At 38.6% G+C, this 58,162-nt stretch overlaps 4 protein-coding genes, 1 long non-coding RNA gene and 2 pseudogenes across 9 annotated transcripts in view; 4 read left to right on the top strand and 3 right to left on the bottom strand.

The window, feature by feature from the left end:
- The first annotated feature begins 7,049 nt into the window (after positions 1-7,049).
- LOC103708432 (adenosine kinase 2-like) lies at positions 7,050-15,740 on the top strand. The gene is made up of 13 exons (XM_008793354.6): positions 7,050-7,238; positions 9,202-9,255; positions 9,515-9,561; positions 9,706-9,737; positions 9,810-9,911; positions 10,036-10,103; positions 10,945-11,021; positions 13,300-13,397; positions 13,489-13,559; positions 13,895-13,961; positions 14,036-14,158; positions 14,930-14,990; positions 15,276-15,740. Exons 1-13 carry the CDS (start codon positions 7,156-7,158, stop codon positions 15,416-15,418), a joined length of 1,026 nt encoding a protein of 341 aa, XP_008791576.3. The 5' UTR covers positions 7,050-7,155; the 3' UTR covers positions 15,419-15,740.
- A 1,701-nt stretch (positions 15,741-17,441) lies between these two features.
- Positions 17,442-21,786, top strand: LOC149768169 (uncharacterized). Its single transcript, XR_016400043.1, has 3 exons — positions 17,442-17,747; positions 20,780-20,862; positions 20,978-21,786. It is a non-coding gene; the product is annotated as an uncharacterized LOC149768169 (long non-coding RNA).
- Positions 18,785-20,754, top strand: LOC148714481 (uncharacterized; annotated as a pseudogene).
- Positions 21,787-23,845: 2,059 nt separating the features above from the next.
- LOC103708438 (uncharacterized) lies at positions 23,846-37,069 on the top strand. 2 transcript variants are annotated; one of them, XM_089929873.1, is made up of 2 exons: positions 23,846-25,437; positions 36,979-37,069. In XM_089929873.1, the coding sequence occupies exon 1, from the start codon at positions 24,037-24,039 to the stop codon at positions 25,402-25,404; it is 1,368 nt and encodes a 455-aa protein (XP_089785999.1). In that variant the 5' UTR covers positions 23,846-24,036; the 3' UTR covers positions 25,405-25,437; positions 36,979-37,069. The 2 variants fall into 2 exon arrangements, with proteins under 2 accessions (XP_089785999.1, XP_088575351.2); XM_088719225.2 differs by having other exon boundaries at positions 33,670-37,069.
- On the bottom strand, positions 35,728-36,170 carry LOC108511356 (SAUR-like auxin-responsive protein family). Its single transcript, XM_088719227.2, has one exon. It carries the CDS (start codon positions 36,168-36,170, stop codon positions 35,799-35,801), a length of 372 nt encoding a protein of 123 aa, XP_088575353.1. The 3' UTR covers positions 35,728-35,798.
- An 11,707-nt stretch (positions 37,070-48,776) lies between the features above and the next one.
- LOC103708439 (phosphoenolpyruvate carboxylase kinase 2-like) lies at positions 48,777-50,156 on the bottom strand (annotated as a pseudogene). The gene is made up of 2 exons (XR_015976827.2): positions 49,312-50,156; positions 48,777-49,056 (listed from the first exon to the last, which is right to left on the bottom strand). The product of XR_015976827.2 is annotated as a phosphoenolpyruvate carboxylase kinase 2-like (transcript).
- A 5,254-nt stretch (positions 50,157-55,410) lies between these two features.
- Positions 55,411-58,162, bottom strand: part of CRY2 (cryptochrome 2) — a 14,314-nt gene continuing 11,562 nt past the window's right edge. For all 3 annotated transcript variants that reach the window (XM_088719221.2, XM_088719219.2, XM_088719220.2), the window contains 2 exons: positions 56,252-56,941; positions 55,411-55,657 (listed from right to left, as the gene is read on the bottom strand). In XM_088719221.2, the coding sequence (XP_088575347.2) occupies positions 55,592-55,657; positions 56,252-56,941 (756 nt within the window). In that variant the 3' untranslated portion in view covers positions 55,411-55,591. The remainder of the gene's footprint in view (positions 55,658-56,251; positions 56,942-58,162) is intronic.

Here is a 58,162-nt window from a genome sequence, read left to right as displayed (position 1 = left end):
GGTAAGATTAATCAATCTCCTTGTTGTATGGTATGCCAATCGTAAATGAAAAAAAAAAACAGTGTTAGAATTGATCCTCATAGCATTTTTTTGGATGTTTTATGCATGTGTATACCCAAAAAAAAGAGAAATGAGGGAGTTATGGGGAAAGTGTACTTATGAAACACTACGTATTTTGAGTATGCGGGTTCCATTGGATTGTAGTATTGGAGTCCCGTTTCACATCTTTAATTAATTCTAAAAGTTTCCGTTCCGTTACATATAGTAGGTGAATAAATTTTTTGTAACGGGCTCCATCTCCACCTCTCTCTCTCTCTCTCTCTCTCTCTCTCTCTCTCTCTCTCTCTCTAATTAAATACTTTGACCAACCCATGACGTACAAATATTTTGTTCCGTTCTTCCTTCGCATTTTTATGCTTTGCCTTCACACAGTGTCCTTCGCATTGTTTGGGAAACCAGATTTTCTGAATTTTAAAATACTCCATCATGATCTTACTTATCAACTTTTTCTTAAATAATCTTGACGATTTTGTTACCAGAACAACCATCTATTTTATAGTTAAAGTCTACCTGTATGATCAAAAATAATATGAATGACCATCATTTCTTATAAATGGTTTATTATTAGTTTTCTATTATTAACTTTTTCTTTATTCTAGTTTATGATTTTTAAATTTTAGTATTTTATATATATTTGTTTAAAGAGAAAAAGATATCCATCTGCATTTACCAACAACAAAAGCTATGTAAGCAATTTCGTCAAAGAATCAAGAAACCAAAGGACAAACAACTACAGTAAGTGGGGTAGCATAGTAAGAATCATAAAACCACAGCCACCTATAGGTTCTCACGGTCCAAACAACTTGCAAAGTTGTAAAATCAACCTTGAAAGTTTGGGTCAATTAAATATAAATTTGAAATCAATCAATAATAAATATACTTTTTATTATATATATCTATATATAAAATGAAGGCCCAAGTTGTACAGAGCGACGCCACCCATGTAAATGAAGCGATATCAATATATTTAGCCAGTATTAAAGTTCATTACTTAAATACAATAAATATTAATGACGCTACTATAAATATGCTCGACTAGCATTAAAGTTTATTACTTGTTGTGCAATAAAAATTTGGCTAGTAAAATTTTTTATTTATTATAATTTGTTATATGTATATTATATTTTGAAAATAATTGAAAAAGAAAAAAAAACGTATGCTAGCATCATGTGAGGCCGGTATTAGAAAAACCGGTGTTAATAATAAGAGTTTTTTTGGGAGGCTCTTGGTAATGTCACTATTAATTGACAAATGTATGCATGCATGCATGCATGCATGTATAAAGAGTTATGCTTGGATGAAATCCCTCGCATATTGTGCAAGGTCGACGGGAGTTTCTGCATGGAGACTGAGTTTGTGCATCATTCTCCATTTATCATATGGTTGTTAGAATTAATAATGAAAGTTTCTGTTCAACTAACAGTAAATTTCATTACTTAACACACGATAGAAATTTCGCTATAAAAACATTATATGCATTGTAATTTTTACATTGCTATACTATATTTTAATAACAATTGAAAAAAAAAAGAAAAAACTATATCCCACACATCATGTGGGATGTATGCTAACGTATTATAACTAGAATGGAGGCTAAGCTTGTATTAAGCTCTCTAATTATTAGGTGAACACCAGTCGATCGAATTCCATATACGGGATTTGATGGGAGGCAAAATGGATCGTCCTATTCTAACACGGAGTCATCCAACTCCGGCCAAATAAACCTCAGAGCCGAGTAGGCTGAAGAGGCTCCCTCGACCGTAGGCGATGACCTCAACTAGAGCCAGGCTGACCTTGGCCCCGCCAAGAGCCGGGCCGAAGCCAAGAGGCCAGAGCCGACCTCGGGTCCTACTGAAGATCGAGCCGACCTCAACCAGAGGCGACATCGGCCAGAGCTGATCTCGGGTCCTACCGAAGACCGAACTGATCTCGGCCAGAGGCCCGACCGACCTCGGACCCCGCTAAAGGTCGAGCCGACCCACCAAGTACCTGCCAAGGGCCATACCCTGCCACATCGGCCAAGGGCTATATCCTGCCACATCGGCCAAGGGCTATACCATGCCACACCTACCAAGGATCATACCCTGCTACATCTGCCAGGAGCCATACTCCGCCATACCTCGCCAAGACCATTTCCTCTCATGATGAGGATGATCTATATGGCAGTCACCTGGTCGCCCTTGTGAGTACTATAAATAGGCCACACCAACAACACTTAGAGATTTTTTTTTCTTCCTTCTTCCCTGCAAAAAAAGACTCTGCAAAAACTCTGCTAACTTGGCCATTGGAGGGCCTTCGCCGAGATCCGGCGAAAACTTTATGCAGGTCCCCAAGAGCATAGGAGGTGGCTCCCCTTCTCCATCCCCGACGGCGGCTTCTCGTCTTCCTCGGCATGGTCACCCTTAGGCCAAATTTTAACCGGATTCAAATTCTTCTTATATTTTATATGATCATTAAATCCTTCTTATGTTTCATATGATCACTAATAACAAGAAGCAAACATTCAAGAATCCAATAAAAAATCCTACTTGTTTTTTCTTCTTTTTTTTTTTTGAGGAGAGAGGGGAGCAAAATCTCACGCGACCAAGGCTTAACTTATGTTGAGCTTTCCATTCACCATTTGGACACCATCCTGTCAAATTCCAGTTTTTTTTTTCTTTTTTTTTTGGGTACGATGGCTACTCACCCAACTCTAGTGTAGGAGTAGCTAACAGAATCAAAGCCTACAATTTAGCTCAGGGGCGAGGGGGGCCCCTGGTGTGGCCACAAGACCTCTTCAGAGTGCTGCACCACGTAAGAGGCAACCCAGTCTACAGTCCTATTCGTCTTCCGATACACGTGCACGGTCTGGAACGCGCCGCAGTCTCTCAGCATCAACCGGATGTCAGAAAATAGAGGACTCCCATCCCTCCTCCATCCTTCTTTCCGTATTTAATTAATCACTATGGCCGAATCTCTTTTTAGGATGATGTGCTCAGCCCCCAACCTCTGTCTCGCGTAGGAGATATCCTCCCAAGCTGCCCTGAGCTCTGCCCTTGTAGCTGAAAGCCCATCGATCGGCCTTCCACTTGCAACAATCAACTGTGAGTCATGACCTCTTATCACAAAGCCCACCCTGCCCCTGCCGCCAGCTCCTGAACCACTGCCATCAAAGTTCACCTTTAGATAACCGGAGGGTGGAGACTCCCAAGAAATAAGGAGGAAACTAAGCGCTAAAGCTGCCGCCGAAGCTGCCGAATGAGGGTCCTAGATGTTCCTAGCCATCTTAGATGAACTCACTGTAGTAGCCCTGATGATCTCAGCCGCCTGGATACGGGCCCTCTCCACAATGCTCCACGGGGATTCCAATCTTTCTTTCATTTTACATGATCATTAATGGCAAGAAGCAAAAATTCAATAAGCAAAAAAAAATCCTACTTGCCTTTTTTTTTTCTTGGGTAGCATATCATTTGCTATTGAAAATCAATATAATGTTAAAATTTAAAAGTCCAGCACCATCTAAGCTTATGCCAACTAATTAAGCAACTGTCAAGATTCACAAGCATGTAGCTTTGTCTTGGATGGAACACCACCGAAGTCTACGAGAAAGCCAAGCTAGAATTGGTTGGCATTCTTTTCATTTTGAGTTCAAAGATGTTTAAGTTTGTTGGAAAGTTATGTAGTACAAAACGCTTAAGAGTTTCAACACAAATGACACGACTCTATAGTCGCTGATGGTGCACACTTCTATCGGTTTAATACATCTTCCTTGAAAGGATGAGTTTCGAGAGTCTGAAAAGTTGGCGCGAAAGCAATGCAGAACATCAGCCCTGGGACCTTTCGACTGAGATTTCTAGACACCAAAGCATAAATCATTTGGTGCAAGTGTAGATAAGGAGGAAAAAAAATATGCAAGGAAAGCAACTAAGATAAGGAGGAAAAAAAATATGCAAGGAAAGCAACTAAGTTATTCTATTGATGTAAACGATGGGTCATGCTTAAGTTGATAGACCATATATAACTGAGCCGATTGAAGATTTGACTACAAGTCGGGGAACATATATAGAATCCCAGTTGCTATTCAAAACCAATGCAATGTTAAACCAACTGTCAAGATTCACATGAAATAATGATACTGGGAAACATTATTAGCTCACGCCTCTTTGAACTTGGAACCAGGAGAAAGGAAAATGAAAGCTTCATCTACCCTAACTCCCTGCATGTGCAATATGCATGCTGAACTCTGAAACCTTTGCATTGTATATATATTGTAAATAGAAAGTGCGGCTCATGCATTCTATGGATGCCCCCATTAGCGAAGATGAAAATTTTGAGGTACATATCAAAAGTAGGGGATTAAAAAGTAATGTTCAATAAAGTTATAATGTTAATTAACAAGTAACTTACGTGCGGGGCCAGTATTACCGATGATAGTACCAATGATGGAAATATGAAGGCTCTTATGCAGAGTTTTTCATACCCCATATGGGCATTAGCATTAATGATGGAAGTTTTTACTCGGCTATTATTAAAATTTATTATTTAATGTATTATAAAAGTTTGGCTATTAAAGTCTTTTATTTATTATTATTGTTATTTAATGTATTATTAGCTATTAAAACCAAGAGAGAGAGAGGAGAGAGAAAGAAGAGAGAGGGCTCTCTTCTTCTTTCCAAAATAGGGGAGAGCCCAATCTCACCCTCTTCTTCTTGGATCAGGGGAGGGTGGCGACCTAAGGTGGTCGAGCTCCGGTGACAACGACCTTCAGCCGTGGCACTACCAGCGATGGTGGTTGGCTGGCGTGAAGAAGGAAAGAAAAGAGGAAGAAGATCATCAAAGAATCGATCAACCTCAGCCTGAACCATGGCTATCTCCCTAACCCATAGCCACGTGATCATAGGGGTCCTTAGGGGCGGCACAACCCAACTAATTCAGCGGCCGATGGCAGCAAAACAGGGAGGATGAAGACTGAAAGACGGGAGGTGCCTTTTATAGATCGAGTCTTAGGGTTTTCATTGGAGTCCGGCGAGCCCTAAGACTTCTCTTCCATGATGAACTCGAAGAAGAAGACGACTCCTATCCTGAGTCCTCCTCCCCCATTGCACGTGCCGACGCATGTTGGGCGGCCCAAGTGACCGGTCCAGATAACTCCCAGGCCGGACTAGGCCGGCCTTCATACAGGCTCTTACAATTTTATATTATAATAAACAATAACAATAATAACGATGTAGTTAATATTAGATAACTCGGACTTTTTATAGTGGATGAGGAGCATTATAATTGTTATATTGAATTATTTTGATAATACTTTCTTTATAATGGAAAAGCACCGCCAATGAAACCTTAGGTGGAGCCAAACAGGTAGAATGCCTTTATTTTTTCAGGCTAGGCTACTAGCATTTGCTTGCACCCCGTTTAATAGTATTTATTGCATTCCAATGGTTCAAATTCCATGCTCTTTAAACAAACGCTCTTGCAAAACCCTCCAAAACATTCATAGCTAAAACCTACTTTTTTTCTTTCCACCATGTGATGTGATGCGGTTCCGATTTACAAACCTTTTTTTACAATAATTCTTTAAGATTGTTATTATATATATATATATATATATATATATATATATATATATATATATATATATATATATATATATATATATATATAGATATATATATATATGTATATGTATATACGTGTATATATATATGTATATGTATATACGTGTATATATATGTGTATATGTATATACGTGTATATAAATGTGTATATGTATATACGTGTATATATATGTGTATATGTATATACGTGTATATATATGTGTATATGTATATACGTGTATATATATGTGTATATATATACGTGTATATATATATATGTATATATATACGTGTATATATATATATACGTGTATATATATATATATCTATATATACATATATATACACGTATATATATACATATATATATATATAAAATAACAATCTTAAAGAATTATTGTATATATATACGTATATATATACACGTATATATACGTGTATATATATATGTATATATATACGTATATATATATATATCTATATATGTATGTATGTATGTATGTATGCATGTATGTATGTATTGCTTAGGCAGGCGTTTCACACTACTCTAGTATGAATACATTCAAGAAAGTCAAAAAACAATAAATCCCTAAAGGCTCTGGGCAATTATGCCTCAGAGGTCTAGAAAACTCCACCAGAGTGGCTAGCCATGAAAGAGGCCACCTAATTCGCGGCCTTGTTCGCCTCCCGATAAATATACCTTGCCCCAAAGGAGATACTTCCTCTCGCCAAAATCCAAAAATCTTGAATCTGAGGATGCGAGTCCGTCTTCCTAACACGACTCTGGATTCAGCCAATCATCGTCGTCGAGTCATCCTCCATTAAGATAACTTCGGCCCTCAAGGAACGCGATGGTTGAGGCCAGCCCTCAGCTCCGCTTCAGACATAGAGCTAGCGAAGATCGAGCACCTGCCTGCAGTTATAAATCTAGAATCCGGATCTTTGATGATAAAGCTTGCTCCCTCCTCCTGCCACCATCTCACCTTGAGAAAACTCGAGGGTAGAGGCTCCTAGGTGATGAACACTGTCCGAGATGCTACACGATAAGGGATGGACTCAATGAGATGCTCCGCCCATATCTTGTGCGGCTGTGGCCGGAAAGCGTTCTCATACCATCTTTCAAACAAACAAAGCTACGCTTGAATAGACTTCCAACATCCAAACCCAAACACAGTTACGACACTAAGTTTGCCCATAGAGGTCCCTAGTTCTGCCTCTCAAGCTATCTCAAAACCTGCAAACCAGCATATCAGGAATATTACACCCCTCCCAGCTAGGTGCTCTCCAAACAAGCCTAAACCTGACTTGTTCCATTGGGGGTCCGCACGCCTGAGTCGAAACCAAATCACCCACCCACGGACCCACTCCGGCGGAGTCAAATGGTAGGTGAAGGGGAGCCCTCCTCCTTGGCTCCTATAAATACCCTAACATTTCTCGCTCTCGGTGCCCCAGATCTCCCGTTGCTTCTCCTCCCGCCCGCCCGCCCGCCCGCCCGCCCTTTGCTCTCGTGCTCTCCGGAATGGCGTACGAAGGCATTCTCCTGGGGATGGGGAACCCCCTTCTCGACATCTCCGCGGTCGTGGACGAGGAATTCCTCGAAAAGTAATCCATTTCTCTCTCGTTGTCTCTCTGATCTCATGCTCTGACCCTTTCTTGATAGCTCATTCTGTGGATTTGAGTGTTTCTTGTAGTTTCTGGTTCTTTGATCTAATTTCTGCTTACATATTTTGGTATGCGTTGAGATCTTAAATCTTAACTTGTCCATTAGTGAATCTTAGATCTCGTGCTCCGATCAGTTCTTGGAAGCGTACCATATGGATTTGAGTGTTTCTCGAAATTTCTGATTTCTTTCTGATTTACGGCCACGGGTTTCGAGATCTCAAAGCTTAGCTTGCCGGAGAATCTGTTAACATGAGATCTCGTACTCTGGTTCGTTCAACGTAGCTCTCTCCATTGACTTGAGTGTTTCTTGTAATCTTTGGTCCTTTGATCTGTGTTTTGATCACGGATTGCAACAGGAGTGCGTCAAGATCTTAGATCCTAGCTTGCTGGAGAACTGGTGAACCATGGATCTCGTTCTGTGATCTTTTGCTTGTGGTTTTGTGACGCAGGATGAGTTAGAAATTCTAGGCTTCTTGATCTGTTTCAGTTAGGGGGACTGTTTGATCTTTGCATCTTATCCAGTAGAGCGGATGGTCGGAGCATACGATCTTTCTTGAAGTGTTAGATACGTGAATGGATGATGGGTTTCATGGATTTGAACCTCTCATGGCATAGTAACGAGTGATTTGATTCTTTTCTATTTCAAGCATTTTCTTTATCTTCTTTTGATGCTTCTCTCTAGATTTGGCTTTTTTTGCTGATGTCCGTGTTTCTAGTAGTAATAACACCAGCTGTTTCTTTCTTTGGTTTGTCCCCTATACCTGGGAATAAGGAGACCTTGATCATATACTTAATTTCTGGGGTAAATATGCTGTTACTTTATGTTTATCAGTTTCTCTGATATATAGATATTAGTTACTTGAGCTTTTGCATTAGGCAGATAATGACATTTCTGGTTTCCGAACTAATCTGGGTAAATTGGGTCGTTAATTCTTAATTACCATTCCTTTAGGCTCCAAATATGGTGGATATGCTCTGCCATGTTAAGTTGTAGATTATCTTATGTTCAGAAATGGTTAAAGTCATTTACATGCTGAGATTGCTTTACTTGATTAGCTGTTACTGAATTTTAGAACTGCAATTGAATAACTTGATTCTATCTGAGATTTTGTGAATCATGATGGATAGTTTTTAGTTTCTCTCCCCTAATTATCTTACATGAATTTTGTCGTTCTTTTGGTGACCTGATGTGGACTATTTTAACATATCTTTCCTTTCTGTTACTTGTGCTTTTTTGATGTTCTCAGGGCTGGTTATACTATTTGTTGTTGTTGTTCTGACATGTAAAGAAAAAAAAAATACTGTTTTATGTTACATTTGCATGAACAGCATAGTCCTTCTGTTTCTTTATTATCTTGATCCTTTATAGATCTAGTCCGATCATGCTATGTTATGTGCTATAATGAACCACAATAGCTCGACCCTTTGTGAGTCAGGGTTGTGTTTTTATGATCAGCTGATGTTGTTAATTCATTTTTTCCCTTTACACATTTTATTTTCAAATACCCATAACCTGAGTATGTTGAAAACAGTTGCAGTTCTTTGAGCTCTTATCGAGAGTTTAGAGCTCCTGATTTCTAGGTTATGCATTTTTCTTGAGCTTATTCATGAGTTTCATTAAATTTCTAAGAACTCGATTCTTGAAATTTCTTTGCATTTGTTGGCACTTATTTTTTTTTTCTATTATTGCTATTAGGATTTCTTCTTTTAAAAAGTTTCTTCTCTGCATATTTTGTACTTTTCAAATCCATAATTTATGAAGCTAGCAACTAGCTATATCCTTTTCCTAGGACAATAATTTAATTATATAGAATTGGTTTCACATAAATTAGACAATAATTTGGATGTGTCAGAGCATTATGACTTTCATGACTATGAACTCACATTTCTGATTCCATTCCAGATATGACGTCAAGTTGAACAATGCAATTCTTGCTGAGGAGAAGCATTTGCCTATGTAAGTTTTCAATCACCAAATCAAAAATGTCATGCATAGGTCCTATGATACCCATAGATGCATATATGATGGCATTGACCCTGTTTATATTACTATAAATCTTTTCTAACATTCTTTTCAATGACGACTTGAATTTTATTCTTTTTTATGGAATTAAAAAATGACTATACACGAGGTTTTGAATCTCATTTTTTAAAAAAACCTGTACACTATCATGACCTGTTCTCTGTTGCTCTAAACTTACATATCATTGCCCCAGGTATGATGACTTAGCTACAAAGTACAATGTTGAATACATAGCTGGAGGTAATGCTCTGGCTTTGCTGATATTCATTCTGTGCCGTTTTTTTATTTTATTCATTTGGTTGTTTTTTGGGGGGCAGTGGTGTTTGGTTTAATGTCAAGAACTGTATTCTAAACTTTAATTCTGCGCTTTATTTATCTACCCAGGGGCCACCCAGAATTCGATCAGGGTTGCTCAAGTAAGCTTTTCAATGAACTTGCTGATATCTAATATTGAAGGGTTGTCATTGAATTAATCCATGCTTTTACAGTGGATGCTTCAAATTCCCGGTGCAACTAGTTATATTGGTTGCATTGGAAAGGACAAGTTTGGAGAGGAAATGAAGAAAAAGGCAAAAGATGCAGGTGTCAATGTAAGTTATTCTTTCTCCTTCTCCTTCTCCTTCTTCTTCACCCCTATTCCTCTCCATTTATGTGCTTCACCTCTTTTCTGCCACTGTCTCATGCTCAAATAAAATTTCCATGACTACTGAACAGGGTCACTATTATGAAGATGAGACTACTCCAACTGGCACATGTGCTGTTTGTGTTGTTGGTGGTGAAAGGTACGTTTTTGATAAGATTATCTATGTTCCAAGGTTGACGGATATCTTTTGCATGAGACACACACGCGCACACATGTACGCAGGCATATATATATTTATATATATCTTCTTGTCATATGCCTAGCAGATCGATGGCTCATGTCTACAATCATTAAATTTTCATCTTCATGAACTGCACCAACAATTATCACCTCTATCTTTGTGCCTGATGATGATCTTGCAGGTCATCATCTTCTGTTTCAACTGACCAAACTTAGACACAAGCCTTGACCTAACTCAATCCAGTATTGTTTCAGGAAAATGTGTACTAAAATTACTTTAACTAGTAGCTTAAAAAGGTCTATCCTAGGTCAGGCCACGGAATTGATGGTCCTCCAGCAGATGACCACTCTAATTAAGCTTGGTCATTATATTTGTTGGTGATATATATGTTGTTGCAATTTTTCTAATATGTGATGCTCTTAAGATATTATTTCATTTTCTTTTACAATATAGATTGCATATTTAACAGTGGTGCATGTGGGGGATCCTGATTTGTTACCAAACAAAAACTTCCAACTATTTTTAGATCAGCGAAGACCATGGATCAAGACTAAGTGTTAGTCTGCCAGGTATCTTATTCATATGGAAGTTGTTCATCAGGAAAACTCTCATCGGATCCATGCTTTATATGATATTGGTTCACTTGTTATGTTCTAGTTCAAGGAGCTATATTGTGCTGATTAGTTTAATTTCTAAAGAGTATATTCATTTGTTTAGTTCATAAAATACAGATATCAGTAGTTGAATGTGCTTTCAGTCTTCAAGATATATAATGACATTGTATTTTTATGATAAATAGGTCTCTTGTCGCCAACTTATCTGCAGCAAATTGCTATAAGTCAGAACATTTGAAGAAGCCTGAAAACTGGGCATTAGGTAACTCTGTGCTCTTTGAATCTAGTCCTTTAAAATATCTTTCTTACTTATCATTTCAAGTACATATCAGTGATATGAATGGATATTGCAACAATTTCTCGTAAAACTTGAGGACCTCAACCTTTGGATGTTATGGAGAAATTAAGGCAGAAACAGAATAAAAAAGGGACTTCTTACTCCTGGCTGTTTAGAGTTCACTTGCAAGCAAATGTGGGATCCTGCTGTTTCTCACAAGAATAAAGCTTCCTTGGTGCTAATAGCCCCTGATTTTTTAATTGCTTAATTAGAAAAAAGGGACATTTCGTCGATTGTATTCAAGAGGAGAGTGTCAACTCTTTCTACATTTTCACCTCACTTTGCATCTGATATCTAAATTTAGTTAATCCAAGCTAGGTCACAAAGACCTGTTATTAATGGCAACCTATGCCAATTTGAAGCTTTGATAGAGGGAACGAATCATGCAGCATGCTTACCTGTGCCTTATGGTGGGAAGCAAGCAAGGGAAAAATTGGAGGATCTTTATTATTATTATTATTACTGCCACTGTCGTGTTCATCATCATCATCATCATCATTATTGTTATCATTATTGTTATAGTTCTTATTATTTTGGGGCTTGCAGAGATAATCAAAAAAGGAAAAGGAAAATATGCATGATGTTGTGTTTCTTCTAAGCTTGCCAAACATTTTTTCCCAAACTATGTGCAATATCGAGATAACAAAACTGAAGACAAAGTTTTGTTCAGGAGAAGTGACAACCTGAAGTCATCACTAGCACTCTTTTTATTGCCAACAACAACACTACCACAGATGCTTCTGCTCTTACCACCAACATTGGTGCCGGTTACCAACTTTTGCCATAACCTCCATCACCATTCGCCACCATATTTGTTGCCATGACCACCATAGTTGCTAGTTTTCTTGTGCTACCGTGGCTACTTCCTTGCCATTGTACCATCATCTCACTACCATAGACTACAATCTTACTGCAGTCACACCATTCTTGGTACCAGTAGTGGTGCTGCCATTATTGGCCTCCTGTTATGGCTACTATGCCAGCTTGTACTAGCATGCCCTTTGCTTTTTGTAGAAGTGTTGATAGCTACCACTTCTACTGCAATGACCATTGTTGATGAAACTCTTGTCACCATAACCACCACCATTGCTAGGGCAGTCACTTTCAACCCACAAAACCAGTACCAGGCTCTGCTCCAACCCAATCCCAATGCAGACCTGACCTTGACCTTGATTCATCGATGAATATGGGTTCAAAGTCAGACTTGCTGAACATTTTGGGTCCAATTTAGGTTTAAGGTTTTTAAACTACCCAACTCGGTCCTGACTGACTACCTAGTTTATTTATATACATATAATAATATTAATAATTTTAATTATATACCTTTCAATTTCTAAACTCTTGGCATATGAAACTTTGTTCTCTAACTTAATGGAAAAAATAAAAATAATTACATGCTAGAACATGTTTGGTTGTTTGTACTTGACTTTAAATTAAGTGTATCTTTTCAAGTTTTTGTCAATAATTATTATACGATTAACTACAAAGTGCTAATTTTTCATGATTTAATTTTTGCAGCATGTAATTGGATATTTTATGAATAAACTTCTCAAAGCACAGATAATTTTAGCTTGCTTAATTGTTCAAAATATATTTTTTAGTACTTGATACGAACCTGGATCCAATTATACCGAACAAATATTGATGCACATTGGGTAGAGTACAGGTCGTAATATACCTAACCAACCGGAATACCTGATGGGTTGAGCTGGTTATGGGGTAAAATTAGACCTGAAACCCGAACATGTCTGGATCTAGGTTTACTAAAATTGGGAACCCGACCTAATTAGCATCCCTGATGATTGCCATTGCTGCCTTCACTACAACAACTAGCATAATATAAGCACCATTATGATTCACTATTAGGAATATAACAAGGCTTTGTAGTTCTTTTTTCAAATTCTCTTGAAGATTTTCACTTTTCCCTTTATCTTGCAACTCTGTTTCACACCATATTCAAAGTAAAATGTTGTCAAATATTTGGGCCGTTCTAATGCTATAAAATGAATGTCTACTTTTAAACTGCATTTCTGTAGCTGCCTCCCGAGTAGTCTAACAAATAATAGATAGTTCTTCAATCATGTTCAAAGCCTGGTTCCACATTTGAAGAAAGGGCTCATACTTCTTGATTAATTTCTATTAACTGTTCAACCCATTAGTTTAGCTTCTATTAGCTTTCCATTAACTGTATTACTTTTGTTAGTTGAAAAGGCAAAGTATGTTTACATTGCTGGATTTTTCCTAACTGTGTCTCCGGAGTCCATTCAACTTGTAGCTGAGCATGTTGCAGCAAATAACAAGGTAATTTTCCTTTTTTATCGTTAAGCTTCTCATGTATTAAGTACTGCATTTACACCCTTCCGTCTCTCACATCATGCTCTTTCTTTTCCAGGTATTTATGATGAACCTTTCTGCTACATTTATTTGTGAGTTCTTCCGGGATGTGCAGGAGAAAGCTTTATTGTAAGTAGCTCATTCCTTACTGTCACATGTTAGAAATACTTTGTGGATCCCTTTGGTGATTGTTGATTTAGCATGACATATAGACTTCTTTTCTCACGTGGTGAACTGGAGGCATGATGGTTGTTACAATGGTTACTTAAAAGAGGTCTTTACTCAGGGTTTTTCTTTTGCTTTTTTGATTCATTGTTGCCAAATGCAAGCTGTTTGGACAGACTGAACTAGCATGGGGCGGGGGTAAAGCAAACCGGCCACTTTCTAGTGTGTTTATTGTCCAGATCTTAGGACATTGTTCAAAATGTTAAAAGATTATTACAAGCTTTGTATCCATTATTCAGGTATGTTGACTATCTCTTTGGGAATGAAACAGAAGCAAAGACCTTCGCGAAAGTTCATGGTTGGGAGGTAATAATCTTTTCAATTTTCTATACTTTTCTTGTGACAGAGACTCATTCTGATAAGTTATAAATAATGCTTAGACTGAGAATGTTGAGGAGATTGCTCTGAAGATCTCTGCACTGCCCAATGCATCTGGGACACACAAGAGGATTACTGTTATCACCCAAGGTTGTGATCCAGTCATTGTTGCTGATGATGGAAAGGTTAGCATTTTGCTTGTTCATTTCAATGTTACTGAAAAATAGATTATGTAGCCTATTAATTTTTCTAATGCATGCATGGTGAAAGACAAAAGCACTTGAGGTGAACGGTAAAACAGGGAAGAGGGAGAAGTACATAACCAATGTTTAAAGGTTGCTGTGTTTCTAGCTCTGCACATGGTACAGCTGAACTGCTGTTGTGGCTATAGCCGTCAAGCTTTCTTCCAACTATTTATGACCAGCTTTTCAAATTGTCATCCACATAATGTTCCTACTAATGCTTCTGGTTTTGTTGCAAGCTTTCCAAATCCTCAGCTGTAACTACCATCTATGTTGTTCTGGGTCTTGTTCTTGGCTGTTTAGCACAAGTTTGGCGCCCTGTCGTTACCAGGGCTTCTTAGATACCTCTTGCCGTGTTTCTACATCTTGGTTGTTCCCCATTATTTTGTCCTTAGTATAAGGCACAGTGCCCCTCTGATATGCTCACTTGGTATGATTCTTCTTAGGTTTACCACCTATCTATCTCCGCGTTCTTGGGTCTACTATATTCAATTGTTCATCTTGTTTGCTTGGGTTTCCTTGCCCCACACATTAAATCTTGCAATGTCATGGACATCTTTGATTTTTGTTTATACGCCTAAGTCATTGAGGCATATCTGATATATGAGTTGAGATTTTGCACTTTATTGGAAAGTATGTGGTGGTGAGTCTTGGAATTCTGGGGATTATGGATGTGTTCTCATGGCCTTTTCTTTTGTGAACCCCTGGCAACAGGTGAAAAAGTTCCCTGTGATTGTGCTACCAAAGGAGAAGCTGGTTGATACTAATGGTGCAGGTATTTTCTTCCATCTTGGGTAGCTTACCGTGGTTTTTGAAAAACAATGTATCATGTTTGATACAAGCATGAGCAAGAACATGTCAGACACCAATATAGCACTAGGGCAAAGTCCTAAGCCGTCTTTTTATTTGCATGACATGATTGTTTTATGACTATTTAAGATTGCTGACATTACCAATGCTGCTTCGTCTTTCCCTTTTTATCCTATGCAATTGGTTTCTGAATCATATTTTTGGGTTTGTAGTTTGTTTTCTTATCTTTTACATGTAAAAACTTTGCTAGGTGATGCATTTGTTGGAGGATTTCTGTCTCAGTTGGTCCAAGAGAAGAGTATAGAAGACTGTGTCAGAGCTGGATGTTATGCAGCAAATGTTATAATACAAAGGTCAGGCTGCACTTACCCAGAGAAGCCTGAATTTAAGTAGGTCCTCTTTGGCTATTCATAGATGAGTGTATGCCAGAGGCAAACCATCCTACTGTTTCCTTTCATGTCCTTATATCATCTTTGCTTTATTTTTGTGAGGCTTCTTGATTGTGTGTACTGGTATTCTTATTTGCCATCGAGGCATGGCGGTGGCAGCATGCTCTGGATTATCAGAGCATCAGATTTTTATAGTTCAGGTGTAATGCCCTAAGGATCAGTAACCATGCCAGTTTTCCAGAAAACATCCTTCTCCAAGGATTATTGTACTGTTAAAATAATAATTGTAATCCATACAGTGGCTAGAAGCATGGTCTTTTTAGAAATGCTCGAGACATTCTATGTATGACATTCATTTCCACCGTCTTTTGCTCCCTTTTTTTGTTTGTAGGATGCTTAGATGGTTTTAGTCATCAAAAGTTTATCGTCTGTTTCAATGGTTTAATTTAAGGTAAATTCAATTTTGAGTACTTGGTTCTGTAAAATTACCAACTTATGGTATATATTAATCATCCTTTAGATGATGAATGCCTCAAAACGACAGAGACAATTTGCTGCTATCTGGTGTACACACATACAGGTAAACATTATCAAAATTGGTGGATTTTGGAGTTATTGCAGCAATTCAAAATGCAGGGGGGCATTCGCAACGCAATACAAAGTGCGGGGGGGGGTTATTTATTTTTAACCCGGTTAGAAGGCTGCTACAACCACTATGTGGTCTTTACAATCTAGAGACCTTGGAACTACGAGATTTTATCAATCTTCAAAAATTACCCGAGGGCACAAAGAACCTAACCAACCTGTGGCATCTTGATCTCCCAGATCGTGTTCCCCATGACCCGGTGCCACCTGGGATTGGAAGACTAACCAGTCTCCAGACACTGTCAGCTTATTTTATAGGGGAAAATGCAGACCGGCACATTATAAGAGAGCCGAAGGATGCAGTAAACCTTAGAGAGGAGAGGTTTGCACCTCTGGTCTACGAAATGTGGTCAGTGTACAGGATACCATGGAAGCAGATCTGGAGAGTAGGTATGACCTTGAGAAGTTGGTATTAAGTTGGAATTACGGACGACCGTTACCAGGGGATGAGAAGGAAGAGGAGGATATCTTCCAAGAGAGAGGAGTTGTGGAAGAGGACATTTTACAGGATAGCTTACTCATGGAAGAAGAGAAGGGTCCTTTTTGTGATTGAGTAGCTACAGAAGAAGAGGTGGAGGACTATTGGAAGGATGCAGGGAAGAAAGAGGATGAAGATGTAACTGCATTTGCCGAGGGTCTGACAACAAACTCCGTGTAGGAGATGATAGATGGGTTTAAGAAATTGGCTCATACCATGAAGGGGTTGAGCAAAAGAGCATTGAAAAGGAAGCCACTTTTCCTGATGTGGTCAATGAAGAGATTTGGGAGGATGGGGAGAAGGAAGAAGATGAAGATAACAATGCATCTTCATGAGGGTCTAGCAGCCTAGGCTGCAGAAGAGATGCATTATGGTTTGTTCGAACCACGTTAATTAGTAAGAGGGTTGAACAAGAGAGCACTGGGAAGGAAGCTGCTTCTCCCGATACAATCAAGGAAGAAATGGTGGAGGATGAGAAGTGATGATATCTAGCTAGCGTACATGATGAGCTGCAGGTCCTACTCAAAAACTCGATTGATGAGGGCATTGAGCATGAGTGTGCTGCCAAGAAACATGGTTTGCCTGCTGAAGAAGTTGAGTAGGTAGAGGTGCATGTTCTCGAAATCCTCCAGCCTTTTTGTGTGATCGCATGGTGCAGGTCTACCTTTTTCATCCCAAAAAAAAAAAGGAGAAAGAAGGCAAGCCGCCACGCATCGAAATCATGGAATTGTTTATATAATGCTATTACTCTGACTGGATCGGAGATGCTTCGTTTTTCAAACTGGTACCAATTACCCTTAGAGGATGTTTGGTATGGGATGACAGCCCCAGAATCAAGGATATCCGGATAAAGGTGATAAAATTATCGTGTTATGTTACATCTTAGTAATGCGGTGATATCGGACCACTTCTACTTTTCAAATCATCGTTCGGTCCAAAACCCATCTTTGAGGACCGTTATCCAACATTACCGGAGCGCAGTGATCTTAGATAAAAATATGTTGACCAAACTATCCTTCATAGCTGTGGGGAGACTCCACGAAAAAAAAAAAACAATCCTTTTTTTTCGTTGCGAGTCGTTTGGGTTACTTGTGCATCATCCTATCACCGTGCTCTTCCTTCTTCCTCCAAGGGAATTCTTTGAACCAACAACCGAGGCGTCGAAGCGGAGGCGTCAGAGCAGGGCCGTTGCAGTTCATCCCCGAAAGAGGTAAGCCTCCCGACCACCTTGTTTCCATTTTTCCTACCCTTCCTCCTCCCGATTCACTCAGGAGGATAGGTAAATTAAAAGAAGAAAGAAAGAAAGAAAGAAAGAAGAAGAAAAAGGGGAAGAAGGGGGTCGGGACTCACCTGTGTGCGGCCGTTGCCGGCATCGCGGGGAGCGGCCGCAGATGTCGCAGGAGCCGCCGGTCTCGGCTTGGCCGCAGGCGTCGGCCGCAAGCATGGCCGAGGGCGCCGCCGGCCGTGGCCCAACCCCTCTCGTGTGGAGGACCTCTCCTTCTTGGCTTCGTGTGAGGAGATAAAAGGGAGGGGGAGGGTTGAGAAGAAGAAAGGGATAAGAAGAAGTCTGAGAGAATTAAAGGAAAGAGAGGAAAAGAGAGGAGAAAAGAGGAAAAGAGAAGGAGAAGAAGTTGGGAGAATAAAGAAAAGAAGAGAGAGGGCTTTGGGAGCGAGAGAGAATGTGTGCGGGTGAGAGAGGGCTTGGGGAGTGAGAGAGAATGTGTGAGGGTAAGAGAGTGCGTTAGAGAATGAAAGAGATGAAGAGGGACAGAAAGGAACGGGAGAAGTGGGCAAAGGGAGGAAGGGAAGGTTCTGGAGGAAGGAGAAGAGAAGAAATAGAGAAGAAAAAGAAAAGGGAAAGAAAAGAAAAAAAGAAAAGAAAAAAGAAAAGAAAAGAAAAGAAAAGAAAAGGAAAAGAAAAAAATAGAATAAAATGCATAAATAAATAGTGAATAAGTGATAGAAAATTAAGATAAAAATAAATATTAAAATAGATGAATATAATAAATAAGAGATAGAGAGAAGTCACTTTGAGGATGTACCTCTTCTCTCTCTACAAAATTAGTAGTTTCTAGTCAAATTAACCTATCAGACTTGAGACTCATTCAAGTCCAATTCGGGGTTTTAAGTTAGAATTAATTAAAGAACAGTATATAATTCGTTATTAATCATTTGATAGGTACTGAGCATTCGTTGGCTGAGATTAGGGTTTCGAGAGCGAACCGAGATAAGTAACTCGGTACTTATCTTAAAGTTTTCAAATCACTATTTAATTATAATTATAAAATTGTATTATTATGATTTTTTTTATAGCATGGTGGATGAGGCCTTTCTGTGATTTCTTTATTATAAAAAGGTTATCATATGTCACTCTTTGGTTAGAATTTTTCTTATTGGTTTGGCTAGGATTATTCTGTTTTGGGGATCTCTGTTGGATTGGGCTTTTGACATCTAATTCACCATAGTTTTGGTTGGAGAATTAAAGGTGGTTTTGATGTGAAATTTTATTGGATTTGGTTCTCTTCTCCACTCTTGGCTAACTTGAATTTTTTTTTTTTTTTAACTAAACTAGTAAAGATTTTGCACTTTTCTTTTGAGATTAAAAGAAAGCTTGCCATGTAAAATTAAATTGTTTGCATTATTGTTTGCAGTAATGGCTCGATTTTCAAGATCAAGGCATTTGCAGTTACTTGGTGCCTTACTTTTTCAAATGAAAATGATGGAGTACAAATACTTCAGCATACAACTGTTTACTACTCTCATTTTTGGGAATCAATCTATTTTGAGATTAAGTTGGGATATGGATTTAGTTAGTAAGCAGTACATAAAGTCTACAAATTTGGGTAAAATTGTGTTCTATAGTGACTTAGCCTCTGTTGAAAATATACGGATGGATAGGAGAGCCTTTCACGAATCATATCATTTACTAAAAACACAAGGAAGACTCAAATCCTTTAAAAACATGGATGTAAAGGAAATATTTGCCATATTTTTACATATAATTTCACATGATGTGAAGAATAGGATAATTAAGAGACAAGTTGTCCGTTCTAGCAAAACAATAAGTAAACAATTCCATGCCGTTCTCAACTCTATGCTACGTCTCCATTCCATGTTGTTATGGAAACTTGAAGTTGTGACGGAGAACTGTATATATGAGAGGTGGAAGTGGTTCAAGGTACTCTTTACCACTACTTTTTTTAGTTGTATCAATTAAATTATACTACTAAACTAAATAAACTATCTTATAAATGTAGAAATGCCTCGGAGCACTTGATGGAACATACATAAAGGTCAATGTAGAGAAGGTCGACAAGCCTAGGTATCGAAGCTGCAAGGGTGAGATTGCTACTAATATCCTTGGTGTTTGCACTCGAGACATGCAATTCATTTATGTATTGCCTAGGTGGGAGGGATCAGCTACTGATTCTCGAATGCTTTAAGATGCCATTTCGAGAAGAAATGGCTTAAAAGTGCCTCAAGATAAGTAAAAAAATGATAAATAGAATAGCGAAATTCTCATACCAAGTGATGCATTACTTATTTTGAAACTAATTATCATATTTCACAATATACAAGTTACTATTATCTATATGATGCTGGATACGCAAATGCTGAAGGCTTTTTGGTTCCTTATAGAGGACAAAGATACCATTTGAATGAGTAGAGATAGAGTCAACAACCCACAAATACTCATGAGTTCTTTAACATGAAGTACTCTAGGGCTCGGAATGTTATAGAGAGGTGCTTTGGGTTACTAAAAGGAAGATGAGCAATTATAAGGTCTAAGTCATTTTACTCTGTAAAAATCTAATGTAGAATCATAAGTGCTTGTTATCTTCTTCACAACTTTATCAGAGAAGAAATGCCTATTGACCCAATGGACATCGAGGTTGTTGAGGATGTCACTAGCTCACAAGAGGAAGAAGTTAGGGATAGAATAACCTATGTAGAGACAAGTGATGCTTGGGCTGCTTTCAGGGAGAATTTGGCAAATGATATGTTCGAGCAATGGATGAATAGTCGTAATGCATAAGCTAATATGTTTAATAAAATTTCTATTTGTAGTTGAACAATTTTTTTCTATTATTTTTGTAATGTCACCATTTATTTTGCTGTTGTTTTATCTATTATGTTTGTTATATAATATTCGATGATTTATTTATCACTTCTTTTATTCAATTAAATATGTACAATTACTTGTGTCCAATGTGTGCAAAAATATAATTGCAAAAATGTTAGGACCAAACTGCTCGGGATTTAGGTGGAATGATAGAGAAAAATGTGTGGTGGCAGACAAAGATGTTTATGACCTATGGGTGAAGGTATTATATAAATATCTGCTTTCTAGATTTGCTTTCAATTTATGCCTTTTCAATATAATTCTTCACTTGTTTATATCTCTAAAATTATTTAATAATCTTTGTTTTGTGTTGACAGAGTCATCCCCATGCAGCTGGCCTGAAAAACAATCCTTTCTCTTATTATGAAGACTTGTCAATTGTGTTTGGTAAGGATAGAGCAAATGGGGAGGGTGCAGAGGATCCAGCTGATGCCTGTGAACAAATTGAGAAAGAGGAGGAAGCCTTAGGTGATACTATGAGTTTGGAAGATGATATGGATGCTAAGGGAGGTTCTCCTAATGCAATAGATTCACCACTATCTATTTGCCAACCTATAGGTGTTGGTACGAGTACTGCAACAATTAGCAACAAGAAAGGAGGCTTACTAAGTAAAAAAGAGAAAGCACAATGATACAATCATAGAGAACTTGGTCACTGAGATTGGAAGGATAAGCAGTGCATGTGAAGGGAGTAGGGAAGACTTCAAAGAATTGCAAACTTTTTTGAGAAGAAGGGGCAAAGTGATGAGAGGCGTATGGCTTTGTTTGAGGAGATTATGAAGATTGAAGATTTGAGTGAGGATGATATGTTGATTGCTGGCGAGGTCATTAGCAAAGATAAATCCAAAATTGCCTTCTTTTTTATCTTGCCTCAACAGTTTAAGAGAAGATATGTGCTAAAGCAGTTAGAGGACGGTGCATATAGACCCTCATTTGACTTTGATCCAATGTGATACTACTTAGACCTCCTCACAGCTATAATTGGCGGCGGTTTCTCTCATTTGACTTTCATGTTTAATTTTGCCTAGTGTAAATTTTATGGTTTGTTTATTATGGACATTTGTAGTGAAAAAATACTTTAGATGTTTGTGGATTTGGTAGAGTTTTGATGTTTATGGCTTTTTAATGATTCGGGTGTTACAATTCTTAGTGTTATCCTATTTTATTCATGTGTTGGCCACATAGACATTATACATATAGATAATATCCAATAGAACTAGTATACCGAATTTTTCATATTTATTCATATAGATATTTTATTCATGTGAAACCTGAACTAGCTAAATGAGCATATAACTTCCATTTTATCTTGAAAAGATTTTGAATTCCTTCCCGTTGAATAGTTCTTAATGACTACAGATTTTTTGAATGGGACCCAAACCATAAAACTAAATTCTTTGGCAATTGGGCCGACTCATGGTAGTGTTAATAGAATAATAAGAACATGTTGGATATTGTAACAATTTAACTATAATTCAATTTGTTCAAACTTGACGTCATGAAGAGTATTGTTGATAGAATGAGAATATGGTCTGATTTTCTTGTGATAAGGGCTACTAAAAGTAGAATATGTGACAAAATTATGAAGCTATTATAGGAATTAGCATATTGACTTACATTTTTGATTAATGAGAATTAAAAACACATAAAAATCCATCTAAGATATATCAAGGATATTTGTGGTATTATGTGGTCGGTGATCTTGGATTCCCGTACTATACCAAACAAGTTACTCATGGATATCCGAGGATTTTTAATCACTGGACCATGGCCTACCAAACACATTGATCTTAGATCACTAGGGATTAAATCATCCCAACATTCGAATTACGAAGATCTTTGATTACCATGGTGATCCTGTTGGGATTACCAAATGCTCCCTTATGGATTGCTACAGAGGTGAAATCCTACAGGCTGCTCGGGCAATTGCCATCCGCTCGGGCAATTTCCATAGAAAATAATGAGAGAGTGGAAAGACGAAGCTTAATAAGGCATTCCTGTCGATGGATATGCTTTCAGATTTTCACGTGCAATATGGTCATATTGGATTAAAGCGTAAACTAGGGAAGCGGGGAGGAAAGAAGCGACGTGGGAAATGACAACGGGCGGACGTGCTTTATACATGAATTGGGTTGTAAATGGATTGGGCTTGGATCGGATCTCCACCGCAAATCTATAACCATATCCGAACTTTATAAGAAAAATCAAGTTTGGATCTATCAAAATAAGTAAGCCTCAAACTTACTTTCAAACTTAATTCATAATCAGATTCGAGTTTTTTTTCCTAGATTCAATTCAGAACAAGATTTTAGTGGACCAACTAGTTAAAAATTGAAACTGCAAGGACTTACACCTTAATAGTCGACCCTCCATAGTGAATATGTGGCAGATTACGGTGAGAAAGGAGCACGTTGTAAGAGGTGAGTGAATGATTCTGAAAGAAGGTCCAATCACTTTTGAAACAAATTAATTTTTTTTATATTTATTTTGGTTGAAACATAATGAAAATCTAAGTGCTAGCTAGAATTTTGGAACTGAAATACTAATAGATGAGGGTAAGAAGAATATACATGAGAAAAAAAAAGCAAAAATCCTAATATAAAGAAAAAGAACTAACATAAAACATGCAACCTATTCTTTTTCATATTTCTATATATATATATTATCTATGTATATGTATTCCGGTTTTTGAATTTTCGGTTCTAATGGAGCTGGATTTGAGTTTTAACCAGATAAAATCATTGAAAACTTTATTTGGATCCAGACCCAATCATTATAAAATAATTAGATCAAGTTATCGAATTTTCTGGTATTATTTATGCTGCTAAGTATAGAGGTATCACATGTGCCGACCCGCTCATAAAACTTCCATTTAACAACAAATCAGCTTAGAAATAGATATCGAGACATTCCATGTTCTTAGGGGGAGAGTACGATGCGCGCATAAACAATTTATGCGGAAGGGGGAAAAATCCGCATAGAACTAAATATGAAGACGTCCGGGCTATCGCCATTGTAACCATCCACGGTGCACAATTAGGTACGAGAGTTATCCTCCGGTGTATGATGAATCCCACATGAGGATCATCGATCATCATCGTCTATTAAAAAACCATCAAATTAGAAATCAACTACCGAATGTCCTCACGAGATTTATAGAAAATTACATAAGTAGCATCGTAAAGACGTTATTCCACCCAGGTCCGAGGACATTTTCTTGTCCATACGAGTCTTTTTCTCCCATCCTCTTTCTCCGACTATTAATCATAGGGGGGACGGCGAACTCCAGTCGGAATCCACCGAGCGACACCGCTAGCGCCCGAAACGATCCGAGAGCACCGTCCGGCCGGCCGATCCGATTCCAGCCGCCACCTCCATGGCGGACGCCGGTCCGCCGCGGCTCGACCTCCGGACCGCAGGTCACATGCTCCGCCGGTCGGGGTCTCTCCTTCTCGCCTCCCTCCCCGCTCTTCTCCTCGCCGCCCTCCTTCTCCTCTCCTTCCGCTCCGCCCTCCTAGCCGGCACCCTCCGCCTCGCCGCCGTCGCTGACCGCGACCCTGCCGTCCACTCCCTCCTCTCCCGCCTCTCCCCCGCCGCCGCCGCCGCCACTGCCGCCGCCGGCCCCCCGCTTCGTCCTCCCCCCCGCCGCCGCAGCCCCTTCCTCCAACTCACCCGACTCGGCACCTTCGACGACGATTTCTTCTCCGACACCGACGTTGCCGCCGGCGGCGACCGCCGCGTCTCCCGCTGGCCGGCGTCCTCTAACGCATCGCTCCCCGTCCCCGTCCGCCTCTTTCTCGTCGACGGGGCCCTGGGGTCTCCAAGATCCCCAAAATCCGTCAAGATCAGGGTCCCGGATATCCCTTCCTCCCCCTTCCTCTTCTCGTTCCCTGATGTTGAAGGCGGTGCTGATGATGCCACCGGCGATCAAGACCAGGCTGTCGATCTCCGGATCTTCGGCCAGGGACTCGAATTGGACCGCCAAGATGCAACGGTGATCCTCTATCTCCTCACCCTACTCTCGTCTACCCACGCCCTCGCCATCCTAGGGTTCATTCTCTTCTACACCTCTGTCCTCGGCGTCGTCTTCGTTGCCGTCACCACTTCCCTCCTCCAGAAGCGGGTCCCCATCTCCGGGACTATCTATTACGGCGCTCGATTGGGAATCCGGCGGCTCACGGGGTTCGTGTTCTTGCGGTGGGCTGCGAGGGATGCCCTGGTCCAGTTCCTTTGCATATGGTTCTTCGCCGACGTCGGGGACCAGAACGAGCTCTTCAAGCTTTTTGTAAAGGTCAAGCTCATGCCTTTCTCCCTATCGCCGTTGAACCCGTGGTCCGGACCCCGCGACGAGGCGCTCTCCGGTTTCTTCTTCATCTGGGCCCTGCTCGACACGGTGGTCTCTGTCGTGTTTGCAGTTGTTCCATGGGTCGTGATCATGGACCATAATTTGAGAAGACGGGGGCGGGATGTGTTGAGAGAAGGGTGCTATTTGATATCGATGATGCCGGCCCAGACTATATTGATCAAGTGCTTGGAGACGATGGTCTGTGGGAATCTTGGCACGAGAATTGCAATGATGTTTGGGGGGAGGCTCTTTGCAGGGATATTTCATTCGGTGGCAGAGGTTTACTTTATGGTGGTCTGGCTGATCTTCTATGTTGCAGCACGGTGTAAGGATGGGGAATTGGAAGGTAGGAGGTTTGGAAGGCAAGATTTGGAGGAATGTATCGATGACCTGAGATGACTGCAGTGGTGGAGCTGGTGGCAAATACTAGAGGTACCATCAATGTCTCTTCTGTTATTTTTGTTGCAACTAAAATGCCATTTTTGCGAGTTATTTCCTATATGCTTCTGTAATAGAGTCAATGGTGATGAGGTGGGGAACGTGAGCTTGCATGTACAGTTTTGGAAGGAATGGATTGTCTGTACATTATTGATGTCTGAGAATGTGGATGTGTACATTACTTGTAGGTTAATGGTACTTCAGAGTTGCCTCTGCATCAGTATATTGAATCCATGAAATCCATAAATTTTTAACTAATCTTCATATACTTTTCTTTGTAGAGTTCTTTATGATTCTTGCTTTAGAACACATCTAAAGTTGTCACATCAGGATGTTATACTTGGGAAATTGGAGGGTAAAAAATGTAGATATTTATGCAATGTTTTAAAAGACTAGCGCCTTGGCTGCATAGGTGATTGCTCCAATGTCTTAGATCATTTTCAGTATGGAGGATGAGACTGGTATATGAACCAATATTATGTATTGCCAAGCTGATACTAGTAATTGACCACTACATGTTATTTTATATGTTATATTTCATATTTTTGAATAGTATTTTTTCAGGGTTTTCATTTTTTTATTTTTTTTAGTCAATTTATTAATTTGGGCCACTTTGACCTCTAGGCACTCATCGGTCTTTTAGGTGATAAATGCCTTTTGGTTGCTAATCTACCACCAATAATGCTTTAAAAAATTGATTTTTTTCTCCAATTTTTGTTACAGAGAATATTTGTTGTCTATAGGGTTCGTTTTCCATTAAGGATTAAAGAGTTGCATAGATTTATGGAAACTTTTGGAAACCTAGTAAACATGATCAGAAAAGTGCCCATTCAGTGCATTGGGTCATTATGTTGGATGCCAAGACACTTGGACATGCAATTGTTAAAGTTTTGGAAGTGCCGATACCTTTGGACACTTGGACATGGCATAACTTGACACAACATGGGTGGACACTCCACTTTAAATTGCCCTGTTAATTTCAGCAAAGAGTGTCAACATTTGGCGCTTCGTTGTCATACTCTTAATTTCAAGTGCTGGACACTTGAGTGAAGTGTCTGTATATTTTTCCATATAAACTTATCATGACTATTTATCTCTTTAAATATCTTAATAGTTAATACATCTCAAGTAACCTTCAATATACCCAAGGAGTAACTTAAACAACTTGCAAGATCATTGTTGTTTTTATCTATTGTTTGTTAGACAGCATATATCTCTCTCTTGATCACTTTTCAGTTTTGGTTTTTGGATAAGCGTCAAAACAACGGCTTAGACATACATATATACACTTGCATATACATATGTACATATTTGTATGATGTATAATGCTAAGATTATTGTAGGTAGCTATGTTCAACACTTGAGGACAACCAGAGGCACCTATGTAAAGTGTCCGAGTAACATTGGCACCAAAAACATAAATATCAATATATGTGCCGGTATTGATCTCAAGCCAATATATATGGCATGTAATATAGTGGGCAATATGTGTTGGTACAAGAATTAAAAAAGAAAAAAACACCAAAAGAAGGTTGATATGCCTAGTTACAACATGATACAAGGTGGTACACCTAGATAGGGCATGACATGGCATGATTCTGGCTTGATTCACTAAATTTATAGTCCCTTGTACTGGTCCTTGGCCGGCATGCTATGGCTAGTTTAGGGCCAGTATTCTTGAGTCTCAAGTCTTTGACTGGTATTCACTTGTCTATTATGTGGCAAGGGAGGTCTTTCCCTATATGTAGGGCATTTCTAAAATAGTAGGCATTGGCATTTGCAATTTGCTAACTGGAACACCTTTTGATGAGTGACTTTTTTTATGTCCAGAGTCTCTGGATAAGGTGCAGTCATGCATAATGTGATGGTACTACTATATGTTGTGCATGCCATATGGTATGTATTATGTAAGGATCTATTCTGTTGTGAATGCCCCATGGTATGTCCTAAATATGTAAGGATCTATTCTGTACTAGGGATCCCAATCATTTAGTTATTTGATTGCATTTAGCAATTATTCCAAGTTCTTACTTGGTTAACTATTAGTTACTTGTGCATGGATATCCATTTGATGAGTGATGACCATTATATGATTTATCTATTATGAATGATGCTTGTCGTAGTGATAAGTTTTCTAATAAAACTAGTATGGTCTAATAGGGAATTTTTGACAATATTTTCAAGTTTGAATCTATTTGATGGTGGTCGAGGGAAGGGGATAAGGGTTTTGAAAGTTCTTGTTCATCCCTTTTTTTTGGAGATCATGCTTTGTTGAGTCTACAAAAACTGGAATCGGGTGATCAAGTAGGCCAAATAGATGGTTTCTAGGCTTTCCTACTACAAAAGGAAGAGTACACAAGAAAATGACCCTTTCGAGGTTGGAAACACAACTTCAAATTCCATCTGTGTTCATATCTGATGTTGAATGTGGCTAGGATGTTTTGCATTCTTAGAATTCTATTTTTAAAATTACAATAAGGAACTAGGATACTTCCCGAATATATTTATGAATAAGAGGAAGAGCTTTCGTTTTTTAAATGAATGTTGAATGCTTAATCTTACAGTTTGTGATGTAGATGATATTTTATAGTGCATGGATTTGAATAAATGACTAAACTATCATGTTTGTGATTGTTGATGTTATTCTATAGTATATAGACTACATTATTCTGATAAATCATTTTGCTTTATGGATGATTTTTTTCATATATGTGAACAATATTTATTTATTGATTATCATAACACAGCTGTAATATATCCCTTTTTTAAATTTACCCTTTTGGTGTATCAGTCTCATGTCATATTAATATCTGATATCCCGTTCCATGCTTCATAGTAGATTATGGGTGGAACCATTACAAATATTGAATCATCTTCCTCCAATTATATCTGGCTCATCAAGCCTAGATACATGTGCAAATACGGTTTGCTAGTCACTTAGGTAAAAACTGATGGAGCGCAACATTTGTACTCTTCATTGCGTCATCTTTTTCTAATTTCTCTTTTAAACTCCGATTATTTTTTGTGGCTCTTGAGGTGTTGTATGTGTGGGCTTTATTGGCACTGCAGTGTCCATTGTGTTTGCTGTTGATTTGTAGATGGTGAACATGGACCACTATCTTAGGAGGTTGTGGCAGGATGTGGTAACCATGATGCAATTGTACGGTGATTTTGGTCAGGCCATTTAAATTAAGTGCTTGAAGATAGTAGTTTATGGGGATTTGGCTAGTTGGATTGTGATGATGGTTAGAAAGACTACTTCTATGTTTCATTTGGTGGAGTCTTTGTTTCTGGTGGTTGGTTGATATTCTGTATAACGGCAAGATGGGTGGGGATATAGAAGGCTGGAGATTTGGGTGGGGAAATACAAGGGGCTATGTTAATGTCATCAAATGACTGCTTTTTTGAGCCAGCAACACAACCAATTTGGTTTGGCATGCTCTCTCACATGCAGTTGTGGATTTTTATAAATCATATTGCAATCAAACTTCCATTTTTGTGATTTCTCTCCTTTATTGAATCTAGTCTTACATTTAAATGATTTGAGACAAGGTTAAATATTTTCTGCTTCCCTATGGCCTTCGTGTGTAATTTTAGGATTACTAGTCATCTAGTGGGTTTTGGAGTCTAATTTTAGGAAATATTAGCATCTGCTGGGTCATACTTCAGGTCTAGTTAATGACTGTTGGATAGCTATCTGGAAGAATTCCATGCATGGGACGTGCAAATCTTGTTCTCGGTTTATGAGTATTCCAAGTAATTTATTTGGTGAAAAATTAGTCACAGTATGGGGAACTTATAACACAGGCCATAAACATTCATTTGAGTTACAATTTTCAAACAAAATCAGTATAATTTGAGTTTTAACAAAATATTGAACCTTGATTGCTTAGCACTTGTAACTCAGGTCATAAACATTCCTTCTTGGTATATATGTCAAGTTTGCTCATTGTCTGAAATATAATTTGAAACTTTTTTAGATTCCTTATAATCAATACTTGTTTGCGATATGCTAATGGCATTTCAAGGATGCTACTATAACAAGAATTATTGTTCTTTTTGTTTCTAGTACTCTCAGCCAGTGATTTGGAATTGCTGGAGTTTATTATGATTCAGTCTATCATCATTTGAATTTTAAGGGATCTATATAGGTTATTATTCTAGTGCACTGCTTTGGCTTTTTTTTTTCTTTTTAAGTATTGATATGGGTTTTTTTAGTATGTAGGATTACCTTGGTATTTCAGGGTCCTGTATATCCTGATGCCTGCCTAATTACTGATATAGAGCAATGGTGTTGGGTGGTTGCACCTTCATTCTGTCTAGCATTTAAACAAAACATTTTCTTTGATATTGGAGTTAATATGTTCATGTTGTTAAAAATGACTACAATTGTTATCAAGTAGAAGCAAAAGTGCTAAAACTAATAAATATTATCATATTCCTTGTGTTGACACTAATAGTGACATTGCTACCAAAAGAAATGTCAACGAGTACTTGTTTGCTAATTGGAGTCTAATGTTGATAGTAGCTTTATAAAGTTTCTAGAGTAGATAGGGCTCGCTACTTGCATAGATTTTAACAAATCGCTGGGAAAAATAATTATTTGGATGGATGTATGAGCTGACTTGGCTCATGAGTCAGGTTTTAGTGAAAATGAGGATGGATTAAATGACGGTCATGGATTCTGACACAGTATTATTGGAATGATGATCTTTTGTGCAAAATGAACAAAAATAATCAATGGCAGTATTCAGAACAAAAAGAAAATACAATTCTCTTTCTGATCGTGTAACATTGGGAATGGATCAAAATTAGAATAGTATCTGCTTCCACTTTTATTTGGAAAACAGAAATATGGATATAGATATTATTTGGATGCTAAAAATTGGTTCTAAATGGATATGGATGTGTATCAAAAATTAGTTATATCGATATTTGTTGGAATAAAATATTGAATTTAGATTGGATATGAGCAATATCTAAATTTGTTTGAAACAAGTGGTGATACAAAATTTCTCTTAGTGAACACATATGTAAATTGAATAATATCTGTAGTCATTTCAAAATATACATGAACTTAGTGGGAGAATATAATTCCACTTTATATTTTATTAATTCAAACTAAACGTATATCTTCCAACTTTCTTTTATGATTTTCTGAGACATTCAAATGGTTGTACAATGAACCCCAAAGAGATTACTGCATTCACTTAATCATTACTTTTTTAGGGGATCCTATCATCCTTTTAACTTCTCAAAAATAGACACTTTTTGCTTAAAAGCTCGCTGTTAATATTTTTAGGATGCAACCCACTAATTAAAGATGTCACTGTATGAACAAGTTTGAAGATATATTGACAATGTCATTTATTAAAACCCATTTGAAGTTCTTGGGGGACATATAAGACTCACAAGGATGGATGGAAAAATGTTGGATAGAGAAAAGATGTGTAATAAATCCATAATTGTGTCATTTTTATTAGTCAGATACAAATACTAATACAGATTTTATCGGATGCTGAAATTCATGTCTGGTTCTGGATAGAGTCGGATATCATCTAATCTGTTTTCCCATGTTTTGACTATTCAACTAGAATTTGCTACATATGATTTTTATCAGCTTAACTAAGCCTACTAACTTTGATGCATTTAACTATCTGTTTTACTGATCCAATCAATCAGGTTGCATGAGATCTTTCAATTTAAGTTTTAAGAATTAAGTTGCACTTTTTGATTCTTCATTGGAGCTTGCCCAAATAATTTGCAAGGATATTTGAAATTTTTGCAACAGCAGTTCCTTTTATTAATATTATTGTCAAACCTTTGTATAGAAGGAATTTCAAATTAGCACTGCCTGATTTATAGTTAATAGTCATGTATTGTAACTCATAAATCTGATAATGAATCCTAATTAAAACCTGTTAATAAGATAACCATTTTTCACTTCTTGTTAGTTTGTAAAAGCATTCAATTTTAATCACTTATAAGCAAATCTCATTGCTGAAATGATATAGACCATCAATAAATGAGTCTGTTTCAATTACCACAGGCTCAGATGAGTTTCACGTCTGTCAGTTTGGCAGTTCTAGCTTGATTTTCACCAGTTCCTGTCTAAAAGGTTTCAAAAAATGATAGAAAAAAAGTCAGAGGATGGTTAAATTAAGAACATAAGTCTCTATTTTGGATATATTAAGGATCCCTTAGTGCATTTTGTATAGGTGGTTTTGTGCTGGAACAATTGAAATTTTTTCAAAACTGAAAGGTTTAAAGAATATTTTCCAAATCATTCTAGAGTTTATATATAATTTTTTTGTTTGATAACAAATTAAAATCAAACTGTATGTATATGAGATCGGAGTTGATAGCACCAGAGGACAAAATCCAGTTCCAATACCCTCATATTTTCATTGAATTGATCTGATGGGCCAATCCAGGCATTTGATCAATCCACACCATCATGGTGTCAACGATTTGTTAGCATTTAAGGGCAGATTTGGAGTTGGTGGTATCTGACATTCCAAGTTATATTTCAGAGCATCAAACACCCATAACTTAGCATCGGTTGCTCTAGAGCATCCATTTATGAGTTTGAGTCAAGTTAATCATTCCTTTTGTTAGATTTCATCATGCATCAAGTTTTAGGGCACTTGGGATCTACTGCTCTGATGTTTCAATTTGAGTATCAAGCACCCATAGCCTAGCGTCGGATGCTCTAGAGTGCCCATTTGTGATTTGACTCAAGTTGGTCATTCCTTTTATTTGAGGTGGCGTCCTGTTGGGGCCACGAGAGAGGAAGGCGGGGGGAGAACAGCATGGGAGACTGTGAGAGAGAAGGCTTAGATATGGAAGGGGGCACGACCGTGCAAGTGGGAGGGTAGCATGTGGGTAAAAAAGGTTAAGTTTGTGGGATGAGCCTGGTTGGGATCAGTCGAGCTTCAGGGAGGGCCTCTTATAAGTTTGGGTTCTATAAGCCCAAGCCTGAACTCTTTCTAGCTTGAGCACAAAACTCGAACTGAAGCTAGCTAGGCTCGGTAGGCAAGTGGGAGTGGGAGAGGGAGGGGGGTGTGGAGAGGGGAGAGAGAGATATGTATATGCAGAAGGTGGCGTGATTGTGCAAGTGGGAGGGTAACTTGCGGGTAAAAAAAGTTAGGCTGGTGGGCTGAACCTAGTTCGGCTTGTGTCAGCCTTCAGGGAGGGCCTATTTTAAGTTTGGTTTCTATAATCTAAGCCTGAACTCTTTCTGGCTGGAGCACAAAACCTGGACTGAAGCCAGCTAGGCTCGTTAGGGTTCGAGCTAGCTCAGGGCTACTTCCGACCTTACTCAAGGCACCCTTGAGTCCTAACCTATTTACGAGTTCTAGGACATAATGGATAGCTATGGCTCTCCACGATTATCTTAGTGAATTTGAATAAAACTTGAGTTCTGATGCGAGGCAATGGAAGAAAACACGGTGAGGTTGTGGATTCAAGAGGAAGGCTTGGTGAGAGGTTGGACTCCTTCAATCAAGGCTCTGTGAAGATCGGATGTGTGAGGCTGAAAGGTTAGGAAGGAGAGGCACAACTAGTTAACCCACTGACATCATGATGTGGACCTTAAATTTATGTAGTTGCCCTTTGAAATTTTGTTTATATTTTACAATCCATTATTTAATATCATCTTTTCCCTTAGATCCATATTGCTCCCCAGATTGTCCTAGTTGTAGTTGTACTTTGAGATTATGAGAAGGGTGGACCTCACCCTTACCTGCATCAAATAGCCAAACCTATGTTGAAAACTCAAACCTTCCATTTAAATTTGGAGCCCAACACTGCAGTGCTTCTATATCATCTCAAGGCTTGCGAATCTGAGTTCAATCTCAGTAAAAAGTTTCTTAGGTTTCAATAGGATAAAATTTATAATTCTACTAGAAAAATAGAATAAACTTTACAAGAGTTACTCAAATTGGCCATAGGTACAATACATTTGGTCTCATAAATCAGTTTTCTCCAAATTCATATTGGTTTTAGCCAAAACCAGGACATCTTGGTTTTGATTTCAGAAGTTGTGGCGTAGCTTGAAAAATTATTTTCAGAGTGCAAAGACAATCGAGTGCTACTACAAAATTTGGCGTATCTATTACGAAAATTTATGTTGCTTGCATCTCAAAGAATATCGCAACTTTAGAGTGACTTCAGCAAAATAATTTTGTGACTGTGTGACTACGTTATAGCTGCTTCTGTCTCCAGAACTTATCTGACCACTTCTTCTGGAAGAAAAATTTTGTAAATAACGGATTCTGGAAAGAGAGAAGCTGACTATTTGTGGGGGCCTGGATCACTGTAGAACGATTCCTTGACAACTACACTGCGGAGGCATCTTTGTCGAAGCAAGAGAGATGCTATGCTGCCATTCTTCAATAAAATGGGACATCTCCTGTCATATTCTCCGTTCTTTATTATGATGAATGATGGCTTGAACCGTGTGGATTACGAATATACCTTGACCATGAGGTAGCATAGTTTGTGTCTAGCCATCTGCAACATTATATCATTTTACTGATCACTTTTTAGGTCAAATTAGGCCTGGTCATATCATCAAGATGGGTATTGACTGGATTATCTCTATTCCTTTTGAATTTTTGGCTGATTGCAAAGTAACTATAATGCTGTAAATCTTTGAAAAAAGATATTTTTTTCTGAAAATGCTCTATATCTAATGGCCAAGAATGGTGATGAACCTTGTATAGAGCAATGATCAGTGGTTTACAATAATTTGGCAAATTGAACCACAAATGAAGATTTGCTTCTAATCAATGCAAACAGTAATCGTGGCTCTGTACAACAATCCTGTCGTTGACTTTGATTTAGGTGTAATGTTCTCAAACTTGATCTAGTAGTATATCTCCAGTTTGGGAACCATTCTCATTCTATAGTTAGCATACAAGTTTATGTTTGTGCTTCAAAAAACATGTGATGCCTACAGATGTGGCTGTTTCAGGCTCAGCCTTTAATATCTCATTTACTATTTTATAAGCTATGACAAGAAACTCAAGCATTGCCATTTGTGAAGTACTGAAATGAATTGTTATTTCTTGATGGATATTTCAGAACTATCCACGATCAATTGTTATCACCTTTCCAAGTTTGAGATTGGTATTAGATTCACAATATCAGAAACCATAGTTAATATTACTGTATTAGACGTTTTCCTACCTCTTTTTTTTTTTTTTTTTTTAATATCCATTGTGTGTCTGTGGTGGGTGGGTTTGGCGTGGGTTGGTGGTGGGGATGGGAGGTGGGAGGTGGGCAGCTTTTTATCCGACAAGGTGGGGACCTTTTTATCCGACAAGGATCATGATTCATATGGTATGTGGATGCTAATATTTGAGGACTCGAAATTTTTACGTTCACTGACTCGAATATTTTGAGGGTGGTAATATAGTTTACACCTTTTCATGACTGTTTTAGAGAAGGAAATATTGAGTATTTAGCGGGGAAATCTAATCATCTGTCAAGATTTAAATGGTTAATGGGTTTCCGAGTGTACAAATGGTGATTTTCTTGAGAAATCCTTCAAGCTCTGCGGGATAGATGTCTCTTAAGGATTTATCATGGTCTTCCATGGTGATAATCTCAGCTTATCACCATTTCTTCTTCCAGCAGCCCAATTGCCTTTGGCTTTTTACGTTATGCATTGAGATATTCAATGGATATTCAACCAAAATTCATGTTACCGATCACGAACGGCTTGTCCTTTGCATTTCCTATGAAATCTCACAACATTCTCATAAGAAAATTCTCTTCATCTATTAGCAAAAATAGTTTCATCATATATATAACCGTGCAGTATGGAAGGGATTTTCTCTTCGGACGCTGCACTACTCGATCAAGATGTTGCTACGCAAATTATGGTTTGTGGAAGTTTTTAAAGTTTGTAGTTGCTAAGAGATGCACAAAATGTACTATACGCTTGTCATGGGTTTGATCATGGACCGTCAATTTTTTCTGTTCTCCTCCGACCAATTATACTGCTCTTATCTCACCAATAGAACATCCCATCTTGTCTGTTAATAGCAAGAAAAATTGCTCTCTTCCTCTCAATTCAATTATATATCCTTATGACCTTCAATAAGAAGAGTCAGAGAAAGGTGGCAGAAGAAGAAACTTATATGCGTCCTTTGCTTCCCTTCAACATCAGTTGTAAGAAGATTGTAACGAAGGGAAGAAACATAGTGTTCATGCTAAGAAAAGGCAGATTACATTTATCTTGGTCGCGTAGGGATGCAATATTTGATTTGTGGCCAGTTCTTGTTTTTTTTTTTTTTTTATGTGGGTCTTTATACGGAGAACAGAGGACATGAGAACAGATTAAACCTTTAGCAACACAGCCAGAACCTTTGGTCCTGCTGTGAACGGACATCATGAAGAATGCCAAGGAAGATGTTCTCATTGCAAGGTATGCAGAGTTTCGAGCCAGGCTTGAATTCATACTCCTCTCGAGCTTGATCAAGCAATGCCTGGAATAATGGATGCTCGAGGAAGGTGATTTTAATGACAAACCTCTTGCATTCTTCTCCCACATACACCACCAGGTGGCCCCTAGGGACATCTTTTGGAATGGTCTGCTCTTCCTGGGAGCAAGTGAGGAGAGAGCACTGGGAGGGTTCGCTGGTTGCACCAATCAAGAACTCGTTGCCCTTCTCCTTCCATTTCCTCAGGAAGGCCCTGAGGAAACTCCCTCGAGGCATCTTCTCGTTCGAAGTTTGTGAGACTTATCTTGTATGAGGAACCACAAGATCCAATGTGTTTATATATTGTAGGGTGCTAGGGTGTTGGAGCATTCAATTAAGGTGAGCTAGATACGGACTAGAATGATTGCTAGAGAGTGAGCTGTAAAACCTTTGCTTCCATTTTGAAGGCAATTTGGAAATAATAAAAATATTCTCTGATTTTTTTTATAAAAAAAAACTCTTAGATTGTTATTGTATTTTCTTCATCTGAATTATTCTCTGAACTATTTGATGTAATTAACTTAATCAAGAATTATATGAAAATGTGTGGAATTTATAAGTCATTTATGAACTATTCACATACTTATTCAGGGGACACTATCATGGTTTTTTCATTATTGTTCATGGTTATCTTCTATTCTATTATTGTATTTATATGGAAAGAATATCTGAATATGTCTTTCTTTGCCCTAGCTTTGGAATCCAGATCTTTGACCTTGGACAAACTGTTGCTAGAATTGTGGCTTTAATCCAAGTAATGTGTTTGTTTAGGAGCTAGATTTGGAGCACTAAATGAAATAGTGAGTACATATTTTTTGGTAAATCAGATTTATTAAACCAATCTAGAATAAATACATTTTTAAAAATCAGCAAATAATATTTTAAAAAAATAGTAAAAATATCTGACAAAGTTGTCCATGAATCTAATATGATAAAGATTTCACTGAATTAAAAAGCAAAAAAAAAAAAAAAAACAATCGAAGAACTCTAAATTGATATGTTGCAATGGCCCAGGAGCTCAGCTAAAAACACCTCTTTTTTCCAGAGAAGTATATCTCAACTTGAAATTGCACCAAGGTATCAAAGATGTACCAGATCATCTCGTATGGAATAAATATCATCTCCCTCTCTCTCTCTCTCTCTCTCTCTCAAACACGCAATAGATAGGACTCAGTGACCCGGAATAAATGCACCTCGAAACTCTCAAAATGTCGATTTGATGGCGAAGGGATAAGGGCTGAAGAAGAATAGGGATGAGTCATCGGTCTGATTCCGTTGGTTGGCGTGCTGCATTCATTTCAGTGCAGAAGGACCCATCCTCTTCGAGTTTAGCCGTTCCCGTTTCCATTTATTCAACACCACCTGGCCGCTATTCGCCTGTGGATAAGGCGGCCCTTGGACTGGCCTTTCATCCGACCATTCAATCAATCCCTGGTGGGCTTCTTTCCCACCACTTCGCCTGCAGCCATGTTTGCTGATGCCCAGGTAGAGGGTGAAACCAGTCTCTCTTGGCTTATTCCATGTAGCTGATGTGGAAGGCAAGAAAAGAATCGAATGTTTCAGGCGCTCCCTTCAAGCCCTCGTCAAACTGATAAGATATACTTCATGCTTTGGAATGGAACTGGACATCTGCGACAGACTCCAATGTTGATCTCAACATACAGTACTCAAGGCCTCCGTTAGATATGTAACCTGGCTGCCTCCTCCTTTGGGTGTTTCTAGATTTATGATGTGCATGCGATCACCAAGAAAAAGTACTGTACGATGATGGAAAGAGGCTGATGAATTGCACTGTGCCATCTATTGAATTAGCAGCAGCATGGACTAATCTGGGCACAGCAATACTACAATTTCAAGCAAAACAGGTTTTGTCCCTCACTGTTATAACCTGGATTAACAATTTTCCGAATGCGGGACGTCAGAGAACCCACGGATCCGAGACATTATCCACTTGAGAAGGACTGTCTTTGCATTTCAAGTGACGCATTTATCAGGAAGAAACTCAGGCCGCCGAATGGATTTGAATGCTGATGCTCGCGGAGTTATGTTTCATAGAGTTTAGTTCCTTAATTGTAACCCAACCCCCGCCCCACTTAAAAAAAACACTGGTGGCTTCCCGCTTCGAACATTTCACTTGATATCATTTCATTTGAGAGTGGATCTCTTTCTCTCTGTGGGCTCGTTTGGTTCGCGGGAAGCATTTTTCTTTCTAGGAATATAATTTCTGAGAAACAAATTCCTAGGAAGAGGATGCTTAAGAAAGTACTTTTGGCATGTTTGGTTGATCATAGGAAAGTGATAAATTTTCAAAGTGCTTATATTCGGTTGGCCATCCATTTTCTTGGGAAAGTTATGTATAATTTCCATTATGTCCTTAATAAAAATTAGGTCTTTAATGCATTTTTAATGCTTCTTTAATGCTGAAGGGTCTTTTTGGAAAAAAATAAAAATAAAGTGATTCCGCCTCATGGGAAAGTAACTTTCCCATAAAATGTGGGAATCATATTTCCATAGGAATACAACTTTCTCATCTCTCTCTCCTTTGAAAACTCCAACCAAACAAGAGGCATCTCATTACTTTTCCATTGACCACACTTTCTTCCCTTCTTTTCTCACGAACCAAACGAGCCCTGTGTGTGTGGAATGGAAGCTCGTCTCGGTCAATATTGGCTTACGTTGGCTTTTTGGTGATGTTGCCATTCAATTTAAGTGGACCCAAATGACCTAAGCATCCATCCAACCGCATACGATGGAAGAAGTGACTGTTGGTTGTTTAAATGTAAGCAGGAGGAGCGCTGGACTGCAGTTGTGGCCACAAGTTGGTCATCACTGGAACATTGATTGCTTGAAATTCATGGGCAATAATGCTCGTGCTGATTAGTCTTTTTCTTCACTGATTATCAGACACTTGATTTAGAACTATTTAGCTTCTTTTTTAAATTGATGTTTTGAAAATTCTTATAATAAATAGCATCTTGGAAGTCCACGATGTTGAAGTGTTGGTGGTTATAAAATAAAATTCATTCATTTATTTTGTTATTATTATTTTCAGGCACAAGCGCTTTTTTATTTCTATTTGAGCCTTTTTTAATTTATTCTTAGTATTGATGTAATTTTATATCAAAAATCGTTGTTTAGATCTCGTATCGGTATCATTCTATTACAGCATCATTACGTCCTGTGTGAAAGTTAATTTATCATGCTGAGTATTGGTATGTCTCTCTAACGCATATTTATTCGGTACTAGTATGGCAAACCTTACTTTACACAGATAAAAGAAAAGGTTAGAGGACAAATTTTTTATACTAAATAAATTATTCTATTTTACTCTTAAAGAGGAGAGAGAAAAAAAAAAGGAGAAAACATTATGATGAATCCTTTCTCATCCGTCATGTATTTTTTTTTTTTTTTGTCTCTCTCTAGCAAATGATGATAAAACATCTTCTGCACAATTTTTTTTGTGAAAATGAATAAAACAAGGTGAAGCAACGGTAGATTGATGTCATTTGTCTTCTATCTTTTTGTTTGTTTTCAATCAATTCATCATGCTACAATTGAAATGGTATACGTATCTCATCCTTGACAACGAGTGGGTCTTTTGAAGCTAAAATGACAGGCCTCGAATTTGTAGGACGCATGTCCTGTTAGATGGATGCACCTGCTGCTGAATTGGCACATGGCGGCTGTGTCCTTCGCACCCATCCACCGTTGGATCACCCCCTGCACATCTCTCAAAGCGACCCAAACTCTGTCAACCATCGCTTGCACAGATCTCAACGCGAGCAGTGGATGATCCAACGGTGGATTTGCGCGAAGGTAGGTGAATCCTTCTTTGCCGCGAGGGGTACAGCCAGAATCCTTTCTTCATTGTTAGCTGAGACAAGACAGCGGAACCTGCGTTCCTTTCTCGCGCTTTGAAAGCAACATGAGAGAACAACAGATTCCATTGGAAAAAAGAAAAAAAAAAAAAAACAGAGAAAGACAGAGAGAATCACTTTAAATAGCTGAGCACAAGACATAATGTAGAAACTGAATCCATTGTAACAGAAAGCTAAATTACGCATCAAATTTCTGGAGATCCAAAATTACCAATATGATACCTAATTTGGATTTTTGTTAAAAAAAGAATAATATTTTACACTCAGGTAAGGCTACAAATGGGTCGGATTGATCCGAGATCCGATCCGGCCTGACTCGTGTAGATCCGATCCGACTCCGAATTTTAGAATCCGCGGATCTAGGTCGGATCCTAAAATTGAATCCGAATTATTTTCTGGGTCGGGTTTGGGTTTACCGAACAGATCCGACCCGATCCAAATGGACCCAAAGAGAGAAAGAGAAAGGGGGAAAAAAACAAAAGAAATTTTTTTTTTTTTTTGTGTGAGTCGTGGCATTATTGGCCCGTCAGAATCCTCTCTCAGTCCATTACACTGTTGATACCTCTGGTGTCTCGGTAGCTGGCTTTTTTTTTCTTTTTTTTTTTCCTTCGGTTTTTGTTTTTTTTTTTTATTTTAACTTTTACAAGGAGGAAGCGAGGGAACACCGAACTGATATGGGTCATGTGCCAGTTTTCTGCAATGGAATTGGATTTTGGAAGAAGGTCTGGGATATTTTTTGTCCTCGGGAGCTGGGAGACGTCAAGTTCCGTCCAATCAGTCATATGGACAAAAAATAGTGTGATATGAAATTTGGCTTGTAGACCGACTTAGTTAGTAAGTCGGGGCCATCTGGAGATCAATTGCAAGTCTTTCAAGTCACGGGGTCACCCAGCACCTCATGATTATGATATGACCAAATTAGATTTGCCCAAATCCTTTCCTAAAAATACAAAAAAATTGGACCCGATTCGAATCCGAATCCGACCCGATTCAGACCCGGACCCAATCCGAACCCAACTCGAACCCGACCCGACCCAATCCGATCTTCAACCGGGTCGGATCTTGGTCCAAAATTAGGATCCGAACAAAAAACCGGGTCGGATCGATGTCACCTAGGATCCAATCCGACTCGACCCATTTGCACCCCCAATGACAGGATACCATCCTGTAAGAATATAGTGTACTGAATGATAAGAGCGAAAACCATTGTTTTGGTTTTGAAATGGAAGGTCACAGAAAAAAAGTGTTTTCATGCCAACTAGACCGAGTATATTTTTCAATCTGAAAAAAAAAAAAGGTAAAACAACTGGTAAAGCTGACATAAAGTCATTGCATAGATTTTTAGCCTTTTTTTTTATCATATTTACTTGTTATGCTTCTAGTACAACTCGAGTCTTTATGATTCAACATTATGATTTATTAATAAAAGCAAAGAAGACCTAAATTTTATTTTTACTAATTATTATTATTTTTAATTTCTAAAAGATTCGAGTTGAATATATTGAAGAAAATACTTCTAGTACAGCGGCGACTCACACTGATTGAGTATGAATACAACCAATAAAATCAGAAAAGAAAAGTTGACGGAGAGAAAAAGGAACAAACTCATGATTCTCCCAAATAATTTCTTGCGAATAATGTGCAGCATAGAAGGCGACTCAGTTAACAGCAATGTTCGCCTCTCGATAGACATGAGTGATCCGAAAAGAGCCAAACCCTTTCGAAAGCCTGTGTATATCCTGAAGTAATGAATGCCGGTCGTCATTGCTGTGTTGGTCTTGAATCTACTCGATCACCATAGCTGAGTCTCCTTCAAGGTAAATGCTATCCGCACCCAAAACTAGCCTCGCATAGGTAATGCCTTCCAATGCAGCTTTCAACTCTGCTCCGATAATAGTCACAAATTTTCTTTTCCCTCTTTGTGTAATTAAATAGGATATCACTTACCAAGCAACAATTATCTCTACCGTCTACTCAAACAATTAAAAAGCAAAAAAAATTAAGCAATTCACACACAAGAGGCAACACAATTTTTTAACTTGAAAAATCATTCGATGTGAAGAAAAAAAATCACGGAACCTAGTCCAGCCAGAAACTTCCACTATTTAGAATAATTAGATTATAATATATCCTCTCTAGTTCGACTAGAGGCTGCACAAACATCAACAAGATTAAATCTTGGCCTCCATAATAAGAATATTCATCACCAATAAGGCAAAATCCAACAATAACTGACAAAATAGAGGATGGATTTCACTAAATGTTGATACTTGAAATAATCAATAGAGAACGTTTTTCAAAAAATCCAAATTATTCAATCTGTAGCTCTCAATACCGAAAACAATATACTGAAATTTCAGCCAAATTTGGATAAAATTTACCATCTAGTCATTCGACAAAGTAGCACATTTTCTTCTTCTTCTCTATTTTTTTCACTATTTTTCGTAGACCCAAAGGCTCCTGATTTTCCACGATTGTCTCACCCAAAGCTAGGCGGTTTTAAACGGCCATCTTATACTCTTTTTAAAAAAAATTTAAGATGATGTGGGTCCCATATGAAGAGGGACCACACCAATACTGATTACAAAGTCCACTCCTCCACTACCTCTACTCTCAGAAGCATTGGAGGGTAGGGGCTCCCAAGAGAAAAATAATTCTAGTCGCTACAAAAGCTGAGTGTGAGTTCCAAATATCCCCAGCTGACCTAGGTAAAGCACCGCAATAGTACTTGTGATCTCAACAGCATGAAGTAATATTTTATCCACCACTGTTCTCGAGTATACCCTTTTGTCTTCGAAGATCCAGGCATTTCTGTCAAGCCATATATGATAGGTCATATAGGCGCATCTGATACCCTACTCCGCAGTGCTGGGCCTTTGCAAGGACTCCTTCAAATGGCCTAAGAAGTGCTCAATTGAGGACGTAACCTGCAGCATACTAGATGAAGCCATTGCGCACCTCCAAATCTGGGTCACCCGTGGGCATCCAAAAAGAACATAATTAATAGACCCCTCCATATCAAGACATCCCTTGCAAACTGAAGTAACTCTCACTCCCCTCATAGCCAGCACATTCTTGGTCGGCAAGCATCAGAAGCTTCATCCACCTCATTGAGCCATAAATAAAATATCTCTTCCCATATTCTTCTTTTGATAAACATACAAAATATTTTTCAAGACCATCTCAGGACATATAATATTTTCTCTCCATAGCGACCAAACTTGGATACTATGATACGGTACAACTTTATTCATTTCAAGCAGAGCCGGTCATGGGCCAAGTTGAGGTACAAAAAATGTCAAATAATTCCAATCTTGATTGAAAATGAATATAGTTTAGGCCCAAGATTTGGCCCATGGTCAATCATGATTTCATGTTAGGAACAAAAGAAATGATCCCTGTCATCTATATAAATGATCAACCCTGATTTCAAGTTAGGAACAAAAGAAAGGGTCCTTCTCGTCCATATAAAGGAGTAATCATCAAAAGAGAAGACGGGGAAGAAACGGCGAGAAGGGTTCGTATTATAGAATTCCTATAGATAAGTGGATTTGCCTCTTTTTTTAAAGATGCAACAGCGTACTGAAGGATTCCAATTTTAATTAAATAATAAAGGGCAACATCAAGAGAGAACTGAGTGGAAGGGCAACTCTGTTTTCATGACCTGCATAAGTCTAACTCTACCATTTATATATCTTAAAATTATCTTACTTTATTATTCGTCATATTAGGTAGACTGCCGTATCACTTGCCAGCTGGAGCTCATAACTCGTACAAACCTATGATGTAGGTTGGGTGCACCTGCATGTCAAGTTACCACGGAGAAATTTTGGTAGCCTACTCCTCGTAGCACGGAAGCGCAATTGCCTGCTAGAAACATCGGATTGACATGAAAACGTCACAGTTTTGGTACAGATGATACTGCTTATCAAGACAAGATAAGCGTGTGAAAATTTTATTTCTAGAATTTATTTGAATATTCTTACGGAAAGAAAATTTTATAGAATTCATAAATAAGATCTTCATGAATCTTTTTTTTCCTCCTGCCTCTCAAAAATCAACACTTAAGCGGGGTCTAAATAGACTCTTAGAAAATCCAACCTACATAGATCAACAGTTCGATTCTTACATAATTTTTAGTATAATTTTGCAGGAATATCCAAATGGGCCTATTCGGCTGAGAATTCTATAAAATTTGTTGGTTAGGTTTAGATCTATATTCATAAAAATGATTCACGAATTATATAGAATTTTCAGCTTAATCACCTGCTCTTAAAAGACAGGCAAATCTAGTGAAGATGGTAGCTTTATATTTTAAGCCTTACGTTCATGTTCCCTATGACATGTAATGTTCGGCTGGACCCCATCTATAAGATAAGATGATGGCCGGATTCATCGGTGACATGGGGGTCGATGACTGAGACGGTGGCCGGCAAACCCTACAGTGTAACCACTGGCTCTTTCTCTTGCAGCTGAAGAGAAGTGCGCTCCTACGCGAGGAACAAAAGAAGACTGAACTTTAGCATGATGTGGAATCGAGGACTTGCAGGAGAGGGGTCAATTAATTCATCAATTTCCTTATCAGGTAGGTGAAGAATGCTTTCATGGCTTTCATTGATAAGATCAGGTCGCTTTAGGTGTTTCTTTCCGTACCTTTCGGATATGTATCATGATAGTTTTGATTCTTGAAGAGATAAAATCTCTCTATAACCTATTTCTTAGGCAAACTTTTTGAACGTTTAGCTTCAAAGTTGGTGCAGGCGTGACACCGAGGGCAGATTCAACCCTTACATGAAGACAAATGGACATGGACAGGCCGCGTGACTCGTGGAAGCAATCATAGAGTTAAAATAACTTTGCATCTTAATAATTGGGGTGTTTTCTAGAGGATAGATTTTTAAATTTATCTACCTCAAAGAATTGTACTATCATGATTTAAATCTATAACCTCTTCTGATGCAGACATAGGATTGAGCTACACCCTCGTATATAAAGTTTTTTTTTTAAAAAAAAATATTAGTAAGCAAAAATAAATAAATTTAAATGGATGTAGACATGAATTACGAGACATTAATCATGCACCATATCAATTACCATATCTTATGTTAGTGAGTTGTTTTTATCTCGGTGAATGGTATGTATCAAGAAATATCTGGTGTAGAGTATAATTTCTGATGATTCATGAAAATCCAACTTTTTTTTTTTGATACACCAATTTCTCATACTATACGCATATAAGGACAACTAATAAAATCAGAAAAAAGAAGCTGAGAGAAGTGAGTAGGAAACATTCGCCTCATTCACCCAGAAGAAATCTCAAAATGATGTGCGGCGAAAGAGGCCATCTAGTCAGCTGCCATATTCATCTTTCGATAAACATAAATAGTTTTGAAAAAGTCACAATATTTCATCATCCTCCAAGTATCATGGAGCAGAAAGTGTCCGCCCGTGTCCGGAACAAAGCCTTCTCAATGTAGAGGCCCTGTTATTTTGTCCTGCCCTAATATTTTAACTCTAGTTTATCTCTAGATATAGCAGGGGCCACCCGAAACCGCTACAACTTGTGCCCCTCGATTCGGGAACCCACCGCGTCCCCACTTCGCAACCGCATGAAAACCTTTGGCCACCTTTCCTTGGAGCGACAACCGTACGATATAAAAACATGGGGTTTGGAGGAGAGGAGACATCATCATGTGAGCCTCCACTGCTTTGATTTAAAAATTGAAAGTTGGCGAAGATTAGGAATAGATGTTATTGATTGGTTTGTTACGGATATCTTTTGGAGGATGCCGTGACGGTTAACAATTTGCTTTAAGGATTGTCCTGAAATTGTGCAGGCTTAGATTACATGAAAATTCGAATATGATGAGTGATCAAAAATATTTGGGACTCATTATTAAGTTCGTGAGAAAACTTTTTCTCACTAAAATATTTTTAATATATATATATATTATTTAAAAAAAATATTATTTTATATTTGGTTGATTATAAAAAATTGGCACTGAGGTTATATTTAGTTTGAGCATGAACTTTTTATGAAAATTATTATATTTTTGATAAAATTTGTTTATTAATTCTATTTAAAAATTTAAAGTTTATTTTTTTAAAAAATTATCTCAATTTTCAATTTGGATGCTAATATTTTTTTGTTCTATATAATTTATTTTATAAAATATAAAAATTTTATTTTTATAAAAAAATTAATTTTTTATTTTTTTTGTTAAAGGGGGTATGTCATACAATACAAGTACGGATATACTCAACAAAATTAGAAAATAACAGATCACGGAGTGCCGAAAACAACTCCTTAGCCCATAGAGTATCTCCAAAGTAGTTGGCCACATAAATAGCCACCTAGGCCATAGCTCGGTTGGCCTTTCTAAATATATGCTTGGCTTGAATGGTTCCAACCACCATAGGCCGAAGCTGAGCCCTGATCGTATTCTTTCCTTACAAGTACTACTCTGAGACTGGCCAATACAAAAGACACATTTTATGACCATCATGGCCCCCATGGCCATGAAGCATCACTTTTGGACGCTTGTATCATGCAACATTATTCGAGGGCTAGAGGGCCCTACGGCAGAAAACTCCCCATCCTTTTCTTAAAAACTACATTATTAATTCTTGGCAACTGTTTGATGCAAGCATTGAAATAAACGTTTATTTTGTTTGGTGATTGGATGCAATAACTTCCGTGAATTAGGATGTAGTTGACATATAACAAGGCTCGAGGAGTTGGATGCCACGCACAGATCACGGCAAGACCATGGAAGTACTCATGGCTTGGTGAAAAACCAAACAAGAGTAATCCTAGAATCTTATTGATCATGTAATAAAAAACCAGAAGGAGAATCTTGCATGGTCTGGTCGGCCCTACTGTCACGTTTGGTCACTGATGACCACCGGACTGCTTCCATTTAGATGCAGGATACCTGAAGCTAGCCCTAACAGATGCAGGACAAAAAAAGAATCCTCATATAGGTTATTGTAACATTAAAGTGTGATACGCACATTGCCTTCTTTTGAAGTGTCACATATCGGCAGCAGAAAGCCAATGGGGCAGCAAATTAGATGATATCTCATGTAGCCAACCAGTCTGGTTCTATATTATAGAATTCCATAGTTGATTTACCCCCTCAATTTTTAAATATTTTGTTTTCTCATTCACATGAATGTATCTATGCAAGAGTGGTATATTTTTTTTTCTGATTTACTTAAAAAAAATATGGAATAACAATATGCTACACAGTCGTATTTCCAAATTATAAATATGCAAATGATACAAATTAAATAACAGTCCACTGCACAACTATATTCTTTGCTCTTCTCTCTGTTAAATATGATGGAAGATGATTGGTGCAAGTTTTGGGGTCTAGGTAATATATATAGTTCGCATGGCTTGAGGTACTTATCAACATATTTAGATGAGAGAATGGAGCGGAGAATATAGCGGTGCAGCATAAGAAGCAAAATACATATAAATTTTAATATTGTAACCTAGCAAGTTCACCATTTAGTAAAATATTCCTGGCAATTTTATTTTTTTCCAAACACAATAGTGGTTACTAATCTCACATTTCATTGAAAAAAAGATGCGGAGAAATTTCTATGACATGGAGAGTGGAGATTATATACTATGTGGGGTTCTTGTTATGTAACAACTTCTAAAAAAAGGGTTGATTGGAGTTGATCAGTAGAATAGCGCTGTGTCCCACAGATGTGATGGGCATGACCTCAAGGATTATGTAGCATTTATTTTTAATTACTATGATGGATATGAAAGGATACTATTTTGATACATGGAATTTATGTCATGATTGATGGCATTCATCATCCCTTTGATAATTGTTTAGTTTCTGTTTTCTTGGAAGTCAATTTCTTGAGAGTCTACTCAAAGTCAAGGCTTTTTTGCTCTCATTTTTGGATTCTAGTAACGTTTTTTTGCGGGATCCCGGATGATACAGTTGCAATCTTTGAGCAAGAAATTTGGATAAGCAACAAAGTCTCATAAGAGTGTGCTTGACGCATAGTCCTCTTACCATGCGATTTGAGAATCCAAATATATATGATTATATTAGCACACAAATTCTACGTCAAGGCGCCCATAGGTGGACTTACATGGCATTAAACAATTAACAATTTTTTATGCCATTTTCAAAGAATAGTAAGGCTGCGATTTGTTCAAGGCGGGTATAAGACCTGGAGTAAAACTTTTGCTTGGGAAAGGATACTTGGGAACCAAGGAATAGTTATCTAACTCTTCCAACGGAAACCTCTCATAAACTATTCCTAGGTTTAAAAACAATTCTGATACCTACTTTTTACGGTTTTAGCCAAACAAAAATTGTTGTAACTCGGCATAACTATTCTTATAGGAATATTTCCAAACCAAATATAGCCTAAAGTTGTATTGCGTGAGGATTCATGCCATCTGACTAGTTTTTTTGACAGATCTTGAATTATTATAAATAGTATCAGAGTAAATATAGCTCATGATTTATGTAAATTAGAGAAGACCGTAGTACAAGTTTATTGGAGCTGATCGCAGATCAATTATGGAGCTTGTAATTAGATTTAAAATAAATTTGTATAAATACGGATTTGTGTGAAAATATCAATTATGTGGAGAGTATACGGATACCCTTTCAAAAATTATACTCAAGGAAGCTTGAAAATAATAAGCGCACACGCCTATCAGTAGCGAGGTAAGAGAGTCAAGCTATCCCATCAGGTTTTCTATTCTGCCTTGGAAGACAATAAAACGCAAGCCGTCCAGCCCAGCAACAAAGAGAGACGGATAGCATAATCCATCGAATGTGCCATATTTCCTCTCCCCTGTCCTCCCACAAAAGCAGGACAAAGCGAAAAGGAGGAGAATTCCACCGAATTAAAGAAGATCTTACGCAAATAAAAGCAAATTCCATATCTCTGGCATCTCTTCCATGAACGAAAGACCACAAACTTACACAAAGAGGACACGTTCCGATGCTTTATTATATATACACACTCTACAAGAAAACAGGTCGGAAGGCAACCGAAGAAAAGAACCCGCATTAAGACTCGAAATCTTTTCTCCGGAGTCCTTCTAGAAACTTCTCAGAGCAAGCCGTCTTCACAAAAAAGAGGCGTATATATACAGTGGTATTCATACGATCTCTGTACGCAAAGCCCGCTCTCCTCCCTTTTCGGTTGGCTCCTCCACTGGCCTCATGCTCCCCCTCCACTGGTTATCCATGGATGCCCTGAAATTTTGGGGAGTTTTTAAAGAACGAAAACAAGGCGGAGATAGGAAAAAAAAATCACAAGAAAATCTAAAAATATCGTGGAAAAAAGGAGGAAAAGATATGCAAAAAAGGATAAAATCACAAGAGGAATTTTATTTTTTGAAAAAAAGCTCCAAAAGCAAGATTTTCAAGGAACGAGCGAGATCGGAGAAGAAATACTAGAAAAAGAGATCGGATGAAGGAAAAATAAAAAAGATCGGATCGGAGACTCACCGAGGACTTGCTCCGCCGAGAATCTTCGCGAGACGTCCTTGCAGAGCATCCGGCGTAGAAGATCCTTGGCCGCCGGGGAGACGGCGTGAAAGTTCCGCGTCGGGAAGCGGAGGTTGGCGCGGAGCACCGCCTCGAAGATCTCGACCGCCGTGTCGCCGTAGAAGGGCGGGACCCCGGCCAACATTATGTAAAGCACCACCCCGGCGCTCCAGACGTCCACCTTCTCGTCGTAATCCCTCCCGGCCACCACCTCCGGTGCCACGTAGTAGGGCGTCCCCACCAGGCCCCTCATCGGCCGCCCGTCCCCGAAGCACTCCGCCGACCCGAAGTCCGCCAGTTTCAGGCGGCCCCGCTCGTCGAATAGCACGTTGTCCGGCTTGATGTCCCGGTGAGCCACCCCGCGGCGGTGGCACACCGCCACCGCCTCCATCAGCGGCGCCATCACCGCCGCCGCCTCCGCCTCCGACAGCGGCGCCCCCGGCCCGCTGATCCGGTCGAAAAGGTCCGGCCCCGGGCACAACTCCATCACCACGTGGAGCCACGCCTCGTCCTCATACACCGCGTGCACCTGGACGGCGTGCGGGTTCCCGGCGGCAGCGAGCTGCGCGATCTTGCCCTCCCGCTCGACGCACTCGCGGTCAACCGCGTCGGAGAGGAGGGCCTTCTCGATCGACTTGACGGCGAACGCCTCGCCGGTCTCCGTCGAGACGCACCGGTACACGGTGCCGAACCTCCCCCGTCCGATCTCTGGTCCGATCTCGTAGTCCCTCTTCAGGTCCGCAGTCATTGCTCAAACCCTAACCAAACCGGTTGCTTTTCTTGGATCTTACTTCGCCTCGCCTTCTTTTATATAGGAGAGGGTTCGTGCGATTCCACCGAATATTCGCTGGCTAGCTGGGACGGCTCTACGGACTGAGATCCTCGATCCGACGGCTCCTGACTCTCTGGTGAGTTCAAATTTACTCCTTTTTTATACCTAAACTGCCACTATCCGTTCGTAAAATTAGGAGCCCAGTAAATTGGATTACTCGCTAATAGCTGTAATCGATGAGGGCACAACCGTCTAACAAGTTAATAAATTCTAATGGCGAGAATTCTGCGTCAGTGCTGCTTTTCCGTTAAGGATCCGACCCTCTCTGGTTCGGATATTTGATTATTCCGAGATTAACTCTACAATTAACTAATAATCTAATATCCGCGAAGGTAGTTATATGGGTATCATGATTCATGAGCAATAGTTTAAACTTAAGAGTTACAAATCGTCTAAACTTTTAAATGCAAGATGGATTAGTTTAGGAAACGGCATTAAATAGCTAAGTTGTTCCTGGGGTCCATAGATGTAATCATGCCGAGTCGGGCTTGTCTCGTTAATTAATCCGGTTATCATTCGCTTTTAAAGAGCGAACGGTTCCGGAAATCAGAACCGCCCAGTTACAGCAGGTCATGATACGGACGGTTGGATACGACGGTCCCACCTGGGTTGGAGATAAGAACATGTGAGAGGCCATTATCGTAACGGCCTTTGGAGAAAGTTTCGGCCGATTGGCGGGAGGGACATTCCGGACGGGAGAAAGTACGAAAGACATATGGCTGAGCGATATGAGGACACGTGGTAAGCTAGCTGTATTCGGACCATTGGATGGCGACCACGTCTCAGAGACAAGGCCACGTGATGGATGGCGCCCCGGCCTTTTGTTTCTGTTTTGTTCTCCGAGGTGGGGAAGTAAACTAAAAGTGGAGCCGGCCGGTTCTTATACGGCAGTTAAAAAATTCATATAAGCCGTGTGAGATACGCGATACGTTCGCGTAGTTATCGGCCGTGGTTTGATAAGCCGATTTTTTCGCATGGATCCAGCTTTACTCTTCGCCCCTGGCTTTGCCGGAAAACACGCACTACCCTTACCATGAAGCATTGAGCTAACATAATTTATATTTTTATTTGGAAATATTGTTTTAAAACTAAGCTAAGCTAGTTCTTGTCGGAAGTGCAGCTCGGACAGGCCGGAACTGCCTAAGACGCACCTAGATTTTTATCTTATACCAGGCTCGGCAATAATTTCTAACTTGAATATTTGTTAATTGGATCAGATACTTTGGGCTAAGTGATTTTATTTGACTTTGAACGAGTTGGATCATTTTGGATAAGGATTCTGCATAGATAGCTAAAGTAGGAGTCTCGCAGAAGGTGGGTTAGAATCATGTGCACTTTGAATTGGATTGTACTTCAAGCCAAGTTAACATTAGGTTCATGTTTAGTCTGCATGTTTAGCAACCCAAACCTAACTAGGTTACGCAGTATATAAGCTATACCAAAATCAGACTACGACAGGCCCTAATCAATAGACTAGGCTATCCTTAGAGGATTCCACGACGGGGACGCTTGTATAAGAATGATTATTGCGTGGCTGAGATGAGTCGAAGCATATTCAAATCTCTACTCTTTCCCTAGTAAGCAACTCCATTTATTCTTCTTTTTTCTAATTCCATTTATTTTAACTACTTCAACTGCTAGCGGAGCTACCCATGGTGGACTCCACGACGGTGCAGTATCCAACAAGAAGAAAAAAAATGGAAATTGCACACATAAACTATTATGTCTTAGAAAAAGTAGAATTATAGAATTCAGTCATCAGTACCCTTTCTATTTAAAAAAGTACAAGGATGCGTAGGCCGTGATACCTGGCGCAACGCCCGCAGTTTGAGTCCAAGGTTTCGCGCGTATTATTGAGTATAGAATCTCCAATTAAGCATAGCTATTTTATATGTTCAATAGGTTGCAAAGGGACAGGTAAACGAATTGTAGTATTTAATTATGTTCGGCTATTAGAGTACGCCTAGCTATATCAATATTTAAAATTTATAGTCTTATTTGTGGCCACCGGGATCAATCGCTACATGTGGTCTCTTTGGCAGTATAGACTACTGACCAGGAATTGTTCAATTATTCTAAGTACTTGGAGAGGAAGAAAGAAGAGTGGAGGAGAAAAGGTCCACAGAAGCCTCCCTCTCATAGGCGTCTTCTTACATTCTTCCATTGCTATGACGTTACAAGCCCTCACGTTCCTCAATTTATTGAACGGGGATTTTATGGGGCTGGGCCATGAAGGCTGACCCATTGTCCCTACCAACAAGATTTGTTATCAACTTGCCAGTTCGTCAGCAGCCACTTGGCCTTCATGGTCCCGTGGAAGTCCTTTTGACTACCACTCGTTGGTTGATTGGGTTGGGCTTAGGGTTAGCAGTTGAGCCTGTTAAGCCACAATAGCTATCTCTTGAATACCAGAAATTTAAGTTAATTGCAATTAACTAACATAACATGTCGTTTGCAAGTTGGTCATAGTTGTCCATGCCAAAAGCTTTGGAAGAACACCTCCAAGGTTTCAACATGAGCCTCTTTCTAGCAGAAATAGAGTAAACCACTTGTCTTTAACTTTTGTTTGCACTCATCGTGAAGTCTTGGTTGGATTAATGGGACTTTGTCGTGCTTGCCATTTTGTCAATTTTTCCAAGGATTTGATATATAGTTTTGATTTTGATGGCTTCTGGTTCTGTTTGATTAGTGCTAAACGTATGGTTCATGCTAGAGAAGATGGTGACTTTGTGTGTCTCCAAGGAATTTAGTCTTTTTGTCTTTTGTTTTGTTTTGAGACGAGGGACTAATATTCCTCAACCTGCCACCATATACACGCCCAACCAAGGTTGGAGTCCAAGTCTTCGAGCGGAGTCAAGCAATGTTGATCGTGCAACCTGGGAAAAGGGGAGGCCAAGTCTACCTAGAATTGAAACACCTTGCTCGGAGGGCAAGACGTGGTAACTAAGTCTTCTCAATGTGATTCAATTAAAAAAAATGATTTGGCATTTAAGCCAGAAAATATTATATCCTATACCATATGCACCAACATGGCCATACACCGTGCTAATCACATCATCTTATATCTATGAGCCGATCACCGAGAAGAGTGCGTGATGAATAGAGTCTACAGAAATGAGACGATGTGATTGGTATAGTGCATGTATAATTTCTCCCAAGCCGGACACTCTAAGAATAAGCTTTAGAGCCACCGTGTCTGAAGGGTATTGATTTCGTATCGCTGGAGATGGCGCTGATCCCTTGAATTGCATCAATATGTAGGGCCAGATTTCAAACATCGGATGGTTATTTAGGCTTGTTGCAGTATATTATGGGCCTTAGTGCTCCGCTAAGTTAACTAGATACAGTGGCAAAACCGCGCCGGGTCTGATCAAAACTGGATCTGATCTAGCTTGGCTTGAAATAAACTCAGCCCGTTTATTATTTGATCAAGCTCAACCAATCTTGATTTCAAATCAAGACAGACAATAGAAATTTTCAATCGAGTTGTTAACTCCATATTGAGCCTAATCAATTCGAATATCAAGCTTGTATAAACTAATCAAGCTCGACCCAACATCAAACTAAGTTCAAGTCAAGCTTCAACTGAATTCAATTCAAGATTGGTTCACCAAGATTAGAGATATCGAGATAGTAAAGCATTACAGTTTAGACATTCCTTTTCTTACCTTAAATTCATAAACGAGCAACAGGTATACAAGCATACATGCATATAATAATCTAACGCTCACAGTGTATCACACTATCTGGGCATAAAAAGATTCATCGAACCTATAAACATTAATTTAGCAATTTGGATAAAAAGATTCATCCAAATTTCGAGATTCGTGCTAAAGCTCCACCCACGGTTCGGGCAGGCATTTCAATATATGAAGAGAATTACGCTCTTCATATATGATATAATTAATTAAAATAAAAGAAAACTCAAAAAAGAGCACTATCAGCAAGCACGCAGCACTGATAAAAAAAAGAGGCAAGCCTTTCTTCTCTTCAACCGAAAATAGCTTTGAAATAAGAGAACCCTCTTCCTAGGCATGTGGTTTCATATTGGATGTTCTGTTCTTTCTTTTCTTTTTTTTTTGGATCTTCCTCAATATCCTAACAATTCACAAAACAGGAGAAGCAGATGATTATTCATCTGCTTTCAAAAGAAATCGAAGAATTTATTGAAAATCCTACAAGATCAATTCTCTCCTTTTTCTCTGGCAGATGGCCAGAACTTCATCAAATGTAGTGCAGCCTTCATAAGGTATCAAGTTATCAAACTGGCAAGCGTTTGATGGTCGTAGCAGAAGCCTGGGCTCAATTCCCATCTTCAACATTTTGATGAAGGTGATGATGAAGACCTCTCTTTGTTTTCTTCTCCCCCAGTCCAGTAAAAGATTGAAAGGGGAACTATGAAACTGTTTGTAGCTTAAGACTAGAAAATATACATGGAGAACAACTGGGAATTGAAGTGAAAATGACTGTGTAACGCAACATTCTCTCTCTCTCAAAAAAAAAAAAAGACAGGCATTGTGGAAGGCAACAGGATGGATGCATCTAGATTTTAAGCATGTCTCTTCCTTGTGAGCAGAGTGAAGAAACCAACATGCAAGTTCTCTCGAAGTTGCTGCCCACTTATATTTGATGCTGCCCCCCTTCAAGACTGGGACAATTGTGATTCATCAGGCAATAACTAAGTGGCATTGTTAAGAACGTCAACAGCCTATGCAAACTGTTCCAAAATGCAAGTCCTCTTAAATCCAAACTGGAAAGGACCCGGACTCTAATGAAACAACACCCTCAAATTCAAAGCAGGGACGACTAAAGCAACTCCATGTGCATAGCTTGCCTTCTATAGTTCAAATTACTGATTATATACACACAAATGTACACTACTCTTCCAAATTATGTCCTTGTTGTTCAGATAATCTTATAGTTTCTTGTAGTTTTAACCTTCAAGTTTGTTTTTCCTAAACTAGATTTGTTATATTTAGTAAGTAGTTCATGTCAATTTAATTTTTTAGGGGGTGATTCCTATACCGACATATGTGCATCATCAATGGAGGCATTCTCCTCCATTGTTCATGGTCTCAGACAGCATATTTTAGTTCTAATCAGAGAATACATGGAATATAGAGTGATATGTGCATAAGCTCAATAGAACAAAATAGCAAATTTAAAACATCTTGATATGGATATATATTAACAAACTGCGGTTATATGCATCAGCACAAAGAAAAGTATCGCTCGAATATTTTAGTTGTTAATTTCCGTGAAGATAGAATCCATAAAATACAAAACTGTTTATACATGAGAATTTATAGAGTACAAAGCATATTTTATTCATGTTAACATAATATAAGTAAAACATAAGCATGATACCAATGAACACAAGATGAAGTGAACTTTTTCATTTGTCTGAAGTTATGAAGGTCTCTTGCATGGTCTCAAGCCCTCAATGCTACTCTGAGCATCAACATCATCTCCCTCCTACAAAAACAGCAATGAATTAATCTTATATCACAAAAAACAGAGGTACACACATGTATGGAGTTCAAACATGCTTTGACATATCATTATGGTAACTTTAGGAAGATATTTGCTAACAAGCATGTAAGCAAATTAAAAGCTACCGATACAACAGTTCTATGTTCATGAGATGCATTTTGATGTTTTGGTATCAGTATCTTGACATATAATAGATTTTAAGTGTAGAAAAGAGTTCAAAATGTAATGCTTGGAAAACAAATTTATATCAGAAGAAAGGCGTGATAATATCAGAAAAAAAGAGAGTCTTAATTGGAGAAAATAAATATTTGTTATTGTGCAGGAGCCAGATTAGATAACCAATTGCTTGAGAAGTACTCAATCATTGCCTCAATGAAGAAAACCAAAACAATTGTCATGGGAGGACAATTGTAAATTAGATAGATTGAACTGATGAGTTACTGATATCGAAAATCCTTGAACATGCCTGTATAGCATTGTCAAGCATTTAAGGATCATACTATTGCTTGTGCAACTAGGGCTGGCCAAGGTGCTCTTACTGCTGTACTCATCTAATAATTTCTGAATTGAGATTACCTTTTCTCCTCTGATGCCATCTTCTTCTTTCCATGGATGCATGGAAGGCGATCCACTTGAATTATGTGGCTTAAAAGAACCACTATCATCCAGAGCGTTTACTTCTGACAAAGAAAAACATGAATCTGGAACAGCACACATACTCCCACTGATGCTTCTTTTCCTAGCAGCTGATGATTCTGCTGTAGAACACAGGTCTTTGTCCTTTTTTGATGTCTCCATCTTGGCAACGCGATTATTTATGTCAACTTGTTTAGATCTCTCACTGTTTAGGTTTTTCAGTCCCTTGTTGCATGAACTGCCCTTAAGATTATGAACAGAGGGAACTCTTTGATCAAGAGATGAACTTGTGCAAGATACCTCCTTCTTCACAACAGCCTTTGGAATGTCCAAGTTATTCATACCAATCAGATTGTCAGCCACAACTTCATGCGAACCACTTAATGTTGCAACTCTTGCAGCTCTGTCCAGCTCCCACATCATGGTGACAGCATCATCCAGGCGCTCCCGAGCTGTATTAAGTTCTACGATGGGTTTCGGGTAATTTAAACCCAGCTCAATTCCAGCAGCCTTTAGTACAGATCTTGGAGCATCCCATGGACGATGGATCCATTCAGTTGGCATTCTTGCAAGTTCAGGAATCCAATTTCTAACATATTCTCCATCAGGATCAAATTTGCAACCTTGATCCTAGATTCCAGGATAAGAATGATAATCAAACCTCAAAACTTTAATGAAGCAATATTTTAAAGTAAAAAATTCTTTCTCAAAAGCAAAAATAGGATATTTTAGATGAGAAAAAAAAGAAAAAAAAAAAACAAGAACTTGCAACTGCTAGCCTTTCTCATAAGAAATGTGAAATTGGTATGAAATAATCAGCACATTGAAAACTTTTTCATTTTCTTTTTTTCTTTCAGGAATATAGAAATAGCAAGAATTGAATGGTCAAATTGGTCTTTGTGTGATACACGAGTATTTACTGAACCAGTATTATTGAGACTATAGCTGGATCAAAAGTCAGGACCGAAGTCAGCCTCTTACATAAAATGTAAAAATTCACCAAAATCAAGGAGAAATAATTGCATTTTAAATTTTAGGCAGCTGATTAGCCCTTAACATGAAGGAACCTCAAGAACTTGAATGAAAACAAAGTCTGAATCTCAATTTGCCCTTTTTCTGCATTAAGAATAATACTTGGTAAATATGGGTGGGTAGTCTAAAGTTGCCCCCAATGGACTGTTCTGTGGTCGTTGGGCCTTTCCTCCACCAGCAGCTTAGCCCATTGAGGCCAAGGCAGTAAGGAAGGCCCATGGTATGTATCCTCCAGCCAAGTTGGCTGTTTCAATCTAACCAAAAAAGAAAAAATAAAAAATATACTTGTTACATCAAGCTTGAGGAGACATACGTTATATTTACATTTATTTCCAGCATACACACAAGAAGTGAACCAAATAAAATGGAATTTGGAAGGACTGTGTGGCATGGAGAACGGAAGCCCTGTTACAACGAAATGGATTCTTACTGTGGTTGGGGACATTAAATTCCAATTAGAAACATAGAGTTCCATTAGTTTAAAAGATCGACAATATAAGTCTTCATAGCAAAATTAGATGATCCTAGCCTGTGGGATTACATTAAAGTCAGGAATATCACCAAATAATGTTGTCTGGATGGAAAGGCGGCAACCTAGTTAAAAGGACCGAGACCCATATCTCTGATGTAACTGGAATACTAGATGGTTGAAATTATTTCTAAAGCTACCTTCTAGGAAGTCCTAAAAAATCATAAGCCAAAAGGCATTAATCCATCAATCATGTGAAATGGGGTATTTAAATTCTGACAAAAGGAAAGAACTGCGACTATTAGTCAATTGTCAAGAACTCCAGCATGGAGGAGGGTCCCAAATAGGAA

The sequence above is a fragment of the Phoenix dactylifera genome, chromosome 3 (genome assembly GCF_051530095.1).
Source record: "Phoenix dactylifera cultivar Ajwa chromosome 3, Ajwa_hap1_PhDact_Kaust_v1.1, whole genome shotgun sequence".
Lineage (NCBI taxonomy): Eukaryota > Viridiplantae > Streptophyta > Magnoliopsida > Arecales > Arecaceae > Phoenix > Phoenix dactylifera.
Note: the sequence above shows the minus strand (reverse complement) of the source record. Positions and strands in the feature narration are given on the sequence as shown.

What these genes read in the sequence shown, in the direction of transcription:
- LOC103708432 (XM_008793354.6), top strand. Translation starts at nt 7,156, where the DNA reads ATGGCGTACGAAGGCATTCTCCTGGGGATGGGGAACCCCCTTCTCGAC. An exon ending in CAAAAGATGCAGGTGTCAAT is followed by an intron (nt 9,912 to 10,035) that starts GTAAGTTATTCT and finishes ACTACTGAACAG; the next exon opens with GGTCACTATTATGAAGATGA. An exon ending in GCCTGAAAACTGGGCATTAG is followed by an intron (nt 11,022 to 13,299) that starts GTAACTCTGTGC and finishes TACTTTTGTTAG; the next exon opens with TTGAAAAGGCAAAGTATGTT.
- LOC103708438 (XM_089929873.1), top strand. Translation starts at nt 24,037, where the DNA reads ATGGCGGACGCCGGTCCGCCGCGGCTCGACCTCCGGACCGCAGGTCAC.
- LOC108511356 (XM_088719227.2), bottom strand. Translation starts at nt 36,170, where the DNA reads ATGCCTCGAGGGAGTTTCCTCAGGGCCTTCCTGAGGAAATGGAAGGAG.